Below are 69663 nucleotides of genomic sequence, written 5' to 3'. Positions count from 1 at the left end.
CCCTAAATGTTTTTGTGAATGATCACGATGGCATTACAACACTGTAACTACAACAACAAATACTTACTGAAAAAAGGGTCGATCCTACTGATGCCAAATAGAGATGCCCCTTTGCCAAAGGAAGCAGCACTTCGAAATCCAGGGCTTAAGTTCGCTGTTCCTGGCCCAACACCAAACCTTCCTGTCCCACTTGGCCAGTTTTGTCCCATGGTCAGTGATGCAAGGACAGCAACAAGAGCAATTCCCAAAGTGGCCATGTTGATACTCTATGCCTGAAGGATCTGCATGACGTGGTAAATGAGGCAGGTTTATAGACTATTGCTTGAAAGGATGAGATCCTTTCTATCTAGCGTGAGAAATCCATCGTTTGCACTGTTTAAATGGACCTTAATAATTGATAAATGCATGTTGTTTTGCCTCACTGAGCAACTCGTTCACTACTGATGATGACTCTCGGAGTGATTGTTCTATATGCATGCAAGATGGAGATGACATGCATTCCTGATTTGTCCGTAGGACATCAAAACTGGGATTTCGATCCTAATTGGTCTGAACCTTTGGATTTCAACATAGGTATTTCCCTGATTTATCCACGACCTGACTAGACTAGTAAACAATACAAATAAATAGTCTAAGCCATATCAGTGGATAGGACATAAATATTTAAGTGATTAAGTGTAGGTCTTTTGGTCCGTTTTTAATGATAATACAATATAACAGCATCATAATATGGTGAAACGTTGCCATCTATGAAGTACCACACCTTTCTGAAGTAAACTAGCTTCATGTAGTTCCATAATGTATGCAATTATTATCTGAGCATATTTAGTGTGTTCTTATCACATGATGGTTAAAAGGTGGTGTAGCCTAGTGCTTAAAACGGACGCTCGTCATGTCAGAGACACAGGTGCGATTCCATGGGTACAATGTGTGAAGCCCATTTCTGGTGTCTCCCGCCGTGATATTGCTGGAATATTGCTAACAGCGGCGGACAATCACACTGGTTATTATAGAGGCGCTATATTTACCTCGTAGAAGTGACTTAATCTTTGGAATATCACTTCCTGTAACTGCTGGCATTCAGAATAAATTTCTGAGTTTTTATCGTTTATTCTACCATCTGATTACCGTTACTCACGATATATATTTGATACATTGTATTCGGCTACTGACAGTGAAGACCAAAGGAAAATGATAGGGAATCGCTGCCCATAAACACAGTCATGTGTTGCTAAATATATTTTATAGAAAAATAAAACGTATGGTACACATCTGTTCATTATGCACAAAAGTGGAGGAAAACAAATGTCTTAAACACACAAGTTCTTGCAAATGTTCTAGCTATATGGCGGAGGTCTGTAAATAATCGTGTCTGAATCAGACACTCCAGTGATCCATGGCATGACCATCGATCTACGCATCTGGGATAAGATGACATGTACCTACCTCGTCATCGAGCCTGACCACCCGATCACGTTAGTCGCCTCTTTCCGGTCCACAAGCATGGGTTATTTGATGAACGATCCGTGAAGATCCGGGTAGCACAGGCCTTATGCAACCATGCTTGCCATAAAATGGGACTGTGCTTGTCGCAAGTGGCAACTTACTAGTTCGGGTGGTCAGGCTCGCTGACTTGGTTTACACATGTCATCGTGCTCCAATGGCGCAGATCGATGCCCATGTTGTTGATCACTGGATTGTCTGGTCCAGACTCGATTATTTACAGACCGCCGCATTATAACGGTAATATTGTGTGCAGCGTAAAACTAAACTCACTAACTCACTCTTGAAGATCAGTTCTAACACGGATCTTCACGGGTCTCATACACACAACAAATACGATCCTGCCGTTTTACATATGATTAGATTGTTTAAGTTTACCATCGGTGCAAACATAAAACACCCGGAAGGCTCTGTAGGTGTATTAGAAGGTGTGAATGTTTCTTACCGTAGAAGAGGAACGATGACAAGCAGTTTCCTATGAGGTGTGCTGAATACTCGGCAGTCAAGCGGGTCGACCTTTATATTGATCTGTACTGACCAGTCAAGATGATGGACGTTGATAGTGAATGAGCTCAACATGTCTTGATTTACGGTATTCCTTTGTGAATGAATTGTACATTGTCTTGATGTGAACCGTGCCGTACGCAAACGCCGGAAAATATTGATGGCCTTATTACACAATTAACCATGCAAATGAGACCGCTGGACAATACAGTTGACCAATGGGTTTGCGTCATGTTACGCCACTATACTTTGCTTTCAGCATTCATTCTGACAAACGTTCAGGGTTAAATGTGTTTGTAGATGCACTGTAGGTAATGATAATTTCATGCCTACCTTGATTGTTTGGTTAATAATTATATCTTATTTTATTTATTCATCTGTTAACATCAGCCTCTACAGCCATGGTATGTGAAAACAATTATCTATGGACAGTTTCGTGTAAATGCTATAACAATGCTGATGATAACCCACAAGAACTGTGTACGTGTCTCAATAACAGATGATCAAACCTGAAGGAATCGTTTTGGACATTTTTCGACGTGGTCAAATGTAACCAATATTATATCTGAGACAACACTTCTGTACAGAATGCGTTAAGACCCGCGTCAGACTTTGTCTTCAATAACTCATGCTTGTCGTAAGAGACGACTAACGGGATTGGGTGTTCAGGCTCGCTGCTGTTGCTAGCACATGTTATCGTGTCCCGAATACGTAGATCGATGCTCATGCTGATGATCACTGGACTGTGTGATCCACATTCGATTATATACAGACCCCCACCATATTGCTGTGATATTACTGAGTGTTGTGTTAAAGAACAAATCAACCAACAAAAATACAAAGATTCTTGTGCTACTGGGAGTGATGGGGGCCATATCTGACTACAATGGCCTTGTCTAATTTTATGCATTCTGAAGCCTTCGGAATTGGAAGCGTGACAGCCGAAGACCCGGAATGGCAACCCACATCGGTACAATACTGAGACTCAGCATTCTTCGTTATACTGCTTATACTGAGTCTAACAAACCCTAGTAGATGGTCGCTACAGCTAACCTTTTCATTCGACCAATCAGAATACACATACCAAATCGCGAGAGTAGACATTCGGACATACCTTTTGAACTTTTACCTCGAAAATGTTGGTACCCGAACGATTCCGAATGTTATTTTCCGTACGATCGCTTTCGAGTGACGCACATGGAGCGCGCAATAACAGGGAATAAACAGTGGCTGATAGCGTCCTTGACTAATGGTAACCTAAGCGAATATACTGCAGGTCAAGCATATGTGTTTTATGCGGGTATTCGTTTGTTTTGAGATCAGTGTCAGTGAGCGGGGAATTTTGTAAGTCCCGCCGAACCCTAAACAGCATATCTAGTCGTTGTCTGATTGGTTAAATCCGTTCGGCCGTCTCGTATTTGATTGGACGACCATTGGTCGTTCAAAGGGTAGCTGACTTAACTTTCTGTTAGGACTAAGTATATATAGAAGCGAAACGAAACGTAACGTATTACAGAGCCTAGGTTTACGTGGACTGGGTACAGTGTGTAAAGCCCATTTCTGTTGTCCCCTGTGGTAATATTGCTGGAATATTGCGAAAACAGCCGCGGCATAATACTCAGTCCAGCCAGTAATTGACGCTGACACCGACTAAAACATACTCAAACCTCTCCCTCCCATATTCGTCAACTAAGAGCGCAGTTTGATTCCAAAGTTAAATTATTGAATTCGCTGTTGTTACTACCGTTGCTAAAATTACAATTATTCAGTAAAACAGTGTTGAAATATTTTTAGGTAATCTGCTGAATTTTGTACACGACATTTCGAAAGAAAACACTGACAACTGTAAATCCACCTCCTTTGTGTGTTAATTTCCTCAGGATAACTGATTATTTACTCTCACTTAATGATGTCGACATACCTTATTTCTTATGGAGTAGGTACATATGTAAAGCTTATGCACGACTAAGAGCTAGACTAAGTGATAAATATTTGTTATTGTAAGGGAGCAGTGTTCATGTAAACTTATAGCATGTTCACCGATCCCTGTTCAATTTTAGTTGAATAAAACATATGTTTAAAACCACGTGAACATATTTTATATTTTATATCTCCTCATAACTTTTGAGGTACCATTGAATATGCTGTTGTTACTACTCATGCTCAGAAGCATTCAAGGCCTCAGTGAAACTTTCAGCAGGTTTTATGGTAACCTTTTTGAGGACATATCGAAATTTGGATATACTCTATAAAACGTCTATTGTCCATGCAGCACCAACTGGCATTGTTTCAGTGTATTCCCTGAGTGGCCGCTCCCTGGCTTGCGCAATTATTAACCGCGGTGTCCACTCAAGGACAACCGAACCGGAACGATGACCGCTTATAGAGACAACCTGATAAACCACCAATTAACAGGTGTGAAAACTCGGTGGCCACTTCGGCACAAATCATTGTTTCAACGAGGCAATTACATTTTCGCGGGAATTGTCACTTTGAACACTGATGCATTGTCGCATAGGTATTGTTTATCATCTCATCTGGTACGCTGATCTTTTCGGGCATGTTGATGAATTCAAATTATGGCTCACACGTCTTACATTGTTATTATTGTATGTATGTAGTATATGTCCGGTTTCGTCTCGATTCGCCTTCAACCCATATCGCATACAAAAACAATGTAGGCTTATTGGGATTAGAAAATGCACCCCAATACCGGTACTGGTACTAATAGGCTTTAAACAGGGAAAACGACATCATTTAAAGAAAGTCTATATTAAGTTATATAACGATTGTGTTCAATCTTATTCAACTAAGATAATTCTGGTAGCGAAACAAAAATATCAGATCAGTTGATCACGCTAAGTGGTTATTACTTGGAATAAACATGAAACTACCACTCACGCAGCAGTATCATTACTTATACTCTCTAATTTTGTTAAATTAAGATAATTCTGGTAGTGAAATAAAACATTTCTGCTAGAAATTTCTGCGGGAAAAAACATTCTGCCAGAAATTGCTGCAGAAATGCATTATCAGAGCCAATTTGTGAGCTTATTAACACGTGAACACACTGGCAAATGAACTTTTTGTGTTCATCTCCTCGAGATCTTTCCAATGATATAAAATATATCTTTGTAGCTTGCTCCCTGTTGTGTGTCAAGTTGTGGCCATTCCTAAGTTGTCCCGCCCGGCCTTCATTACTTGTTACCCGGAAGTGACAATTACAAAGATAACATACATCTGACTTACAAATTGTTTGCGTTTCGGAAAGAAATTCTGTTTGTCACGACTGCGATTTGGAATCACAGCATTAATGGCGTTTCTATAATGATCCGGTTCAGTAAAAGTCTACAATACCATCTATGTCCCCCTGATAAATTGTTTGTTTGCCATGGGTCTGCTAAAAGTATTAATTTGATTAGAAGCAAAAGCCCCCTTAGCCCTGTTTGCAGTTACCACTTATCAATATATCAACTTTCCTTATTTCTATCTTTCTAGGGAGCTGCTGTACTTCTGTATAGAAAACGTTGAAGTCATCTGGTACTTTAGCATTGTCAACAATGAGCCAACCTAACGTTTCCTTTGCGAAAGCGTTCACCATGGAATGATTCAGCTGAACAAAATGAGATAACAACATTAAAGTGTTAAACTTCATTAATAATGATACATTTCTGACAACCATACAGAGCTGGAACACGAACAAGTAACATTTCTGATTCTTGCAGAAATACTGATGATACGTCCATTACATTGAACACAGCAGTTATGTTTGTTCACCAATCGCACTTCACTTTCATGAATAAAAATATGCGTAAACCACATTGAACACAAAGTGTTTCCTGGCAAGCATTGTCTAAACCTGAGCTGAAAAGGGAGCATTGTGTCTTCCTTTCCAATGCCTGGTGCATTAACTTATTCCCTTGTAACAACGGTGTATAACTAAACATGGTGTACATCAAAATAACCTAATTTCTATCCCTGTATAGCCTTTACTAGTACTGTCTTCCATCAATGGTCATTCACTATATGTAAACTAATGATTCTTAAACGCAACCCTGTGGCTTCCTGCACTTATATATGTGCAACTATTGACTGAAGAAGAGGCAACTATTAGCCCCCAGAAACGTGTGTACATAAATTATATGAAGTATGTATGCTAAGATTTTCTTAGGCCTGTGTTAGAGAATGGGACTTATGATCACCATAGCGTTAAGACTGCTTTGTGCAAATTGTCCCAGTTCATCACAGGCATCTGCTGTCTGAACAAGACACACACATAACCAGACGTCACACCCGTATCAGCCATTGAGTGCAACACACTAACGGCACTGATGATAAACCTCAGTTTGAACTTCCCTGTTAACTACATCAGTTTGTGGATACACCTACTCTAATATTCATATAAAATGAATATCTTCATCTTCGATGGAATCAGGGAAGGACGAACTTTATATCAAGATACTCATGACAAAAAGAGTCATACTTTTTTCATACTTTTTTTGTTTAAATTTTTACTCAGTGTAGTCATAAACAATTTACTGATGAAATAATATGTAAACGCGAAATGCTGAATATCATCATTGATAGCCTCTGTATGAAATTTGGTAATAGGACTTGACTGGACAGACAAGCAAGAAGAATACATATTTATATGCACCAAATACATCTCATCGCTTTATGAATCTGAGCTAGGATGTTAGAAAAGATGATTAAAATCGCTTATCTGTTGAAATTTTCGACCTGTGCAGTCTAAAATAGATGAATCATACCAGAAAAACTGTTTGCCAAGAGGAATGCATGCAACGTTACAATATTCAGGTTTTCCTGTTTCTCGAGCAATACTCTTATACCACGTTATGCCATTCTTGCTTAAGAGTTGTTTCATCGGGTAAAACTCAAAGGTTTGAAACCAAACGGTTTCACGTTATATATGTTCTGTTTTTTGACAGTTTGTGTGAAGGATAAACCAAATAATATATTCTTACATGACCTGAAATTCTGTTATAGTGGATAAAACAGAGGTAGCATCACAGTGTGACACTTTCTTGCCGAAGCAAATAGCTTGAAGTAAAATATATATCAAAATATGGTGCGTATGCCGGAAGCTGATCGATTTACCATCCTCATGATCAACATACCTTTTTAATCGATCACACTTTCAGTTCCTTGACTGAAGGCCTTATGATTTGCCTCCCCATTAAGAGGAGTTCCTAACTGCCAACATACAGTTGTAGCGGGTTAACTATTTCCTGTTAAGGGTTAACTATTTAAAATGTCGAATTCGAATGGGACGGATAACGTATTTTGTTTCAGAAAGAAAATCTAAAGTCACCAAGTCAGACTCCATGTAAAAGTCAGTACGAAATTCAAACGAAATTTTCCAGTACTTGCAAGAGTTGTAACATGCCAAAACATCAAAGGGTCGGTCATTTTCATATATACTGAACAATAAAAGCGTAGCACATCTTGGAAATTGAATGTAATTTTTAACACGTAACATTTGATGCTATAATGCACTACGCCTAGAAAAAGAGTGACCATTTGAGCGCACAATGGAAATGTCAAAAGGCGTGTTCCATCCAGGACGTCAAGCTGACGTTGCACATTGTAGGGTAGGGATGAACCGTTCCAGATGACAAAAACGAGTTACCAACGTGTGTGGGCTCGCATACTTCTAATGAGGCTGTTGATCTCGACGACTATGGTGTTGTTCCAGTCTTGCAGCAGGGCATGCTCACGTTGATGGCGGTTCACCGTATTGGGATGATGATGATGATGACGCACTCTTCATCCAAGGAGGTCCCACGCATGCTCGATAGGGGACAGGTCTGGTAATCTTGCAGGCCAGTCTAGTACCCGGATGTTGGATGTCTGTAAAAGCTGCATGGTCGATCATGCACTAATGGGTCGAGCATTGTCGTGCTGGAACAGGAAATGGCCGATTCTGCATGAATGAAATGACGGTTGGTGTGATGATTTCGTCGCAGTAGCGGTGAACAGTGAACCATCCACCGACTACAACTAAGTCTGTTTTCCCGTTCAAGTGGATACCAGCCCACACCATCACGCTACCTAAACTGTAGCGGTCTCATTCAATGACGTTAGAAGCGTCATACCGGAGCTTTACCGTCCGCAAAAGCGTGGTCCATCACTGAATAATTTTTGGCTCCACAGTTGTCGCCACCGTTGATGGATCTGCGCCCGCCTCAATCGTTCATTGAAATGACGTGGGGTTAATGGCACGCCTACAACCGGACGTCAGGCACGTAGGCCTACTGCATGGAGCCGCCTACGGACTGTCTAGGGGTGAATGTGTGTACCAGTAGCTTGCTGCAGCTCGTTGTGGCGCTTCTTAACCTTTGTCGTCGTGATGACGTCACAATGTGACGGTCTTCCCGTGGTCTAGTCGACCTTGGTCGGTCTCTTACTTGGCCAGTTTGTTGCTCAGACGAATAACTGCGCAGTAACGCACTTGGAAGAGCATAGCGACGTCCCTGATTTGCTGGCCAGCATGTAGTCGTCCGAGACATTCCAGGCCGACTACACATGCTTTCAAACTGAACAATTCTTTGCTTTTTCTGTACACTGTTACGCCAGTGTGTCATGTCAGCCGTTTCATGCAACCACGTTTGCATAATGTTTCTACCGATGGGCATATACACGATATGCACGTGCACCATCTTAGTATTTATAGCGGTACAAAGATCGAGAAATGCTTGGTGGCACTCAAGTTCGTCATCGTGTGTGTGTATTTTGTCTCATGTCATCTGAAAGTTAAAAAATGTTCTAAAGTTTTGTGTGTTCAGTATGTGTTCTTGGCTGGGTGTGCTATGTCTAAAACAAACAGTCTATGTGCAGTTGATTTTGTTTTGTTTTTGTTTGTATTTTCTTCCTCTTGTAAGAGGGCTACATTGAAACTAATAGAAGAGCGCTTAGCCAACCAGAGAACGACAATTATGTATGAGGTAAGATACTTTGTCATATATGCTAACTTCCCTCAGGAAATGTACGATCAGGTGCCCGCTCACACGGAATAAAAAATCTTTCATGTTTCTCGCAACATAATGGGAGTTTCTTGTAGTCAACACAGGCAAGTAAAATATGCTTGATGGTGAACATGTCATTGCAGGAGATACACATGGAAGGAACCATCACCCTCCGTTTTCAGCAGATAGTAATGAGTAAAACGGCGGTGGCCAATACGACATCGTTGTAAAACTACTTCATCACATCTTGATTGACACCCAAGTAGGTATAAACCAATTGTTGGTTTCAGTTCATAATGTGTATTTCTTCCTACTTGGGTGTCCCACTTTTTTGCATAAGATCATGAATATAACTTTTGATAGTGGGTTTGAATACGCTGTATGGGATCAGTAGTGGAGATAAGGGCTTGTCGACGTGACCCGGCAGCAAGCAGAGGACGATGCCACAGTGGCCAGTAGAAACATCGTTGCAAAGTTCTAAAATGCCCAAGATGGTAGGGTGGCTTGAAGTAACATTTTGAAGTGCTTGAAGGCTAGTTGTAAAGGTTTTCCAGACCTCTATGCTTTACTGTAAGACCGCTGAGTGAGTTGTCACTTGATTGTGGAAAAGTGTCACCCCCAATTGTCCCACCTTTTGGTCTTGGGTCCTCAAAAAAAATTAATGATTGAGTAGGTTTAATATTACGCCAGTTTAACATTACTTCAACATTGTCACGGTGGAGGACTCACAAAATGGACTTCACACATAAACAACGTGTGGAATTGAACCCTGGCGTTTGGTCTATAGGGCGAAAGCTATAACCGCTAGGCTATCCCACCTTCTCTGAAGATAATGAAGGCAACAGGTGGAATTTATATGCACTATCTTAGGTGAAATGTTTTCACCATATTCATGGGTAAATGGTGGTAAACAAATTGTTCTCAATTGATGGTGAAAACCTGATGTTTCGCTTGCAAATTTTTGATGTCATCCCTTTATCTTACAGTGAATGAGTTTAGTTTTACGCCACAGTCAGCAATGTTCCGGCTATACGACGGCGGTTTGTAAATAATCGAGTCTGGAATGGACAATCCAGAGATCAACAACATAAACATCAATCTACGCAATCGGGATACGATGGTATGTGTCAACCAAGTCAGCGAACCTGACCACGCGGTCCCGCTAGTCGCCTCGTGCGACAAGTATGGGTTGCTGAAGATCTTCATGGGAATTTTGATTGAAACAATATCAAGACTAACGTGTAAGACTCAATGCCTATAAATACATGCAAGTCGGAAAATCACCAGGGAAGATGTAACTCTTTGACTGCATGGACTGTCGGCTATGTCACTGATGCGTCAAATTTAGAAATGTCATCCACGTGTCAGTCCTAAAGCCTTTGAAAGCTTTAATGGGGCATTTCATGTTGTCACAATGATCAAACAGTAGTGTAACATTCATGTGTAACATATGTTAAAATTTAGATTGCATTCTCTCAGTACAAAATTTAGAATTTGGATGAATAACGCCAGAGATTCGAACACGCACTCTCGAAGTCTTATCGCCATCAAACAAAGCCAAAGCTGTGACCCACTCAACCACCACAGCTTCCATAAGAGTAACCATCTGCTGAGTACGTGCAATTCCATGTGTAACATATGTTACATTTCACATTTCTACACAGCGTGATGTATTTGTAGTGTAATGTCCCGCGCAATCTAGACAGACAGAGCATGTCCGTATGTACTTGAAATGAAAAATGTGAAATGTAAATGCAAAATGCTGGAGCTGCAAGAATAATGCTCGACAAAAACAGACTTGGAGCCATTTCATTTGTCGGAGATATGCCGGTTCCTGTGGCGTCTTGTTATATTCCCGTCTTCGTGGTCTCATGTTTAACTTTGTTCCCGTCTTTCTTGACTCCTGTTTATTTTAGTTCACGTCTCTGCGGTACCCTGTTTATTTCAGTTGACGTCACCGAGGTCTCCTGTTCATTTTAGTTCACGTCTCCGTGGTCTCCTGTTTATTTTATGTCACGTCACTGAGGCCTCATGTTTATTTTAGTTCATGTCTCTCTGGTCTGCTCTTTATTTTATTTTAGTTAACATCTCTGTGTTTTCCTGTTTATCTTAGTTACAGTCTCTGTCACCGTTTGTTAGTTCACGCCACTATGGTATGTTTCATTTAGTTCATGTCTCTCTGGTCTACTGATATGCCATGTACAATGTCGTGCCTTATCCTTCAGGGTAGATATGTGTTGGTCAGAAAAAAATTTAACATTGCATATGGACCTGTGGTATAACGTGAAATAAATATTTTCGACTGGATCTTAACAACATATGTTACTTTTAACTCTTTGATCAAGGCTTAGAAGTGATAGGGTCAAATAAGTGGCAGACTGACACATAAAATATGCAAAATAGAAATACAATATGAAAAAACAAAAAATACAATGGCTATCATAAATTACGTTCTTCCGCATTTAATAGTTCTTTTCTGGAGCACATAATACAATGGAAAAAAACCCACAATGAAGCCTGCATTGAAAAGTCATGAAGCACGAGAACAAGACTCTCTTTACATGTGATTTACATGATATCTGTTTCCAGAACGTTGCGAAAGTTTCCTCCGCCGTTGAAAGGCATACATGGAAGAAGTATCCAATAATGTTTATTAACTAATTGCGGAAAAGGATGTGCGTTTTATCTAGGTACTTTCTTGTATATATGATCCACCTTCTTCTAATATGATGAACGTGACCTTTGAAAATATGGTTCGAACAAAACAAACACACACAAAAAACAAAACTTGGAAATTGTTAATAGAACTGTATTACGTCTGTGTGTTGTTTTATACGGAAATGACGTAGGTCACTGTTGCTAGCAAGTGATTACATATCCATTGTCTCAATGCCGTCTTTTATTGTGCGTTACTGTTGAATCGGCCTAATGTGCAACATGCTTGTGCAGTCCCGGTGCAACGATAGGTTTGTGACGTCACCGAACCCAGCCCTAACCAGATCGCATTTGTGGACGAAGAATCTGGTTGCACACCGGTACACAGCTGAAAAAGATAAAAAAAAACCCAAATTAACAAAACGATCGAGCCATTCAGGGAACCTTGTCCTTTCATCATTGGTGAAAGACGCTGAACCTGACATATTTAAAATCGTGTTGGAAAAATTCCCAAGCAATGAGAGAATTACATCACATTCCGTATTTAGATTTGCAGTTCTGCTCATGGGTCATAACGGTTAGGCAAAGTAGACAGAGATTCGAGAATGACGTTTAGCCGTAGGCTATGAATACATCCGTCATGAAAGACAGAGCACATTAATCTCACAATAACAAATCAGTTTAAAGGGAGGGTTGACTGACCGAAAGGTGCTGCTCAATATTCATCAGACAAAATATATTCATGAGGGCAAGATCAGGTACGGGATTAACGATTCATAATGATGAGTGGAAACATGAGACCAAGATCAGGTCAGGCCCGAACCATGTAAAAAACAGAGTTTGGTAGAGTGCCGCGCCCTCGGAAGTCAGCTGCCCCGGTGGTACGAGCCTACCGTGTCTGTTGGTGAAGTTGTATTTCACGCCCTCACGAAAGACAGATTGAGACAGAGTATAAACTTGCGTTTATCTTTGAATGTATGTGTGCCAGTACATGAATGGTATGTGGTTAGTTATGAGTCACGGTCGTCCTATCCCTCGCTCTTTGACTTAACAATGGACCGCGCAAGTTGAGCGCCAGAGCTACCATCTCATCAGACAATGTGGAACGACCATAATGAGTAGGTAACTCCGGTATGGTTTACTGAAGCTCAGTCGCCCGGCCAACAGGACATATGAGCGTCTTGAAAAGAAACTTTTCAGAATGGTTTAACATGAACAAATTATTATGTGCATAATTATTTTGTCAGGGAATAGACATTTTTCTTATTTTTGAGTGAACTGCATTGAACATCGTCATGGGTGGACAGATCAATTCAACGTCATGTTAAACTGCATTTCAGTTACCACGGATGACAAACAAATCCTTACAACCATGTTAATATCCTGGCGTGACTAAGGGAAGTAACTCTGTGGAGCAAATTGTATTTCTTCAAAGGACGCGTACCATTTTTATCCCGAATTGCTCGAAAAGGATTCAAGCATTTTCGGAAGCAAACTTACGGCAACAGAGATTCCAAAGCCATCTTGTAAGGCACGGAGGGGGAGATTTCGGAATGTTTTCGTCGGCACAGTTTGGCTAGGTTGAATGGTGAATGTTTCCAGCACACCATTGTCGGCGAACAGTGGGTTCACGTTCCTTCAAGCAAATAATTGATAATGTTTACATTTTACATGTCATAATGTGCGTTGAAGTCAAACAATTCACTCTATATTCTCTTTGGCAAAACTAAATTAGAATTAATGGCAAAACATATTTACTACATGGATAAGAGATCACGTCATATGCCTACGTCATGGAAACCAGAACATTAGGATGTGATACACCTAATATAAGGATAGAAATCTGAGGTATAATTATTCCTAACATAGACACCAAAACAGTTAATTGTAAGCCGTACCCATTGACATCCGGGTTAAAACTGATCTTCGGTAGCCCATATTTGTCTTAAGAAACGACTAACGGGATCGGGTGGTCAGACTCACCGACTTGGTTGACACATGTCATCGTATCCCAATTGCGTAGATCGATGCTGAAGTTGTTGATCACTAGATTGCCTGGTCCAGACGCGATTATTTACAGACCGCCACCATATAGCTGAAATATTGCTGCGTGCGGCGTAAAACTAAACTCACTTACAGAGAACAACGTGGTACCAAACACATAGCACATGAAAAGCCATTAACTTGCTGAAACTTTCGCACCCAACTATCTCCCTCCGTGTCAGCCTTCAGTTGTTTGTCATTATCGCAAATTAGCAACGTTACCATATTAGAGGCGGTTGGGTACCTGAGCATTCGTTAAAGCGTTCGCTCGTCACGTCGCAGACTCGAATTTACACATAGGTAAATGCGTGAGGCCCATTTCTGGTATCCTGTGCGGTGATATTGCTTGAATATTGCTAAAAGCGACATAACACCAAATTCACTCGTTCACTACAACTGTATTAGGCCAAGTCGCGGTAAGGCGACTTCGATCCGTCTTTACAGACACTGGTACCTTGTGAGGATATCCCCAAGGTTAGCAGGAGAGCACCCGCCCGTGTTAGATGATGCTCCGAATTGTGTCAGAACGATGTTGGCCGTTCCAGAAGCTCCCGCGCCAGTCGTCACATCCACAACCAGTTCGGCCTGGATGCCAAGCTAAAAAGCAAACAGCAGTTAGGACATAAAAAACACATTGCTTGTTTGTTTACTTTCTTCCGTGACCCGTGAAGGTCCCGGGGTAGAATATGAATTCAGCAACCCATGCTTGACATAAAAGGCGACTATTCTTGTCGTAAGACGCGACTAACGGGATCGGGTGGTCAGGCTCGCTGATTTGGTTGACACATCAACGGTTCCCAATTGCACAGATCGATGCTCATGTTGTTGGTCACTGGATGGTCTGGTCCAGACTCTTTGATTTACAGACCGCCGCCATATGGGTGGAATATTGCTGAGTGCGGCGTAAAACTAAACTCACTCACCCGTTTACTATCATGACACGTTTAGTTCGACTGCATGAAACTGCCCGCAGTGAAATGAGAGACGAACCATTTATACATTTAAGGAGGGATGAGGATGGTGGTGAAGTCGGGCGTCGAAATGCATCTTGATGATGGTATGGTATTTTTGAAAAATGGCTGTACCAGGTTATATACTAAGAAGAAAATCGCAGAGGATAACAGTATGAACCTTGGTCTCCAAATACATGTTCGCCTTATGAATGAATTAATGAATATATACGTTTAGAAAGACAGTAGTGGGATATTTCCAGTCTCTTGAACAAAAAACAACCAAACAAAAAACAACACAAAAAAAACCCCAAACAACAATAACACATCAACCAATGTCAGTGCAATATGCAAAGTATCTGTATTATGATCTCAGTATAATGCCATTACGTGGGTTTAGATTGCATTCAGTAGTGATACACATAATCTCTATTTTCTAGTTAACTGTTAACTTCCATTGTCTAGCCCCCATCTTTGTAGTCTTTTTGTTTTTGTTTAGTGACATGTGCATAGTTACACACTTCAAAACACAAGAAAGAAACGCATAGGTATTTTTTAGAATATTGGACTCATGTAGCTGCGGCAAAAACAATACAAATAAACTATTTCTTTATTGAACGTCATCTTTGTGTGATTAGAAACAGCTTCAGCGTCTAAACGCGACAATGTTAACTTCTCCCCTTAATTTAGATGCGTGTGAAGAAATATTCGCCAGAAGTTCACCCAGAAAACAGATAAAACACGTTTAAGTAAGCGCGATAGGATGCGATACTGTGTTTAATTTTGTCATTCGTTTTTTCCTGGCAAAGAGTTCCACGACTGAGTGCCGCAATCGAAACCTCGACAACGGTCACCTTGAAGCTGGGAGGGCGCAGTCTTCTGTTGTTCTGTCAACGTTCATCAGATCACCATATCTCGCCTTTCAGATCGTTTTCTGCAGGCTAATTCCGTCCAAGATCGCCCGAGAAAAGTCAATCCGCCCAAGCCCAGGACCCCTACATCCGGACTGCTCACTTGCGTCACCGTCTTGCCACAGCTCTGGAAACCCCACAATGCACCTCTGGCTTACGGAACATTTCCGACCAAAGTGTCAGGAATCGATTACGTGAAGTGGGGATTCGCCCAAGAAGGCCAGTTGTCTCCCCTGTTTTGAGAAACGTCCATCGGCGTAGTCGCCTACGATGGTGTCCGGAACAGGAACCTCAGGAAACTGAAGGAGAGTTCTGGTTCACGGTTTCTACTTTCCCGACAAAATGGAAGAAGGCACGTTTACAATCGGAGAAATGAATATTTCGCTTCTAATTGCATTCGACAGGTCCACCGATTTGGTGGAAAAAGTGTCATGGTGTAGGGTGCGATTTCGAACACACGAAGATCTTATTCAGTGGTGATTCAGTGGAATTTGACAGCAAATGGGTACATTAACAAAGACCTTGCACGTCACATGCTTCCTCTTTTGCCATCGCCTTCCCGATCACCAGACCTAAACCTGATAGAACACCTATGGAGTGAACGCGGAGATCGTGTACGTCAATGTCAAAACACGTCTCTGACACATCCGCAACTGGCAGTCGCATTGCAGGAAGAGTGGATTAAGTAAGGAAGTAAGGCTTCTCCTTAGGCAGACTCATGTACTATGTGCTGAGACGTGCAGAACAGTATTTGCAGTAGCCATACAAAGTACTGACTTTGACGCCATCCTGTGGACTGTTGTTGACTTGACGAATTCTATGGCTTTAGATATGTGAATTTTCACCTTGTTACCATTGAAATAACATGAAATAATTGATCTTAAACTAACTCAATAAATTCTCCCTGATTCATAGCATTCACTCAGTTGAAGAAAACATACACCGAAGCGTCGTGTTACTCGTAATAAAGAACGCAAATGCAAATTGGGGAAATTTCCAGCATCGGACAAAACTTACGAAAACATTAGTCAGTGATCTTCGCAGAGTAGCAGTGAATGTGACGCCTGTTCCAGCAGTGTCAACTGATGTGCACACAGCAGTGGTTGCTGAAACAAAGAAAAACAATCAAAAAGTACTGTTTAGTGATTCTGACAAGTGTTCACTTTTGACACTGTAGGCTCGTACACGAGAATGCTCTGCGACGTCCATTCCTCGTACTCTCTACTCCGGACAACTACCAAGGGCGTCAACAATCTGACTCTCTCTTAGAGTCCAAAAGGGGCACACTCAGCGTTATTTCAGTTCCATCACGTTGTGATATACGACAAAATGTTCTGGATGTCAACTTATACTTTATTGTTTTCACGACGTTTCTGGGTTATTCTTGCCCCTTCGTCAGGTGGATGCTAACTAGATAGATAGACAGATTTATGGATTTTACGTCGGCTTTTGGCCGGGCCAATGTCGTCGAAGGGGTAGGTAGGGGAAATAAATAGTACAGAGACTAAGGGGTTCAGCTGCCCATTGCCTGGGAAATCAGTTAGACGCATGGCTTCACCAGTCACCTGTTAATCCACCGTTACAGCATCATCCCACCCTTAGTATCTTATCCTAGCTTTTGCATATTGTTAGACTATTACCTCCCCCCACACACCTCTCCCAGCCCCCCCTCCACACACACACGCACACACACACACATACTAGATATAAACTAACCAGATATAGAAACATACATATGTTCGCTTATTTACAAATTGGAACACTCACAGAATATAGATGGTCCCTTTTGAAATATACACAAACGTTCCACAAAGTACGTACCTGCCTGAGCATTTCCACCAAGTCCACCTATACCACGGTTCAAGCCTGGGATCAAACCTGTTGTGAGTCCAGTGGTCACTCCTGGCGTGAGCCCTGGTGTGAGACCTGTCGTGAGACCTGTCGTGAGACCTGGTGTGAGACCTGGCGTTAGACCAGGGGTAAAACCTGGGGTAAAACCTGGGGTAAAACCTGGGGTGAAACCTTGAGGTAGGCCGATGCCCAACCCAGCTATTCCAGGAGCTCGAACCCCGCCAAATGCACGTGCTGATAACGAAGTTGATCCTTGGCGTCCCCAGCCTGTTCCAGATGGTGGAGAGTTTCCAGATCCAGATTGCCTGGAGTTATCTCCCCATCCAGCCCGTGCGTTATTGCCTCCCCAACCTGCAGGACCCGATCCTCCACTTGGACCAGCTTGGAAAGGATTTTGGAATTGTCCTGATGTCTGTTGCAAAGTGACCAAAAGCCCCAAAGAGACAACAAATGCCAGTTTAAACCCTGACATTTTTCACCTGCAAGAATCAGAGGATAAAGTGCAAACGTACAATTTTCTTGTATCGATTGAGATTGAGAAAGAAAATTTAGTTTTACGCCGCTTTCAGCAGTATTCTAGCTATGGCGGAGGTCTGTACGTAATCGAGTCCGGACCAGACAATCCAGTGATCGATCTACACAATCGGGATCAGTGAGCTTGGCCACCCGATCCCGTTAGTCGTCCCTTACGTCCATGGGTTTCTGAAGACCAATTCTAGCCCGGTTTATGAGGATCATTTAATGAAAATGGCCCATGTCATTTTCTTCAATCGATGGAGAATATACAATAACTGTGATCACATGAAACACGACAGCAAACACCTTTATGTTCACATCCCTCGCCACTGTTACACGGCAACAACTATATACTGACCAGCAAAAGAAACGCAAGTTTTGAAATATATAAAATCCCCTAAAAGTAAGCTGTTCAGTGTATTACGGTATCATGTGCATGTGTTTATGAAACAGGGACAACACCTAGTGATCTGACCCTGTCTCGTGGGTGGCGCTCAAACTCAAGAGACATACGTACTAAGCTAGGAATAAAATACTACGACTCAGATTTACAAAAGATAAAATATGCTACTCGAAAGCTGCTCGCTTGTCCCACCGACAGCCCTGGTCGATTTCTCAAACGGATTCAATGTGTGAAGCCCATTTGTGGTTTTCACTGCCGTGGTGGTGCTGGAATAGTGCTATAAGCGGTATAAAACCATACCCACTCATCCATTATTTCAAGTGAAACTCCGTATCCTGAGTACAGGCTTAAAGTGTCTTGTTCCTGTTGCATATAACAAAACCCAATAAGAAACTTGGGATCAGCTTCAGGACAAAGAAGAACACTTATGCAACAGTGATCTCCCACCTGAAAGTGAGGGTAACCAATGATGCCATTATTGAGCCAACAACGAGCCAGTGGGAATAGGTCTGCGAGTCAAGACTAGTCAAAATAAAGTGAAAGTTATAAAAGCTATGGAGACTATTCTCTCTTTCAACATTTGGTCCAGGCTTTATGTGTTTCATGGTTTACAGGACCGTTGACGATCTGGGATTGAATAGACTTTGGCAACCCATGCTTATCACAAGATTGTGTGGTCAGGCTAAAAGCGGCGTAAATCAATCCTCACTCATATTACAATAGCAATTAATCAGTCAAGTGAAAGAATCGATCTGTTGTGCCAGAGCAACCATAGAAATACGAAAACAATCAAGCTGACCTAACTTACGCTGAGTAAACTATATGCTCCCGAGTCATAAACTGTGTCAAGTAAAACATTGACATTTGAAAGCATACATAAATTAATTCCAGTCAAACGTCACGGTTATGTCCACAGAACAGAAAGAGCTTACCGTCCTCTGAGATGTCTTCCCGCAGTTGTAAGAGATGTCACGAACGTGGCATGATTTTTATGTAGCTTCGAGGGACGTCAAAAAAGCACATCACAGACATCAATCAAACTTTATAGATTTCACCGGAAGTGTACTGATACTTGTATATTACATATTTATTATAATTTACTTTGTACTGTTCACGTGAATGGATTTCCATGTATTTACATATCGTTTAATCTATCTGGTGTAAATATTGATGAACTGATTATATTCATGTATCCCATTACATCGTAATATCATATACTGAGTCAAAAAAGAAGCTTCACAAAATGTCATTTCTTTTTTGACTCAGTATATGCTAACTGTATTCATAATTTGTTATTCCTTAAGATTACACTACTGAGCTGTTAGGACATCTTTAATAATAACGTAATTAATTATTTTACATACTGTTTGTGTTGGAATTTCACATTCAGGTTGTGTTCTGGTGTGATGTGTGAGGTTTTTTCTGAGTTGATGTAAATATAACACTTTAATTCTGTATGATAAGGAACATAGACCTAGAGGAGAGTAGACTATGTTTTACGAAAACCGTTATTGTTTCGCTATCCCCTATTTGGGTATGAAACACACTATTGTGCTAGTCCCTTATGGAACACCCCAGAAGGTCCGGAGTAGAGCTAGTCTTCAGCAACCAGTGCTTGTCGTAATAGACTACTAACATGATAGGGTGGTCAGGCTTACTGACTTGGTTGACACGTGTCATCGTATCCCATTTGCTCATGGTATTGATCACTGGGTCGTATGGCCCAGACACGATTACTTACACACTGGTGCCATGTAGCTGGAATGTTGCTGAGTGTGTCGTTAAACAATAAACAAACAATGCTGGACACTGTGTAATATTTCCAACCCACTGGCATTGTGTTTGCAAGAGGGTATTTACAAACATTCCAGATTCGCATTGATACGTTCATTACTATTGTGTTTGCAGTGAATATTTACAAACATTCCAGATTCGCATTGATATGTTCATTACTATTGTGTTTGCAGTGAATATTTACAAACATTCCAGATTCGCATTGATATGTTCATTACTATTGTGTTTGCAGTGAATATTTACAAACATTCCAGATTCGCATTGATATGTTCATTGGTATTGTGCTTGCGGTGAATATTTTCAAACATTCCCGATTCGTCATAAGCAGTTGGACGGAGACTCGAGGGTCATGCAGTCTAAGTTGCACCTCCTTTCGGTTTCCAAGAGCTACGTCGTCGTGGATTCTGATGCCAGACTCGCTCTGATTATGTCAATTTTCAGGTCGCAGGTTTCATCGGTGGTGATCATCTTTCATCTGCTTTATATCGTTATTTCCTTAACAAGCTAACGCCATCAGCACACAGGTGTTGCTAGATTCTTGTTACAATGCATAGTACACCTTAAGTCGACTAGAGAATCTGCAGAAGTAAGTGAGCTATTTTCCAGTTATATTATAACAACGGATGCATTGTCCCCAGAAACAAAGAGGCCCACCCCCGCAGCAAGCTGACATGGTAAGGACGTCATCTATGGAATAAGGCCACCTCCTGCTGCAGTTAAAAAGTGAGGCAACATTTTAACACCTGGCGTTATATAAATCACACTAACTTAAACGTACCATGCTTGAATATTGTTTAAGGTCACGTCTTAGTTTGTTTAAGATGTTTGATGGGGTCATCTCTTTAATAATTCTTAAATCAGCTATCACTTGACCATCAATCAACCTATAGTTATCGTTTTTGACCGTGGGGAACGGTTGGCCTGGAGCACTGTTCCGGGTCCAAGCCGCTCCTAATCAATTAGAATGCGAGCAAGCCCCCGGTCAGTCGTGTAGGTGCCCGGATGTGAGAATAGCCCATGGCGGAACAAGATCGCGTTGCTTGCGTGACATGATTTGTGAACGGAACATCATTTTACGCACGAAAGGCGTAGTGTGACATTTCTGACCACAAAAATGTCGTTTGAAAAAAAAAATGAAATGACGTGCTTTGGTGCTCATAAATAATTTGAATGTAGTAAGGATGGTACTGACCGCTCCCATAAGCGTCAAGATAGACGAATACAGTGAATGAGTGAGTGAGTGAGTGAGTGAGTGAGTGAGTTGAGATTTAATGTCATATCGGCAATATTTCAGCCATCTTGTGACTAAATCATCTTACAGATTTATATTATTTAAAAGTAATTTAAATTTAAAACATGTGTCAGCGAAGGACACTAAAACACCTTGACTGTCACAGATATTTTTTCAACTAGTAATTAAATCTAAAATACTTTAACTAGGGCTGCACGGTATTACCGGTGTATCACTATACGCTTTTCAAACGATTGCAATAGTTTGTGATAGCCGGTATATTGTTTAAGTTGCTTTGTGATTACATTCATGGTTTAAATAAAATCGACACATACTTTCATTCACAACAAATGGTTTACTTCTTTATTCAGTGACAAAACTGTATGTATACTGTAATACTACAGATTGCATACAGAGGGAAATAGAATTGAAAGATAGATGCTCATGCAGTTGATCACTGGATTGTCTTGTCCAGATTCGATTATTTACAAACCGCCGCCATATACCTGGAATAGCGCTGAGTGCTGCGTAAAACTAAACACACTCACTCACCCATACACGAGTCAAAACCAGTCCAGCTGATACAGTCATATCCCCGTCCATACAGCAAATGTTATACAGGTCGCTCTGAGCCAACGCTCTTGCTTCTACTGATGTTAAGTCTCTTACAATACTCAATGCATTGACAAGTTGGCAACAATCGATTGGGTTGTTTTGTGTTTACTTTACCACTGTTTATTAAGAGATTTCATTTTAACACCTCCAATTTACAAATAATTCTGTTGTTTCGCTGCAAATATTCGAGAGAGAGGAATCATTAATGCAAACACAAGCAGAGTCACTGTTTACTTTCTGATCGACTTAAATCGCTCGTTAAAGGCATGCAAAGAACGCAGTTGTAGATTGCGCTTATTGCCCTTGTTCGCATTCCCTTCGTACCGCGTGCCATATGTTTTTTTTTCTCGTAAAAAGACAACATGCCTTTTGACTTACAGTGAGTATACATAGCATTTGAACTGTTGAGAATTTGATATACATGTACAGGGTTTAAACGTATCTCTTTTTGTGTGTTGAGCGTCGCGGCGGGTCTGCTCAGAAATGATGACAATGGACACCATTGCACAACAGCTTCTTGATAACCCAGAATACTTATCCACACACACAGTTTTTGTTAGCGTGTCATCCTAGTCGCGTTAAGTACCTCTTTAAAGGAAATCCGGGGCAAACTGTGAAAATATATACTCCGAATTTCCTAGGATGTTTAAGTCGTGTCCCGACGTCTCTAGTCTCACGCTACAATTTAGTGTCACATGCACTTCAAATGAAAGTTTACTTTTGAAATCCCCCCTCCCCTTTTCATATTTTGTAATTGATGAACTAATGTTGTAATGAGTTGTCATCTAAAGCAATATTTTGAAATATAATTCAAGTACCTTTTAAGAATAACATGAAGGTATGATGTTTTATATGAACAGTTTTGAAATAAATCTAGGATAAATGAAAACTGTGACAAGATTGTTTTAATTAAATTCGAGTTTATTCACAGAACAACTTAACACAAGCCTTCTCTAGAACCCAAGAAGTACGTCGAGGAGCAGTGAGAGGGTTTGATATATTTGTCAACGGATCAGACCTGATTCGCGTTAAAACTATTCTTATAATTAATTTCAATTGTATTTGGAGAATACAAGAAAAGGAATGTCTAAAGATTTCATTCAGAACATAACAGTTATTCATGTAACATCATTGTTACTATATAACATTATCCGTTCGGAGATCAGAACAAAAAGAAATGTATGAGACCACCGATGTTCTTTGAATAGGTTTTAGAATAGGCTTAATTGTTCTGGGAAAACAATGACTAGTTGTAAGTTAATCGAAAAAGGTGTTATCGGTATAGTAAATCGTTCAATGAATATGTTATTAAACCTCTCAAATAATAGATAGTAACCGCTGGAACTGAAGAGTTTGTTTCTAAGAAAAGGCGTATTTTATGGTTTATATTTGTAAATAACCCTTGACAAAATCCTTTCAATAATCATACAAACTATTTAATGAAAGATTAAGTCAGTGAACAATTTACAACGCTGTCCGTCATGTGACCAAACGGGTCTTAGCTTCGGAAATATTGAATCTCCAGACTTGCACTTGTACCGAGTTATTTTACAGAACACGCGATAATATCAATTTCCTTATATATTTATATATATGTAAATATCGTTTATAGCATATATAATTTACTTCTAACGAGTAAATGTGTTTCAAAACACGTACAAAGTGACCTTAGCTGTCATAATAACTGCAATAATAAAATATAATTGTACACATAAACATATATTTTTCTCCTAATAGTTTAAAATAATGTTGGTTAGCAGACCTACACAAAATGCCTGACTTAAAAATGCCTAAAAAATATATTTAGTCGAGAACAGTAAAAATAGTCTCATGTCCCAGACGAAGATTACGAAAAAAGAAAACAAGGAGTTTAAAACAACAAAGTAAATGCTTTAAGGACAACGCATACACAAACCTTCCCTAAGCATCAGCCAAGAGCATGGGGTCCTTCAAGTGACTATGGCGGGACAAAAGGCGCACTTTATCCCTCAAACTGGGTGGGGAATAGTGGTTGTATGCTCAGAGGGAGGACTTTTTTACTCTTATATGCTTCCGTGAGCAGATGCCAGTCCAAAATAATCACAAGCGTAACAGCATTGGCGGTCTCACAAGTAACATTCAAATACAGGGCAAGGCTAGGGATTCGTCACCAAGGATTCGGGTCTCATACGATGCTTACGTAATGTATATCTAATGGTTTGTTTTCAAAAAACGGAGGCGTTTATGGACGACGGAAGACTTGAAAAAACTTCATTTGTAAGATGTGATAACATCCGCAGGGAAGTTCGAAGAGATACAGCACTGGCCTAAGTACGATTGCCCAAAACAACTAATACAACACGTCCCGGAAACGGGTTTCAGTTTAAATCAGCTATTTCTATTTAGCACAAGTTCCGATGGAAATTAGACCACATAAAACGACAGTGATCTGTTTGGTGAACCTCTGCCACTGACTCACCATTATAAGATGTTTCAGACCTAATTCTTGCTCAGCATTGACCTGATGAAAAGTAAGAACTAGCTCTGAAACATTGACTAAAGATTTAAAAGAAACCGTTATCTTAAAAACGTGTCATGTATTCATGGACAGAAAATATTGGGGAAAAAATAATCGAACAATAGATATCCATCAAACAAAATCAATTTTTCCATCACCACATTATATCTACGGTTGCGTAGATCAATGCTCTTGCTATTGAGCACTGGATTGTCTGGTCCAGACTCTATTATTTACAGACCAGCCCCATATAGCTCGAAGTTTACGGCGTTACACAAGAAACAAACAAACAAGCAAGCAAACAAACAAACAAACAAGTCACGATTATCCCACGAAACGGAAACGAGATTATACTGGGAGTAAAAAGTAAAACTGGCCTTGACAATTACATGACCGAATCAATGAAACTCATGATTTGTTCTTGAAAAGAAAATAAATTCTTCAACCCAGAATGTATTAAAAGTCATTTGGCCTTTCACTGAAACGTAAACATTTTTTCATTGACTATGGAAACTTAAATAAGAGAAAACAAAACACGTTACAATAGTCGGCAATTTAGCTTAGAATAGTACATAAAAATACCCCCAAACTATACAAAGCACTCAAATGTGAGCTCACGTGTTTCTCACGAATGTGTCAAGGATGTCTGGTTTATTTAGTGTCACATGTACCACATGATCTGAAAAGGATTTCTGATTTAAAAAGTACATACAAAAATGTACATAAACATTCATTGTGCATCAGTCTCTTAAATAGCAGTCAGATTTTGTCGTTCCAGTTTCTTAGTCTCCTGTGTCAATGAACGCCTGTAGAAACTCGCACTGAAATACGTTAGTAAATGTATTTCAAGCGTGTGAGAAAGTCTTTTCAAAGGAAACATCCAACGTTGTCAAGATCACGTAAACATTCCAAGAAATAATTAACGCTGTTTTCCACGAGTCTAAGTTTGAAGGATACCACACAACCCTATACAAATTTGAAAGCGAGGAAAACCGTTCCGACTTTTATTTAAATGGGCGTATGTACCATACCTGTTGTCTAATTTGTCGACTGTCATGCCAACGTTAAGTTCCACATTTTTCAACTGGAATCCGCAAAGCTAATTTCACAATACCAACCTTTACGACCACATCAACCAGCCCTTACCCGAAACAATGGCTTCATTTATTGTTATTTTTGGTCAAGGTGTACGTAAAGTTCTCAGTGTTTTTATGCTTTATTTTTTTCACTTAAGCTTTCGTTTGTTCGAAGGAATCCCCGCTCATCCACATGGAATTCTTAAGTATAATTGCCGGGAGTATGGCTTTCATAAAAGGCAAATGTGGGTTCTATTGGTGTTCAGAATTAACTAATTCAGAATCTGTGTCTGAAAGAAGAGATTATTTGCACGCACAGCAAACCTAATTTAAGCTCCAAAGAATACCAGGAGTTCCTGCTTGAAAAACTCAAACTGTTCACCAAATAATTGAGTGTGTAAGGCGAGGATGCCAGTTTGTCAGGATTAAGTGAGTGACAGAAGAACTCCCTGCAATCCCAACCATGCCTAAAGACATTGATCCCTTTCGTCTCGCGCACTTTCGGGAAAGTACAGAGACCCTCTGATCGCCAAATGTCTGAAAAAGGCGGATAATCTTTGTCAATCGTTTGAGAAATCCTCCCTAGCCAACGAAATGGCGGATATCCGCTGCTAATCTCAAATCGACATTCGAACAAATATGAAGTGTTTGGACTCTTAGGAGGGACCATTTGACAGTTTGACAGCCAGGACCGTACTGTGGAGACCTCCATGCCAAGTTGACTCAAGACCGAACGCCAAAGACCGAGAAATATTAAACGGGGACGACTAGTTGGAACCATTTATCCAAGAGTTCGGCATTACACCAAGATGGCAATTGCGACAATAATTGCTGTAATAGGTTTCTCAATACCTGGATATATATCAGCTGATAGTTTTACTACAGGTAAAGTTTTTTGTCGCATGCATTTGTTGCATTTCGTTGCGTAACGTTCTGTGATATATTGTGCACTACCATTGTATTTAAAAAGTCTTACTTCTCATGTTCTAAGATAAGTTCTGACATCGCTCATATTTCCAAACTTGTGTATTCATACGTGTTTTGTACCACATTTTGTCGTTGTATAGTTGGATATTTATGCTTTTGTAACTGACAGTCAACATTTTTTCGATTTTCATCCCAACGGTTTTGTTTTAATTTAAAACATCAACATTGTAAAATGTACATATTTGGACATAGCAGCTACTGCGAGCTTACCCCGTGAATGTTGAATTACATTTTGCCATAGTGAGAGAAAGCCATGTAAAATGTATCGATTCAGTAAACAGTCATGTTTAAATCACGTAAACCGAAGCATGCATGGAGATCCCTTACAGTCATACACTGGTTTTGACTAACGGGATCGGGTGGTCAGGTTCACTGACTTGAATGACACATGTCACAGCACCCAAATGGCGTAGATCGATGCTCATGCTGTTGATCACTGTATTGGCTATGACAGAGAAGCTTACTTACGGACTACCGCCATATACTAGTAACTGTGTGTGGCGTAAAACTAAATTCACTCAAATTCATATCAAGCCTCTATGCATTCCAATCTAGGGGCGGTGGGCTAGCCTAGTAGTTGAACTGTTCGTTTGTTCGCTATTCTGACATGAAAAAGAAACATACTTCAAGCTGCATACACAATGTCAATCGTGAGATCGTGTTTCACATGAAATGGTCATTTCTGGTTAAATTGTCTGGAAATTGCTAGGAGTGGTCATGCATACAAGATCGTTCGTTTTTTTGTTCTGCCGATAGAACACATGCACACGCACACGCACACGCACAAGCACACACGTGCGCACGCACAACATATATTATATTATATTATATTATATTATATTATATTATATTATATTATATTATATTATATTATATTATATTAATCGTCAATGAACAAAAAAAAAAGAAAGATGTTTCTGTTTCCTTTTGTCTTTAACAGGGGAAGGAAGTTGTTTTCCCTCCATTATTGTAGCATGCAGTCGAACGCCCATAGCAAATATCACAAGAAGGTCAAACGGCTCAACGCTCACTTTTACGCAACAACGGTATATTTCTATAGCCATGTTAAGTTAGAAACGTAATCTCCTTTTGTCATTTACCCGCTATCAGACGCGCACTTATGTTTGTGGCTTTAACCTGAAACGTCGATTGTGATGCTCCTGCAAGTGAACTAGTGGGTAGCAACTCGAGACAGCACAACGGCATTGCGTATGTAAGGTATCGTTTGTATGGAGAAGGTGATTTATTAAACTCGCTGGTATACATAATTTAACTCATCGGCCATACACATTTGAGAAATGGTAGCTAATCCAAAATAACGGCTGAAATATTGTTTATACCAGTGGGATGTACTTTTGTCCAGTTAGAAGGCAAGAGGTTTCTTTCGTGATTTCAATAGAAAGTAATTGGAAAAAATGGATTACTTTATGCGCTACTCCCATCCCCTCCCCTCCCCATCTCTCTCTCAATCATATTTTCAAAGTAGATGGATGATTCTACACAAGGTTAAGACGTGGGATTTATGTCGGTATTATATTAAATGCAGGGTAAAACTATGTAGCTTTAGCAACCACATAGAACTATGATATGACGGCGGTACGTGTATATTGGTAAATGAGGTCATGGTAGTGATCTGCCTCATCTTCCTCCTCAAACACCGCGTTGAGCCTAGTTACCTCTAATCACATTTATTGAATCTTGAAAATGTAAAATAGATGCTTGGAAACAACACTACTGCCGAACCCCTACCGTAAGTGGAAACCACATGTTGAAAAGGAAACTGTTAGATGAACGTATAAAAAGTGGATGCATATTGCTACCAAGTTGGTGGGTCCATCACACCAACACCAGTGCAGACAAGGCCATAGTGTGAGTCAGTGAAATCGGTATTACAATGCTTCCAGCACTATTCCAGCAGTATCACGGCTGGGGGCACCAGAAATGGGCTTCATACATTGCACCCATGTGAGGAGGAATCGAACCCGAGTCTTTGGTGTGACGAGTGAATGATCTAACCATTAAGCTAGCCAACTATCCCCCAAACACCAAAGACGCTCATACCACAACTGTTATGCCTGATATATGACTCAATATACGACACCGATATAGACCGACTGATATAGTCTTTCGTACATGTGACCTTTACGCTATAGTCATATGTCATATCATATGTCATATTTGGTTTTAGTGAACAATTTGGACGACAATCCAAATTCAGGTGAGTATTTATGGGTCGCTTCAGTCGTTTATGGCACTGTTGTGCCAGATGAAGGCCTGCACTCTAATTCTACTCACCTGCTTGTAATTTACATCCGGCGACTCGACGCTACATTCAAAGGAGACTTTGCGAATTCTCGCAGATGTGTTTATTTACCAAATGCGAGGATCAGCGATCAAACGCTATTTCTCAACAAATTACGCTACTGAAAAGGATACATGTTTGTTGAAGGAAAAGGGGAAATATGTAAAATCCCTGTGGTTGGTGGCGAGAATGGGGCTACTCATTGGTGTAATGTCAAGAGATTAGCCAGTGGGTCGATAAGTGTGTGCACCACCGTCACCCATGGCGAATTGTAAACATGTCCGTTGTATCGTGCACTAAAACATGTCATGTGCTTTCGAAATTAAATAAAAAATCATTGAAATCAATGCTGTATCGGGTTCGAATAATAGCAATCTACACTGGACACGTGTCCAATTAATATTCGGTTATTTTATGATGTATACAATATGACTTGTTTGAACTCTCTGTAAAATCAGTTTCTATACGGGACAAAAAAGTTAGGGATATATGTAAATTTTGAAATTATGAATAATGATCTATCTACTCATTGACATGTATCGAATTTGGACATGTCCTACATAAGGCTTTGGTTTTCTGAGACATTGATCATGAATGTTGTACCGGTGAACAAACACCCTTTGCGGAACAGTCGGTCTTACGACCATATTTGCAGGTGTCGCTAAGCAGCACGCCTGATTGTACCTCAATATTTGCGAAAAGCAGTCTCCAAAGACGAAAAGGAAACTTGAAGCTACCCACTCTGGTGGATAGTTTTGTTTGAGAATGCCATGAAGAAAGTGGTCAAATGTAGCATATGTTATATTTGGGATTATACTTTCTTCGAATAGAAGTACAGATTCTTGTAGTTTTATTGGATTGAGTCCCAGAACCCACATTCTAAGATTCGCCAGCACATAAAGTCAGCCGCAAAGCTTACTCAGTGATATTCAGGGATGTCCTTGTTTGTTCCTGGCATTTAACTGACATTTGTTGAACCACATCAGAATTTCAATACCTAAGAAGCTGAACCTAGTTTCATTTCGCAGATGCGAGTAGCTATTCTACAACCACAACGTTTAATGACAGTTACTCTAAATACATAGCGTGTGATATAATTTACCTTTGATTCATTAATCACATACCAAAAGTACTTGCATTTAGCTATGCATAAATGGTTTACAAGAACACTGGTGATAGGATCTCAACAAGAGTTTTTGAACTAATACACAGAGGTTGGAAAGATGTGTCTTCAAAGTATTAGGAACAATAACAGATGTAACAGATGCGCAGTGTAATCATAAAAAGTATGCATGATGATGATGATGATGATTATGATGATCATTATTATCATTTCAGCTGAAGAAAGACAGCCTGGCTCCTCGATGGACCAGTTAAGTCACACTTGGTCAACCGGACAGCACCTGGAAAGGAGATTCACGGACTCACCTTTGATTGAATGGACTTTCTTTCAGAAAACAAATGACGTATATGATTCCAGTGACCATAGTTCACAGACCACTGACTCCAGTGTGGACGGTTATGCAGATTCCAGTACAACCGAACACTATCACTACGATTATTACAGCGATGAAAGTAAACCATCCGTTACGGATCAACATGCCTTGTACGGAACAAGTGAAGACAAAAGGCAAGAAACGACCAATTCACAACCGAAAACAACCTATTCTGAACTACCGCAGTTAAATTCCCATTCAAGCCACATGTCGTCTGAATCTAGTACACAGTATGAGACTTTAACACCAAATATGGACACCAGTACATTTAGCCTGACAGTGGGTGAAGAAACCCATCACGCTCATCCCACTACAATCTCATCACAAGGTATCTCGACTGATGTTTCCACACCATCCAAGTTCACTGATGATTGTGTTTATGATGTTTCAAGGACGTCAGGGGAGATAATCTTTCCGGACAATCTGCCCAGAGCTAATTCATCCGAGGTGTTAACATGTAAATGGCGAGTTCGAACCCCCGTCGGACCAAATATCAAACTACATTTTAGAAAGTTGGAACTGGAACTAGGATCAGAGTACCTGGAACTTGCAGTGGGTATGGCAAAAAACACAGCTACCAGGCTTATCACTGGTACCAAACTGCCAGCTGACATAATCGTAAAAGGAACAGAGTTGTGGCTGACACTCAAGTCAAGGCAAAAGGATGGATTTACACAAGTGTCTTTGGAGTTTGAGGAAACAAGTTCAAGTATGTATACATTTGTATCTATTTCTCCAGTTTACTACTGATTTGATTTTTAATAACTATAATTTAAACGTCAATAATTCGATTATCACCTATTCTAATGGTCGTAACAGACAAAAGTGGTTATTGCTTTTGGATGGATTACTAAAAGAGGTGATGCATGTTTGTCCCACCTTTCACCTTCACGAAAGTTACATAAGTGTAGCGTCATAGTATTCACCCGTCCACGGATATCAAATGGATAAGTGTATGAAAGTTGAAAAGGTACCTCTAAATCATTGTGATCCACGAGTCTTTGCGGCCCACGGATATTAAATGGATAAGTGTATGACAGTTGAAAAGGTACCTTTAAATCATTGTGATGCACGAGTCTTCGCTCCCCACCATTTTATTAAATGGATAAGTGTATGAAAATAAGGCCCACGATTATTGAGTGCATAATTCATCAAGCTATGTCCGAGGCATCTGTGTCCGAACATTTCTCATTTTGATTCGCAATAAAATCGTCACATCAAATCAAATTTAGAACCATTTGGGAAAACGTCACTTTGCTTTCGGATGAATTTGTGAAGTACGTTAATAGTGAATAAATGTTTCATAATTCTAATGTGTAACATTAAGTATGTAAATGTAAAATGCATGAATACTGTTACGTCATTTCACAGTGACGTGGACACGTTCTTTCTTTAGACAGCACATTCCCTGTGTCTGAGAATACAACCTGTGGCGGCCTGTTGGTCGACATGCAGGGCAACGTGTCCTCTCCCGGATACCCTGACAGGAACTACTCAACTAACGAGGTAAAGAGTCTGGATATATCAAAGTCGGATTTCTCGAATATTGATCTAGTGTTCTAATTAACATAAACCCATGATTATCCGGGGTAGAATAGGTCTTCAGCAACCCAGGCTTCAATTGCTTGCCACAAAGGCGACTATGGCTGTGGTAAGAGGCGACTAACTGGATCGGGTGGTCAGGCTTGCTGACTTGGTTTACACATGTCATCGATTCCCAATTGCAATTGCGATGTTGCTGATGACTGGATTGTCTGGTCCAGACTCGATTATTAACAGACCGCCGTCATATAGTTGGAATATTGCTGAGTGCGGCGTTAAACTAAACTCACTCATTCACGGCATTTACCATATATGGAACTGAAATTTGTACAGTATAACACACATTACGAAACTTCAAACGGTTAGGGTTGGTGGGGTAGCCTGGTGTCAAACCGCACTCGTCTCACCGAAGGCCCGGATTCAATTCTCCGCATAGGTGCAGTGATGTTCCCTGGGGTGCTATTGCCGGAATACTGTTAAAGGAAGCGTAAAGCCATACACACTACAACAACTGGAAATGTTATTTATGTAGAAGTTTTACATCCCATTTGTTTTTGTTGCATTTTCATGTTATATTTGAAAAAACTCCAAACGATATGCTGGATAGATCAACTGATTGAGAAGTTCCTTAGATATAAAGAAGAACACGTATTATCCATTTACATGTAACTGTACATGTACATGCAACTGGCAAACAACATTTTCATGCAGTTCTGTTCAAATATTCCTTTCAATTTAGCACATACCTTACGTATTGTGAATCTTGCTGCGTGACATTATTGTCGTTTCTGATTTCCAAGGAGTGTACCTGGTTCATTGCTGCCCCGGCCCACTCCGTCATCCAGATGAGCATCTTGGATTTCAAGACTGAGGTATACGACCAGGTTCGGATTGGTGTGGGCCTGCTGGCTAAGGCGCCATCTACCAGGCTCCTAACTCTCTTTGGCGATCTGTTTCACGAGAGGGAGACCATAGTCCCAGCCAACTCCTTATGGATAAACTTCTACTCCGATGACACAGTAACTGCTAAGGGTTTCTTCATCCGTTACAAGATTATCCCAAGAGGTTTGTTAAGTTTTTCTCTGTACAGATAATTTTGTGTGATATGGATCTTCATAATCCACATTCAGGTAAATCAGACACGTGAAGCTCAGGGGTAGAATAGGTCTTCAGCAACCAATGCTTGCCATAAAAGGCGACTATGCTTGTCGTAAGAGGTGACTAACGACATGGTCAATCTCGCTGACTTGGTTGCGCAGATCAATGCGCATGCTGTTGATCGTCTGGTCCAGACTCGATTATTTAGAGACGACCGCAATATGGTTGGAATATTGTTGGGTGGGACGTAAAACTAAACTCACTCAGGTAAATTATGTATATAATGTTATATTTATATATGGTGTGATATTATTTAAGGAAACAATAAATGTGCGTCATATTTTAATGTCCCCGTATGAAGTTTAATTGGAATAGAAGATTCTGATACGGAATAAAGCATCCTTCAAATTGAATACGCTTTCATGAATACATCTCCCCATCTCGCCAACAAATTCACCAGAAGCACATGCATGGTAATGTCTAGCTCACGATGTGTACATTTAGCAGTGAGGGCCCTATGTACTGAGAACGGGTAACAAATCATGTGAACGTTGATAGAGGAGAGTCTTTGAATGGGTGACAATGTTTGGCAGCTATACCCTTCAGAGTGGACAGCGCTACAAGAACGACATTTGCAGATATATTGTGGTGATACTGGTGACATTGAACAAAACGCAGATTCGGTCACACCCGGTTTTGGTATTGTCACTTGTGCTGTTACGCCATCCCCTTGTATTGGGCGTGTCGCCCTGAAACTTCAGCAACCCATGCTTGTCGTAAGAGGCGACTAACGACGTCGGATAGTCAGACTGGCTGAGTTGACAAGACATACGTCATCTTATGCCAATTGCGTAGATGATTATTCTGTTGATCACTGAATTTTCTGGTCCACACTCGATCATACACTGACCACCGCCATGAGGATGGTATATCGCTGAGTGCGTAGTTAACAACAAACAAAATTGTATTTTGTCCCATTTTTGTGTCATTGAATGTGTTATGATGAAGCATCGGTGAATGATATTGAAGTATTCACACTTGCACCAGTCTCTAATATTAGGAAGTTCCGTCACTTTTTCCCCACCAGAAATGAAAATATGTAAAATACATGGAATTACAGTAGTTTGTATGTTAAAAGTAGTGTTGCAGTAAAGTGTTTTCACTTTATCTTGTTAGCTATCTGCAATACAAGCAATGTGTTCGACTCTGAAAAGGGCCTCATCACGTCTGTCAACTACCCCAAACCCTACCCCATTAACAGCGAGTGTACCTGGACCATTGCCGGCAAGCCAGGGTCTTACATAAACATGACTTTCCACGACCTAAGGATCCAAGATGGCCGTGACTTCGTTCTGGTTGGTCAAGGTACGTTTCACTGCAGACTAATGCATAAATGCCACATCAAAAATTAACGAATTGCGCAAAAGTAAAAGGAAAAAGGTTTATAACTTATAATGAAATTACGTAATGGCTTTAAGATCACAATCAACACAACAACAAAACGACGATAGAATAGAGTCGAAAAACTGTACATGACGTTAAAGTGAGTGAGTGGCGTGAGGTTTTAAGTCACATCGGCAATATTTCAGCCATATAATGACTATTAACAAGTTAGAATATTATAATGAGAAACTGTCCGCAATGGACCAGTAAAAATAACTAGAATATCACAGATATAATTATAAATATAAAATTAGTGTAAAAATATGAATTATCTTAACCATGAAACATAAAATACGTCGAAATAGATCACCAAAATAATCACCATACTAGGGACCATTGGGACTTCCAGTACCTCTGCTTCCTGCATGGACCTAAGCTGGATTTACTTCATCCCTGCAGCCACTGGCGAATGTTGTCAACATGTTTTTCACCCCACAATTAAACAATACACTTAACTTTGTTCATGAACATTGTATTTTAACTCCAGCGTTGATACCGTGTTTCCTATCCACACTTTGAAGGTAAAGAAGTATTCGATGGGCCATTCACTACCTACACTGGGAACATCACCCAATCCTTCACGCTGACTGTGAAGGCCAGCAATGCCTGGCTGCACTTTACATCAGATCATCTAATGGGAGGCAGTGGGTACAGAGGATTTAACCTCTCTTTCACTGTCTTTGAGGAGAATCGTCAAGGTGCGTTTATCAATGTTTGACAATATTTCTACCAAGTATCCAACTGTATATTCTTGAAGGCTGAACCGTGAAGGTACGAGTTAGAATTGAAGGTTATCCATGCAAATCACATAATTAGCCACTCACCTCACATAGGAACATGTTGATATTTTATCGCTCTTAAAGAACCTGTATGTACAAACACACACACGCACGTACGCACGCACGCACACACGCACGCACACACACTCACTCACAGGTGCTTTAAGAACGATTGCTTCACATATATCGAAAAGTTTCGTGACTGTTGCCGGTGTGTTTTAGAAAAAAACGGAAACTACTTATGCATTTGTCGTTTTACGTTGTATTTATGTCTCTGTACGTGTAAATAGATGTCTAGGTTCTTAAAACTTTGCATATTATGTATCTACAATCAATCAACAGCTTAAACATATCTACCACTAGAATTCAAGAAGGCTGACATACAAAACATGAGACAAAATTATCAAATGGTGATAAATGATGGTAAAATTATAATATCATATTAGTGATATCTATTATGTCAAAAAGATGTGTATATACATAGCTATCATCCGGTATTAACATATTGTTTTCTTAACACCCGGTAGATTTACCATCATTATTCATATATATGTGTGCGTGCGTGCGTGCGTGTGTGCGTGTGGTCAGAAACATTTTATGTTAAATGACCACATATATGGGTCTACATTCTCCGTGAGACTAGACATCTTTCCGATCTGCTGCTTGAGTTAAGAACAGGTGTTTGAGATTAAAATCGTAAATTTGAACTGACATTTTTATGGTGCATTTACAACATTTCACATCACCATATGAGAGTTTGTAATCCACACATAGGCAGTGGAATGCATCTCAAATCTTCAAAATCTTTTGTCAGAATGGATTTAATTTCTGTGAATATTTGCATCACAGTGTTACAGTGAACAACTATCCAATACGACAGAGAACACATGGAGACTGACATTACAATCTTCTTTATCATTTAACCGAGACGTGTCGATGTTGATGGAGTATGGTTTAACGAGTTCATAGAGTCATGTCAGAGCAAATAAGAACATTACAGCAAGGACGAGATATACGTTCTTTACATTCCACCAGTTCCACTTACCGCCACTGTTTTTTTCTTCACTCTGAGATTTTCACTAATCGCTACCGAGTATGAGAGATGTCTTCTACTAGTACTCTTAATCTCCCACGCTTTAAAATTCCTAATCGTACTGGCGTTTTTGTGGAGTTTTGCCGTTATTGGTAGTCCCCGTTCTGTGACATTTGCCTTTTGCAGCTGATATCTCTCTTCAAATAAAGTACTACTGCTTAAAGGTCGAGAGTATATAGCGATATACACTGACAATGATACGGCCACTCAAGGAAAGAATTGCCTTATTGTTAATATTCTGAACGTTTAGCTAAAATGAAACTTCTCCTAGGAAGCGTGTGCAGGATACATTTGACATATTATCAGACACATCATTGTGTTTTATTTTGTGTATGTTTGTTTTGCTACCACTCTGTGTGTGTGTGTGTGTGTGTGTGTGTGTGTATGGGGGGGGGGGACAATTAGAGAAACAGTTACACTGTGTATGTGAAAACAGTAAACGACGTAAATAAGACGTGTGTCTGTGTCTGTGTCAGCATCTCTCTCTCTCTCTCTCTCTCTCTCTCTCTCTCTCTCTCTCTCTCTCTCTGTGTGTGTGTGTGTGTGTGTGTGTGTGTGTGTGTGTTTCAGTCAAAATCCGAGCAGAGGAAAACAATACTGGTCCCTTTCAGTTTGTTACAACCGATGTTAGTAGAGTACATTATCATATCGCTATAACCCACACAATGAACAGGCTGTGCAATACACTGACGACATAGCGTACGCTGATACGGCGTGTTGCAAGTATGTTGCAAATATGTAACAATGTGTCGAATTATACATACAGACGACGTGTTACACATGGAGACCTCGTGTTATACATGGGAACGTCGTGTCATTCAATGATACATGATGAAAAACGTCAAAAAAGTTTGCCATTGCGTTCACTTTTGCCACATGCCTTAATGCGCCACTGTAAAATGTTTCATCGTGGTGTGAGTGAGTGAGTGAGTGAGTGAGTGAGTGAGTGTAGTTTCATGCCGCCTTTAGCAATATCACAGTAATGTCATGGCATGGGATAGCAGAAATGGCTTTCAGGCTTGTACCCATATAGGGAATGGACCCGGACCCCTGGCATGACGAGCGAACGCTTTAACGATTAGCTATCAAACCGCCTCGTGGTGTGAAGCTGTATATGCTATATAGAAGCCATGGTAAGTAATGACATTATTTTAAATGTTTTCGTAGAACATGCCACAACACCAAGTGGGGAAAAGATTGAGGATAACTACAAGCTGGACCAAGTACCACGTAAAGATGTCCTCATCTTCAGACTCTCCGGAGTGGAGAAAAAGCAGGTAAGGAGTGAGTTCAAATTTAGTGAGTTCAAATTTACCTTCAGATCGGCAATATTTCAGCCATATCGTGATGAGAACAATAAATGATTCTATCAACAAAAGAATGAGAAAAGTGTTGACGAAGAACCGTGAAACTACTAGTGTCACAGATATCCATTTAAAACTAACAATTCATTCTAAATATTTTAACTATACACGACAATACAACATAAAAATAGACTATAGATTGCCAACAATCGAAGGTAGATCACCACAAGAGGGACTCAGGTAAGGATGGATGCATGCGGGTATAATGCAAATTTGTCATAACTTCTAACTCTTTATACGAGATAGATCAGGATGAAGATTTTTATGGATATCAACTCCTTTATTATGAGAACACAACGTTTCGGAGTTAATGCTTACTCCACTTGATGAAGGAGTAAGCATTAACTCCGAAAAGTTGTGTTGTCATAATAAAGACGTTGATATCCATAAAAATCTTCATTCTTATGTATTTCACTTCTAAATGCCCTTCAAAGACGAGATAGATCAGCATAAAACTAGGATCACACACATGTAAAGTTATGTAGTTATTTATGTTGCAATGACTTAAACGGTGTGATGAACACCTGATGAAAAAACGGTACATGTCAACGATTTTGTTTTTCATTTTAGCATTTCTTGACACAATTCCCGTCTGTTATGTTGTCTTGTGTTATCTTAACCCCTCCGCCATTTTTCATATTTACTTATGTGATCGCTGTCCAAAGAATTTCCCTAGGTCTAATAAAGATTTGTCATTGTCATAGGATCACAAACTGTGTCATAAGTAAGATATCTGTAGAGGCATTTAACAAATCCATACACACAACAAAACATTCACTCGCTATCATCTGCCATCGATTTACGTTTCCTAAGCTTACAAAATAATGTATTTCATATTTTATCCTACAGTTTGAATCCCGACTAACACAGTTTCGAACTGAATTAACAAGGGTAGTTAACGAAAGATGTCAAGAAAACCCATCCTGCAAAGACAGCGACAAACCTGTCAGGTAAGAAACACTAGAAATAGGTTTTCCTGCTTTCTGTTTGCAGAGAATATTGACAGATATATGTATAAACACGTTTTCACTAATGATAATCTTGAAGAAAATCCAGGTTAAAGTTAGCCGACAGCAAGCTGTGGTTGCAGTGACGGTGATAACATCAATCACGTGTTTGTAAAATCCAGATTCGAATAAGTACGGACTGCCATCATACATAACAAAAGAAAACGGCCTAACAAACAAAAGCAGGGTGCATCATCAACATCACTAAACTGTTTTGCAGTAGACCGTTGCAGTGCAAGCCTAATACATTATGGAAGTATCTTTTATCTACAGGATCCTATTTCCAAATTTCCCCTTAAAAAATTAAACATATCTATTTATAACTGTTCTTCAATAACATAAGGTTCAATACAAAACCTGAGAAAGAAAAACACTATTTTAATAATATATGAAACGTGTCACTTTGAGATTATTTCAAGGATAATGTCCTCACATTCTTTCAAGGATAATGTCATTACATTCTTTCAAGGATAATGTCCTCACATTCTTTCAAGGATAATGTCCTCACATTCTTTCAAGGATAATGTCATTACATTCTTTCAAGGATAATGTCCTCACATTCTTTCAAGGATAATGTCCTCACATTCTTTCAAGGATAATGTCCTCACATTCTTTCAAGGATAATGTCATTACATTCTTTCAAGGATAATGTCCTCACATTCTTTCAAGGATAATGTCATTACATTCTTTCAAGGATAATGTCCTCACATTCTTTCAAGGATAATGTCCTCACATTCTTTCAAGGATAATGTCCTCACATTCTTTCAAGGATAATGTCATTACATTCTTTCAAGGATAATGTCCTCACATTCTTTCAAGGATAATGTCCTCACATTCTTTCAAGGATAATGTCATTACGTGCCTTAACAGACAATTGTATGGTCTCATTTGGATTCTTCTTTCTTCTTTGTCAAACAGTTGACCTGAAAGTAGATGATAATGAACATAGCTTCTTGATTGATACTATGCCTTGTTACACTGATATGCACATGGCTCCGATGTTGAACTGTCCGAAGAACACTGAAATCTTTGTTCCTCTGGTTCACGTCAAGGATACATTAAAAGTATGCCAATAAATACACACCATGGTACTGCTGTATAAAGAGTTGATCTTGTTCGTTCAGCTGTTTTGCGCATGCTATTCTATTTGGACGTTATTTGTTCAGCTTTTTTTAACTTTTTTTTCGCAGCATCCATTCATAACAAACATTCTCCTGGCTTCAACATATTTACAAAGCGGTCCATGGCATTTAAAGCATCCCACAAGGACACGACAACATATGCACTTTTAATTATGTCATTAATAAACGATTGTTAAATGAAAGCATCACTTTTTGTGAAATATAAAGTAGTATACACAATGGTTGTTCTGGCTCAACCTATATAATCCATAATATAATAGCCTATCCTTCCCTCACCCATCTTAATTTATAAATCCCATAACAGGACCACTTTTCATCTTCCATGTAAAAGTTTATGATTAGTGATAGTGTTCTGGCTCAACCTATATAATCCATAATATAATAGCCTATCCTTCCCTCACCCATCTTAATTTATAAATCCCATAACAGGACCACTTTTCATCTTCCATGTAAAAGTTTATGATTAGTGATAGTGTTCTGGTTCACCCTATATAATCCATAATATAATAACCTATCCTTCCCTCACCCATCTTAATTTATAAATCCCATAACAGGACCACTTTTCATCTTCCATGTAAAAGTTTATGATTAGTGATAGTGTTCTGGCTCAACCTATATAATCCATAATATAATAGCCTATCCTTCCCTCACCCATCTTAATTTATAAACCCCATAACAGGACCACTTTTCAACTAATCATATAAAAGTTTATGATTAGTGATAAAAAGGCTCAATGTGGGGTTCTGGATCGTCGTGTATAACTCATAATATATATAAGATCAATTTATATATTCATTATCAGTGACTCCTCCTTCTCTTCTGTTACATCATTTAGTAATTCATCTGAATTATCTTTATGTTTATCTTCACCCTTTTCTAGAATCGCAGTTTGTAACTTAACGCCAAGTAAAGTACCAGTAGTATTAATACATAAAGAGCTAACATCAACCACCCCTGAATATTTTGATTCTTTAACAAGAAGTCTATGAATATTATTCTGATCAGGGTCTTTGTCATTTTCCCTTAATGGATAATAACCAGATATTTTACCATTTATAATAATTGGTTTACCTTTATCGTATAATTTTACCAAATCAGCAAATTGAGATGAATGAGGTAGAGAGGATATTGGAAAGGAGCAGACGCTATTAAAATATTATCTAAAGCCGCACGTGTTTCAGAAGAAAAAACAAAAGTCTGGTTACAGAAACAAGCTATATGGCAAGTTTAGTTACCAATACCGAAATATATATACCTAGGAGAAAATTCGGTATTCATATACCTTATCAAGTGCACCAGGCTGACTTGTTGTTTCTTCCACACGACACGGTCAGAGGTAAAACCTGCAAGTATGCACTAACTGTTGTAGATGTAGCTACCTCAACTTTGCTTCCTTTACCACAAATATCAGTTTTCCCCATAAGTACCCACTGACAAGTATATGGTGCTGTCCTCATTTTTTATATAATATTTTGTGTAATTAGTCTAATTGTTTAACGATTAACACTGTAGCTGCTACCCCCCTGTAGCACGAATACCAACTCATGATCTTTCTGCCCCTCTGAAGGTGTGTAATACTGAGAAATCGTTGGTTCATTACCTAATGGTTCTAGTTGTTTACCTGTTAACACATAGTATTCTTTCATAGCTTCATCGACGTCCTTAAAAGTTCTAATGGAATGATTTTCGCGTTGGAATTGAGTATTGATAAAATCTAGTCTCTTCATTCGTCTCATAGCGCATTCAGCCTATGCGGCCTGTAGTTTTTCTACGGTTATATCGTGTCGTTTTCGTTCCACTTCTACCTCAGCAGCGTTTGACCCTCCAAATTTTGAAAATAGAAAATTGCTCCCAGAAAATGCTATGAATGCTATGAATCGTTAAAGGTTAAAGGTCGTTAAAGGTCACACGCAACGTAAAACGTAGCTTTGCAGATTCTGGTACCTTTCAGTATGCACTTACCGAAACAAATCATTAAAAATGCCAATTCAACCTATTAAGTTGAAAAAAATGCGATGAAAAAAAAGCCCGCGAAATCGGAGTTCAAACGTTTCACTAAATTTCCCCCAGCGCTGGGGGGAACTGGTTTCAACATCTGTGCTGCGCTGCGTCCATAACGCATGCTCAGTGAATAGGTTCGCGGAGCTTGAAACAGTATGCATGCCGAGAGTCTGAGGTCGTGAGCAGTAGTCTAATCTAGGTTGTGTACACAAACAAGTAAATAATCTACTCGTTACGTAAAAAAACTTGTTGATTGTGGTAAGCAGTCTCTGTCACAGAGAAAGCTCAGTGTCTGGTTTATTCACACCTATATGTCTGCTTGCCTGTCTGCTAACGACAACATTTAGTACACAGCTTCAGTCATTGACCACATGCAATTTGAACTTAACACCTATCAGACTATACGACATAAAGAAAATAAATTGATTTATGACTTGTGCACCCGAGTCCCGCCTCTGCCACATTATGTAATTAGGCAGGTGTGATACACATGACATGTTTTTATGTCTGTGGGTTGCAAACAAACTACATTAATTTTGTTCGGATGATTGGATCTGACGGAAACTGGTGCAAACTCTTGTCAGTTTCAAGTCCTGCTTTGTACTTGGACGAATGACAGATTCCAGCCACCCAGTAGTTTACCATCTCTACTGAGGTTATTTTTGATTGGATCGAGCGCAAATTCAGAGAACATGAATTTTCAAAACCTAACATCTCTATATACATTCTTCATGGATAACAACTTCTTTTCGTGTATATGATGTTGTTTGACAACAGTATGTGAATCCATACTGAAACGACGCATCAAGTGCACAAAAAGAAGTTATCCTTAAAGAATCTTACTTTCTGGTGACTCGCCATACTTCTAAAATGCCCATCAAACAGATCATCTTTCGGTACACACAATGAACCCTCGGCATATCAGCAAATGAAACAGCCAATCGGAAGCCGTCGTTACACTTGAGTGCACATCCACCCGCTATGACTGGGTTCGGTCTCCCGAGGGCTTCGTTTCGGGGCAAGTGAGCCCAAGTACAAAATACTGCACTTTTGAATCGCGATTGTACGCTTATGATATTTTTATTTGTATCTTTTATGAGCAGTAATGTATATTATATGTCATGAATAAGTGACAAATCTGTTTCAATTATGTTTGAATTTTTGGTTGCATGTGACCTTTAACGAATGTTTTTCCCTCAGACATTATATATATTGAGGAAATATATAATTTTTATCATAACATAATATGAGGGTCGATGGTGGTACTTGCAGTCGGCTGTCCGCATGACCTCACACCCCCTTGAATGTCCGCAACTGGTTGTGGTAGGTGAGGTTTGCCTCAACACATGTATAATGAAACAGTAGCAGTGGCTACTACACCACCTACGGCTATCCACAGGGGTGTGGGGTATCCCCACTCCGCAGGACTCCACGTGTAGTTATGTTTATTATGCCTTGCTAAGGCATTTTTTCTATCAGCTTCAACTCTTTTCTAGTTCTTCTTGTTGGTGACTTGTGTCACTGGTTCCTGGAGACTATCCAAAGGACTCGGTTTCGGTGTTTCCTCTTTGGTTATCTCTTGGGCAGCATCCATCTTGTATATTACTATTATTATATTCTGTTTTATCAAATTTATAATGCTTTGCCGTGATGATTGCTGCAGTCATCGGGGCTAGATACATACCGTATTTGTGATACAAAGCACAACTGATATAGCTCAAGGCATTATCGATAATAAGTGATTTTGTCACCTAAATATTGTTTTCCCTTACCATCCACGACTAGTGTTACCAGTCTGTCTCGCTGCTTGTTGTCGTTTTGTTCATCTGAAACTAACATCTGTTCTAGTAATTCATCACACTCCATTTTATGATATAGTAATCTAGTTATTATTTTTTCTAAAATGATAACCAACATACACTAAATACATAGAGATAAAGGTTAGGTTACATACGACTAGAACTTCAAAAACCGACATGTATTCTAGAATTTACTCAAATTTACTAAAACGTTACTAAAATTTACTAAAACGTTACTAAAAATTACTAAAATATTATTTTATAAAAACAAAGGCCGGCCGCAGTCCATTACTAACATTTACTAAAATCTTATGAAACATAAAGGCCGGGCATTACTAAAAGTTACTAAAACATTGCCGTTCCCGTTCTGTTTTACTCATCACATCGTTCTCTCTCAAACACTCCTCGAACGAATCCCTGTCCTTGCAGTGAAATAATGCTACCCATCGCGTCTACTCCCTCCAATCTTTCAACGGCGAGTTGAAGTTTTGCGTCAAAACCCAGATACTATGATGTGCATGTCGGCCTGAAAATGCTAGGTATGACAGCATATCTCTCTTTTTTGTTATCTCTCTATTAGCGCTACAGCCATCTAGTATGAACAACGTCGGTATTCCTTTAAATTGGTTGTGAAAAACTTGTAAACACTCATGTAAACTGCTGGTATGCTCTCATTCCATGGCTAAATAACTGATTAGGCACTCCCTCTATGGTCACCTCTACTTTGGTGATTTCTGGTTTCAAAAATTTCTCGCTGTCTCTTGCGAATTGACCGTATTCCTCAACTGGTATGATTAAAATACATTTCATCGATCGTTCTGGAACGTTCATATTGAAACCATACCATGTCGCTTTTATCGAGTAGTATCATTCTTTGTCTCAGTATCCTATCGTACAAGATTGTCATTTTTCCGGAGTACTGATTTCGAATCTGCCTGGCAAGATCCGGACTAGTAATCTTGTCGAACTCCAACGATATGTCATAGCTACCCTCATCATCACCGTTTGGTGTATACACGACTTTGCTGTAATCATTGAACGTGAGTTCGTATTCCAACCTGTCACCCAATGCAGCTTGGTAAAACGGCGCATGCCCAGTAATAACCCAAAGTCTAGTGGGATACAAAATCTGTTATTATACGCTTCATAACTTGATTGTTCACTAACCAATATTTTACCTAACTCATCTGCCGTGAAAACGTACCCGATACGTAACCTATTCAATGTTTTGTTACCTACTCCCGGGTACGAACCATTGTCGCGTTCACTTTAACTTTTACATAGGTCTGTGTAACAGTAATATATATCGCTATAATCTATACTAAGCACCTTGTTACCGCTAATTTTTATGGTGGTGTTCTTGACTATAGCAAGACCCACATTATTCACGATCTCACGTTTGTCATTTTCTGAAGTCAACGTGATATTAAACGCCAATCGTGCCTATCCGGGGTACCTGGAACTATAATGTCGTTCTCACCACAAGTTGGCTCTGGTCTATCTTGCTGGGATTATTTGTAATAGCAACCGACTGACGCACGGCTTTGACACCTAGTGGTTCCCTTAATCTTCGGAAAGGATTTAACTTTCTACCGTATGACATTATTATATATTTATATTAGTATAATATAATTTCAAAAATATTAACGATTTTGAGATGGATGATTTTGGAGCGACTGCTCTTCCTGATGTTGATGTTGATGAAGACACTTCGTTTACTAGTTTGTCATCGAGTGAATAAATGTTAAAAACAACAGTAGATGATTATTATGATGCATTAAAAAGTGATATAAACTACGTTGAGCCTCAAGGTCGAGACTATTCTAATTTTACTATAGATAGTAAGGGCATCCTACGTCTTTAGGATAACCTGGAGATTGACATCATTAACAGGCGCAATAGAAAACCATTTGCCTTATCAACTCTAACCAGTCGCCATGGTACCAATTTTATCCGGGGTAAACTAAACATGCAAGATTACGGTGGTGCAAAACCTAAAATGGGGGTTTCCCCCATACCCCCCAAGGGGTACAGCTAAGGTTGTAGAAGATCTGCAAACCATACGATCCGAATTTGTGGGGGATACCCCCACTGATATAACACAGAGTGCTACAGAAGCTTCGGACAGTACTGAAAAACTGTTGAGTAAACACTGGGATAAACTATTACCAGGATTTGAATTTCCAATGAGGGAACTGTACGGTCTAGACGAAGCCTTGAAACACGTACACGGAGAACTAGTGAACAATATGGGAAAACTGAATGAACTCGATGAGCACATCGCTAGTGAAAACGTTTAACTCATGGAAACGGAAGACAATATGAAACGTCGTATCATGCGCGTTAACTTGGAAGACGCTATATCTGTAATCAATATTATGATAAATGAACGCATAAGTTCTATTGGTTTGACAATAACCCCTGTGACATTATCAGAAACACAATTTGAAACTATTTTCTAACTGTTATATAAACAATTGTGAGCAATCACTCCAAAGTAACACTCAGTGATCTAGGTGACACAAAGCATTTCAATTTACCTGGTGAAGAAGGCACCCCATACCTCCTATACTTTAAACACCGCGCATATGAACGAATGCCACTAACAGATTTTGCAGAGCTTGAATGGTTAATTAAAATAACACTAACCAACCCTTATATCTATTTTAATCAAAATGATTTCGTTTCCAATATTACTAACAGCGGGATCCTTCTCACTTCCTTTAATCCTTTAAAAGATAATACTATACAAGTATTGTGAATACTAGGTCACACTGGTAACATGTTAGCTCTAGTTGACTTGAATACCAGTTTAGTCATTTGCAGTATTTACGATTACCAACGTGATTTCTTTTCAGATTCAAATTATTGTATGAAACCCAACACCACATTAATTATAGACTTATATCTTGCAGAGATTTCCGAGCCAAGAATACTTTTAGATGGACTGAGAATAATTTAGTTTAAAAGACATGAGAATAAACGTTGTCGAATCATAATAAGGCAAGGTTATGAACCATTAATAAGCCCCGATGGGGTTCGTATTATAGATAAAAACAAACCTATTAATATTTCACCCATTTACCTGTACTATAATCTGAACCTTATGAGCTTGAAATATATCAATCAAAAATTTAATGACGGATAATTAAAAATAGTATATTTTATATATTATAGTCCCACAGAATAGGGCTGTATCCAGCCCTAGAGGAAGAAGGAAATGTCAGGGTGAGTGTAGAGGGGTTTCGTCTTAAACAGATGTGTGAAATAAAACGACAGCTAGAACAAGAGCGTGATATTCAAGCATCCCTACATAAAAAATACAATAGAGCTTTAAACCATATAGATGGTGCTGATACCACACCAATGACAACTAGTATGGGATTAGGAGCCGTAGGAGTTGGGTTGTTGACAACAATCGTAGTGGCACCTGTGGTGTTAGGACTTGAATTAGCAGCTATATAGTTACAGGAACAGCTGGGATGGTATTTAAGTTTGTACCTGCAAATTGAACTGTAAAACAAAGAAACACAATGAAATTAGAATCCTTGCTGAGGCAAAGTTAAACACTATAGGAGATCATATTTCTACCGCACTCAGTGATAATGAAATCTCAGAAGATGAGTTTCATTTGATCCTTAGTGAACTAGAAAAATACAATAAAATTAAAGAAGATATTAGGTCAAAGATTAAAAAAATTCTGGAATAAAAGAGGACGAGAAAAATATATATATAAAACTAGGGATACAACAATCCCATCAAACATTTATTACAAAAACCAACGACATAATAGAAGATACACGTTAAACTGTTTCACTGAGGTCAATATTTTAAACTGATCTTGTATATATCATGGGTTATATAAGACGATCCAGAACCCCACACAACGCCTTCTTATCACTAATCGTAAACTTTTACATGGAAGATGAAAAGTGGTCCTGTTATGGGGTTTATAAATTAAGATGGGTGAGGGAAGGATAGGTTATTATATTATGGATTATATAGGGTGAACCAGAACAGCCATTGTGTATACTACTTATAATCTTTTTCAGGCTTATAAGCTTGCATTATCTTAAGAGCTTAAAGTCAAAGATGTGACAAAGGTCAAAGTCAGGTCAAAAAGATGAGTGGAATGTATGTCACTGGCATGAAAAGAATAATAGTAAATAGCACATTTGTATATTGAAACCACTTTATTCCAAACTTTAAGAACTTTCAATCTCTCGGTATGCATTGAAAGTGAATAAAGTTAAATGAAGATAATATAATAATCGAACTTAACATGTTATGTTAGCATTACAATATTTTTTATAGTTTGATGCCATGTATTAACGCTAACAATTCCCAAGTTAGGACGTTATTAACTAATAAATAACTAATAATTACATTTCATCACTAATACTTTTTTGTTTACTTAACTATTATAATCTGCTATTTTGCTGATTGATAGTGATTACTACACGTTGATATATAGTCAGAGATTATTCTTATAAACTGGATAAGGATTTATCACTTCTGATTTGTCATTGAAATCACATCAAAGCACCACTTACTCTACATTTGCATACAAAATAACGAAAGCATGTTACTTTGTTTACGGAAAAGTGAGCGAGTTAAAATTTGTTGTCACTATTTCAGCCATATCGTGAAGAGAACAATTAATTGTTATACATAGTAATTAATGGTATATTATAAAAATAAGTGTCACGAAGGACAGTAAAATAACTATATTGTCATAGATATGAATTTCAAACACTAGTAACTAAATCTGAAACAGTTTAAATGTTGATGACAATACAATATGAAAAGGGGCTGTGAACTTTTTTACCAACAAGTCACGGTAAATCATCATGCCAAGGACTTGACGGTAGAGTGGCAGCAAGAGTTGTATACTCCCCGGGAAGTTGAGACTAAAATACGAAGTGCTGTTGAGATTGACATTCAGTGCCTTGAGCATGCACTAGCGTGTGGATATGTGCGCTATATAAACATCCTATATCATGTCATGTCATGTCATGTCATGTCATGTCATGTCATGTCTCATGTCATGTCTCATGTCTCATGTCTCATATCATATCATATCATATCATATCATATCATATCATATCATATCAGATGCTTGTTTTTTCTACTGAAATACACATAGAAAAACAAGTTATCCAGTGACTTCATTTGTAATTGTTCGTGATAGGAACTAGTAGCTGGTGTCCGTTTCAGTTCCTGCCTCTGCTTAATGTCGAAACCCACACTGCTTTTACACAAATGTTTCTATAGACATGTAGTTTGTCTCTATGACACACACTTTTGATGAAACATTCACATTCCCACTCAAGTTTTTCACCTATCCTCTACCGGCCTAAATCATCCCTTTCTATTTAACCACACACAAAATAAATACATTTGAAGCACTATATGTTAGTTTAATATCGTTTGAATACTTGATATAAACTAAACTGAGAATAATGCCATATTTTACGATTAAATATTAGAAATCTGTCATTGTTCATATGACATGCGTATAGGTTTAGATGAATTGCAGAAAAATAGTTACAAACATCTGTCTTGTTATAAAAGATGCTTGTGTATAACTATGTTGACTGTATGCAGGTGGGAAGCGTTAAATTCACTAACATTCTTGTCTTTTCTTCATGGACATTGAAGCTGAAGACGTATAGTGAGTGAGTGAGTTAAAATTTAACAACTCGGCAAAATGTCAGCCATATAGCGACGAGAAACGTCGTACATACACAATAAATATAAGTACTAAAACAAACTGTAAAATAACTACAGTAGCACAAAAAGAGTTAAAACAAGCTAACGTGTATTTTGAAAGAAGAAAAGTATTTTAGACAATACAGTGTAAAAATGGGCTTTTGGTCGCTAACAATTGAAGGTAGATCACTATACCAGGGACCATGGGACTTGTGCCTCTGCTACCTGCATGGGCCCAAGCTGGGTATACACAATCCCTTCAGCTGCTGGCAGGTTTAGGGAAATTGAGCCACAAATTAAAATGACACAAATACTACGAGTAAAACAGTGGACAAATAAATCTTTTGTGAAACTTTGGGGCTTACGTATCCTCTAAGGAGGGCAATAATTTGCGGACGGCTTATTGACACAAAACACTAAACAGTAATCTTTATATTTTCCTTCATGAAACCATTCATTAAAGGAACTTTAACGTCTTTTTTCATTCTTAAATTGCAATTCCTGGTCAACTAAAGGATTGTAGAATGTGAAAGTGGTTGCAAAATAAACATCTGTAATTACCTTCCTTTGTCGAAGTAAGCATGTAAGTGACTGAAATATACATGTTGTTTACATGTCTGTCTTTTGTTGAATAGCTTTAGACGTGTTTTCAAATACCCATCAATAGATGTTAACATCGTGCCTGGCACGAGCAAAAAGGTATTGGCAGTTCTTCTAACTCTTTTCAATAGGATCGGTCAAGCCTCTTTTTCTCCCACTTTGGGAAGGAACTCACATACAAGCATTCCTTAACTTCCCAGATTATACAAATTACATCCGCTAGACCGCCTTTCAAGGTTTCAAGAGCGTCAAACGTTAATATTTGCAAATCCATTTAAACAACAATAAAGTTTTTTTTATAGCAATGCACTTTTAAACTTAAATGCAATTCATACAAAACGTCAGGAAATTATCAATTTGAATTGAATTATGATTCGACGTTTTGAATTATTATTAGATGAACATTATGTTCAGTTGAAATTTTGAATACGTGTAAAGGGTGTTGTTTCAAGCTGGGGTGAGCTTTTTCCGACAGGCGCTTGGCTTGTGTTTGTCTAGGGATTTAAGCGGGACAGTCGAAGTATGTTCTCAATGTGGCTGAGGACATTCACAGGGGCGCAAGGTTGACAGTCACTGCAACTTCTCACGGTAGTACGGACTAGCCATGTTCACCGTTTAACATTTACCCTCAAATCGTGAAGGATGTCAAAAAATGCCTGAACACATATCCACAAATACTAAATCATGGTACAAATCACCCTGAACCATATGTAAAATGGGGTATAAAGCAGCACCGTCATCATCTGAAAAATGAATAATATCAAATACTCTTGACGGTCTAACAATAGGCGTAGACAAATTTAGCAAAGCTTCTGGATCGAGTGACAAACATGCTTTGTTTGGCTAGCTTCACGTGGTCAAATATGTCTGACGTGACGTCACTGCGACTGAGTGATGTCATGGTCCCAGTTTGATGTGTGCGTTTCAGGACAGAGGACGTGGAAGTCACCTCACTGACAAACGAAGGTGGCCAGTTGGTTGTGGAAGTGCTTGTTCGAACAGCTCTTGCTGGAGACTATGCAATGGACTCCCTAGACTATGAGGAGCTAGAGAAACTCTTTCACTCCGACCTGCAGACGCTGGATCTTCAGGTAGGACATTTGGTTTCCAGGATTATATTCAGGATTTAAAGGGACTTTCAGAACGTGTATTCAGATCCCCACATTCTTTGACTCGAAGTGAAAATCCCCCAGAGAGGACAACGTTTAGACTTTGGGTCAGACTTTGTTGTTTAGCACCTACTTCAAGAGTTTCACGATCATTTTGTCTACAAAGTTTCACGTCTGAAGCATGTTTACTTTTTAGATGAAAATGAAGATAAAGATTGACGTATTGTTTGATTATGACATTGCGTCTGATGTCTTAAGCTTCCATATCCACAAACGGTTAACTGCAACGTCAATCATTTGACGTTAGAGCTTGCAAATGCTAAGGTCATAGGTTAAGAAAAATAACTTTAGAAATTGCTTTAAAGTAGTTTCTTTGTTCATCATTCTTGAATTGTCTAATTTGTAAATCGCAGTTCTACTCAAATGAACAATAACTTGCCGCAGGTTGTATATAGAGTGGGTTATTATCGAAACAAATAGTGAGGGAGTTAGCATTGACAGTTACATTGGCAATATTTCAAGCATGACATGACTAAAAAAGATATGTATTGTTAAGGAAAGACAGTAAATTCACTAGATATCACAGAAGTTCTATTTTAAACTAGATCGTAACCATAAAAATACAGTACTCTAAACACCAATATAATATCAAAACGGGCCTTCAGATCGCCAATATTTGAAGGTAGATCACCATACTACACACTAGATAAATAGGGGCAGTTGGTAGCATTTTGTGGCAGTCCAATGTATAGATCAATTTAGTAGAGTACTTGATAGACTTATAGGAGCGCCATACAGTGTATATTTGCCTTCGTCAATCGTCCGAAAATGTAATAATCTCTATACTCTTAAGTATAGATTTGTCGTTCATGTTTGTGTTTCATCTGCAAATAAGTAAATAAGTAAATGAAACTATGCATTTTATGTGTTTCTAGTGATTCTAAACAAGTACTTTTATAGAACCTTCCATTCTAAAATCCCTCTTCTGTTTTTTTTATTCTGAACACTTCAACACACTCGTGAGATATACATTTTGCTTGACTTCGCCATTTTCACCACGACATTTCGCATTTCGTCATTTTCAACCATCATGTGTTGAGTTCGTGCTCTTTGACCCTTGTAAGTGGCAAGGTGACATAAGACCCCTGACATGCTACAATCAATAACTGCATTTCTCACCGGTGGGAATAAACAACTGTTGTTGTTCTAAAGATTTGATTTTCAAGACAATATAATCTGTCTGCTGAAATAACAAGCGCGGCCTTGTGTTTTGTCACTTGCATGAATCATCCCTTTGATCATTATGACGCATTCACACTGGTTCGAAGAATTTTAGCCAGAAAATCAGAAATCAAGAATGTTGGTCCTCTTGGGTTGCATTTGAGGAGAAGGCATGGTGGTAGCTTCTGTAGTTTCCCACTTGAAATTGTTTGGAATGTTTTCAAAACAGGTGTGTGATTTTGAAAGGACAAAATAATGCTATGAATTTGCATTTACTTTAAGAGATTCATATTCATATTTGTCGCAGAAGCAGATATTGGAACAATTGATGTTTACCTCCTGAATAATTGCTAATACTATTTTATGACAAAATATGTGATTTTTATCAGTATTACATAACTGAGAGACCTGGCCTGTTGCCTCTCGAACACATTAAGGTATGCACGTAAATGTAAACTGTAGCAATTTCATAGTCATCACTTCTAAGTAATGAATTCCATTAGTCCTGCCTGTCCATATTTTTGCATTCATCCTGTCATTTTTCCTGGTTACCCTTTCCATCGATCCGTTTTGTCAGCTCCTCACATTTATGTATCCCTTAGCAATCCCTCACCTCCTCATGTTATGTTTCCCTCTGGGGCTTCCTATGAGTGCCTTTCGTAAGCCCTTTCTATCATTGTTAATCAGCTTCTCATCCATGTCTTCCGTTAGCTGTACCAAACCCTGTGTTCCGTTAGCCTCTCCTTTTAGTGCGACGTTAGGTATATCTACATATCGCCTTCCTCTGACATCTGCATACACGCAGGTCTGAGTGTGAATGTTCCAACCCATTTGTTGTTTTGACTCCATTTTCAAGCCTTATGTGGATCTTTTGCTGTGTACTTTCTGTTCTGTTAGCTGCTTCTATCAGTGTTTTCCGTTGTCTCTTCAATGTGTTCTGTCGTCTTCAGCACGGCCCTGGTGGCGCAGAAGGAGGGGAGGAGTCGAGGCTACCCGAGTGGTTAATCGGGGTCATCGTGGTGGTCATTCTGCTCATTGTGGTCTTCTTTGCAATGGTCATATACTCGCTGGTGAAAGAGAGAAATAAGTAAGTATTTTAACAGACAAAATAATAGGTATATGGTACGCAAATGTTGCCTTAATTGCTTCTTGATCAACATTGATATTGACATGGCGCGGATTATGCACATGTTGGATAAATTCTTTCTTGATTTTCATATTCATGTTCGGTGTTTTCCCATCATATGGGCACACGCCATTATTCTAGTCTGAAATGAGTGCGTCAAACTTACTGCTGTGAATGGAACAGTACCATGTCAATTTAGGCCGTAAATATAACAGTTCTCAATGGTTATTACTAAACACCTATGTACATATAAAAACAAATGCTATAATTCACAGTATATGCCTTGACGAATAATGCTTTATGCATTTCTAGCCTAAAAGGTCACGCATTTACAAGCGGTTTTTACAAGTGAACAAGGAACATTTCCATTGCCAATGATAGCATTTTGCATTTGCAAGGACGTCCAGGAACATGTCAGTTCAAAATAGCCAGTACCTGACGCGTAACAGCGTGTTGCATTAGAAAACATATTTGAGCGGCTATCATTTGTAACCAGCCGACAATGTTAGTGACATTTTAGTGTGCAAAGACATCAAACATTTGAGCATAAACCATTTCCCAGCTTTTTGTACTTTTAAAAGGTTTCTTATACAATAACACGTAAAGACGTATAATACAATCACATTGTACTAATGATGCTTCAACTGTGCATGAGACGCGTTTCAGTACCAAAAACAGTCATATGATAAAAGCAGTAGTGCGTCAATCTAAAATACTAGGATTGCGTAAAAACAATCGGTACTAACAAATTACTGATTTTATGAACAGCTGAGATATCTTCACAGAAACAGACTTTAAATGTCCCATTCTTTTCTTATGGCCTATATGTAAGGTCATATTGCTATTAATGTAACACTCATGCTGTCAATCACTGTCTTCTGTACTACAATACTATATAACTAAACAGTCACCACAAACGCCCTTATTCACAATGACACATTCAAAGCAAATTTGCATATAGAGACTTATTATGTTAACCTTAAAACCTAATCCCGTATACGTTAGAGCTACTGACGTGCTTCAGGATATCCACAACACAATTCGTTTACAGCAAAGTTCATACTCTCCGCACAGATAAAATACCTAACACGATTCTTTAATGCTATAATCTTGCTAAAGTGTATCACAACATCATCATGCGGCATTTATTCGGTTCAACGTAGCCATAGCACGCTTCTATGGACTATTTCCCACTACCTCTAGTACAAGGTAGAGAAAGTGTCGTCAACGAGAACGTTACAAAAAGAAGATTCCCTGCATTCTCTTGCATAAAAAGTCTAGGAAGTGGCTCATGTCGTATCGCTGTCGACCAGAGTCAACACTGCAACACGGGCCGTTGTCCGAACAAAGATGTAATATCGGTTTGAACGACTTGCAAGGCCGGAGCCAAGGATCCGTGAGGGAATGCCACATGTGATGGTCTTAAGGACGGGGCTTAGGTGATTCTGAACAAACACCGGGGATCAACACGCCATATTTGACTATTTGGAGTCCATGAGAGACGCTTTACACGTACACCAATCTTCCTTCCCTCTGATTCAATATTTGAAAACTTGGCCATCGATAAATAGCTTCTACTGCACATATCACCTTCTTGCTACGCAAGACATGTACATGTTTTCTTAATTACTTTCACGGTTTACGTGGAAAAGAATGGCGTTAAATGATACTATAAAATATTTGATGTTTGTGCTCAAGCAGATAGCTGAGGGGAACATATTTGCAACTGACGACTGCCCTTTGTCAAATTTTAGAGCAGAACCGTTTCTTAAATGTCAAATTGGAAGATTCCAGAAATAATCTTTACATGAAACATCAAATGCCCATACATTTGTTTTGGGAAATAACATACAACAGGACTGTTTGGTTAAATGTCAGCATCAAGGTCGACTGGACTGATTTTACAGTGGAGAACATATGTTCAAACAATTTTTTTCATTCTTGTTTGTTATTCCTTGTCTGTTCGTGTGTTTTGAAACAAATACCACATAGTCTGTTTGGGTGAAATGATAACCCAAAAATGAAACCAAGAAGAATAAGCGCAGCATGTGTATTATTAGCAGAATGAATGTAAGTAAATTAACGGTGGTAGTTTTTCTTGACTTGTCCCTGTACCGCAGCGCTTTTTCTGTAGGGATTTACTGAACTGTTCGTTATATACATGTTAACTTTTCCATTCAAAATCGCACCTTTTTCCTTGGAAAAGCAGTGGTATTTTTACATTCATTTCGCATATAGAAATGTGTTAGTCTGCCGCGTGTACAATTACTTTTAATTACTGGTCAGTTACTTATTTTTTTCAAATAAAATGTGTATATATATTTTTTATGATATTGTCTCCACCTTTGGCTCAATTCTATATTTTTTATATGCTGATCCTTTCCACTTAGCCAACTTTGCTTTCAGGTTCATATTATATTTAAGATAACAGTAATGTATTTTCTCTGCCTCTGCCCATTTAGACAACATGCATATTTGTTGAGATTTTCTTAACTAGACTGTCAAAATAGTACGTTATGTCTATTTTACTTAGGCATGGTTTAAATGAAACTAAACATCTGTATGTTACATATGTCATAACGAGTAATATTCCACACTACCTTGTCCCAAATGTCAAATTTGTAACTATTCGTGAACTGTATGTTTAATGATGACACGGAAAAGAGTATTTAACGTGTACTCGAACATCTCAAAATGGTGCCAAAGGGTACTGCGTGAAAACCAATAACACCTTGACGCATTTTCGTGACGCGTGTCCAACTTTGTCAACATCGCTGTGTAATTCTGGAGTCGGGTTATTTCACCCCAAACACGTTCACCCCAGCAGTTTGACCCCAGACTGTTTCACCCGGGTTGTGTCACCCCATTTAAAGGTTGTTTCACGCTAGCACATAATAAACGTTGTTATTATCAACTATAACATTGTTCCTATCTGTTATTCATTTATGTATAGTGTCAAAACATCATATTCAGATTGTTTGAATGTTGTATCAGTTCATACTGGCTTTTTTATCGGGTGAAATCCGGGTGAAATCCTAGTGACACTATAGCGTAAATACTCCATAGAATAATGATTTACAGACTACATGTACGTATTGGATATTTAAGAAGTATGAATCATACATTATTTATTAATGGGTATTACGTATACAAAGGATGGGTCTATAAGGGCTCCGTGTGCTAACATGAAGACAGACAGACAGGGGCAGCTGAGACAGATCTTAAAACATGCAGTCATCTGTGCAGAAATGTAATGTCTAACTCATTTATTTAAATGCTCATTTAAGTTTTAAGCATGATGAAATGAAAGTATGTGAGATACATGCTGAAGTCATGTGCCGTCTCAATATAGATAATAAGAACACTTACCTGATTGCTGTAAAAGCATTGCAGTAATAAACAGACTTAAGCATTAATAAAATTTTATATGTATACTGAATTAGTTGGGTGCAACAACCCTTGATTTGGAGTGAAACAAGCCTTAGTATGGCATGAATCGCTGGTTTGGAACTGGGATGAAACAACATGGGTGAAATGCCCCAGGTGAAACTACTCTGGGTGAAACGGCCCGAAACATCAACAGAGGAGTAAACCTCAGTAATAAGATTGATTTTAGCCATCCTCATGGCTTTCAAATACATTGATCAAATTTTCCAGGACTCCAAAATAGTTCCAGTCTTGATGTTCTTTAAAAATGTTCTTTCAAAACAAACACGTCACTTGCAATATGGTGGAATATCCATTACTCTCATCTGCTTGTCGAATATCTGCTTTTCTCCAACTTCTATCTAACGATCCAACTGAATATGCGATAGAACCAACCACTGAACTCAAGACCGGAGTCAGTGTAACATCAAATTCATCTTGTGGAACATTTCTACACACATATGAATGTATTTGGAGAAGTGGAACTACATAAACATAAAAGCATTTCCTAACAGTGTTGTCCTATTGACTTGAGATTGTCCACGTCTACGAGAAGTTCTGGTGAGAAGAAATGACAGATGAATTGGTATCCAAATGTTTTTCAGACGGGTCATTCTTTGTGCACATTATATCTTTTCAAATCAGTTGTACCACCACGTTAACACCCAATGGAATGTTTTGGGTCTTTTTTATTACCACTGAAAATTTTATTTGAAGCGACTATTTGTGTTCTCATACTTCAGAATATTTATGATGTGCCTTGTTTTCAGTATGATTTCATTAATTTTAGATAAACCACTAACATGTTTATTGCAGACAAAGGGCTGGAAGCTATGGTGGAAATACGTCATCCGCATCAATGTGTGATGAGGTTGAAGTTGGAAAAGATGACGGAAACATACGAATAACTTCCTTCATTGTCGACAATGAGAAAAGCAACGGAAACGGATGGGTAGATACCGAGGCCTCAACGCTTCAGAGGCGCCCCCAAGCCGGCCTCCATGGCTGCATGAACCCCGCATACGTCGACGACGAGGAGCAAGGAAAGACTAAATCTGCCGACAAGAAGAAGGATCAGAAACCAAAGGAAAATGGTAAGGAATCCAGCGATGCTGACGTGAGAGAGAAGGCCGTTGACGTTGAACCACAAACGGATAATGAGGACAATGAGGTTGACACAAAGACTACAACGCCATCGATAGAAATTAAAACGGAACTGGAACCAACCCAAGGGGCTTCGACGTCGAAGGAGGAAGTCAAAAGTGCTGAAACCCACAAAGATGAAGTAAAGGATGCTGACAATAGTATATCTTTGGAAGCGGACAACCAGACACGGTAAATGTTTAAGTTAGCTGACGTTATCATGTTTCAGTTCACTGATATTAGTGTGATTTAAATGAATTCGTTGTTGTAAATGAAATGAAAATGCGGCCATTTTATTGACGCAAAAATGTTGAAGCAGATGTAATAAGAGAAATCGTGACGTATCACTACGTGTAGATGTTTTTCTTCAAAAGAATCTTTATTCCATTCCCACATTTAAAACAAATGTGGCATTCGGTGTGTATCAGCATTAATACGTCCATTAACAATATAATTATTTACAAAGCCAACTTTGATGTTTTCACATTCCGGACTCAAAAAGTGTATTGTGGCCATTTCTGCTATTTCTGACTGTAATATTAATTGAATATTGCTGAAGAGCGACCAACTCCCTCACCCACTTAAATAGAGGTGGACATTGGCGTAGCCTCGTGGGTACACCTGGGGCTCGATTCCCCCAGGGGCAACCGCAAAAACACTACTAGCACACCGAAACACCTCGATCAAACAGGTGCGAGGGCCCAAGCGTCAATTTAAGCCATGGCAAAGACCAAATGTCAACAGGCAAGCAATTGATTTAATGCTACTTGAAAGCGTGTTATTGTCGGGTTTATTTATTTAAATCTCAAAATACCGCTTAAATGACATCTTGCTTCCCGTTCCGATTAGGTGCCTGACTCTGAGAGTGCGGGTTCGAATCCCCGATAGGACTCAACCCAACAAAAGTTCTGGAATCTGTACTTTATCGATAAAGTGTACTCACAAATAAAGCATGTGCTATATCTTGTTTTCCGACTGAAATCTAATAGATGATGATGTACATCTGGTTGATGTTGAAGGGTGCCAAAGTTAACCAAGAAGCAGCAGTTTACCTCTTTGTCAGAAACTCACGACCAAGGAATGAATATTAAGATACCAAGGATCAAAATCAAAGGATATCTGGGATTTTAACCAATGATCAGGGGAATCGAACACTTCTAAGGGACGCAATGTTCATGGAACTAGGGACGAAGTCATCAATTTCATGAACCAAATGAACCAGATATTGATGGCATATACTAAAATTAATGCAATACCAATACGAGATTAAATTTGTTTTTTTCATTGACAGAAAGGGCAGTTCTTCAGATTCCTGTAACAGCGACAAGGGAGATAATTCAGACTTGAGCACCAACTTGTGAGCCACGGACTGTCGGTGTGAAAATACGGACTGGTACATAAAACTGAAATGACAATAGCTACCGGGACATGTTGAGTAATCTACAGCTTATGCTTATTACATGCGGTCGTCAGCAAATGTTGCACTACAAATACTTATTTTTATTGATTTGTCACTACACTGTGTATGTTCCCGTTAGTGTGAATGTAGAGAGATTGTCTGAGTGCGTTGTTTTATATTTGTAAAATACTGTGTATTTAGAGAAGAATAAAATATCATTTTATGTACATTGTTGTTCTGTGACAATTTGATGCTTATACATTTATTATGAGACAGTGATTCTGTCGAAACTTTTATTAATTGTGGTACTGTTTCGTTATACAAGACAGTACAGATGTGTTAATGTATAGTTTTTATGATAATGGTTATAAACATATCAATACCCTTAATATCAATTATATCATTAAAATTTAGTAATCCTATCTTGAATGTCTTTTTTGCTACATAGTTTTGAAGGTGTGTTTATTTTTGGATCAAGAGTACTTTCAAGCAATTCGATGTCAGCTGACAAGACATATTGACGTACAACTGAAGAAACTAGACTGTCACAAGTAAAAACCGCGGAATTGTCCTCATCAAATGGGTGAAAGAGTGTGTGAGTTCAGTTGTATGCTGTCCTCAGCAATAATTCCGCTGAGTGACAGCGATCTGTAAATATTCGGGGCTGGACCAGACAATTAGGGGGTCAACAGCATGAGCATCGATCACGGAGTTGGTATATGATGACATGTGTCAACCAAGTCAACAATATTGACCATCCGGTCCCGTTAGTTGCCTCCTATGGCAATCGTGGGTTACTGAAGACCAATTCTACCCCAGATCTTCATGGGTCATCAAATACGTGAATAGATCAAAGGTTGCGCATTGAGCGATACAAATAAAAAATGGGTTTAAATGCACTGTACTCATTTACAAAGCTCTACACAACGTTGAGGATCATTAACCTTTCCTCATGTTTGTTATTAGCAGTCTTTGGAAATGCCATGGCAGTTTGTAATGCGTAACGGTTATGTGCTTTGTGTAAGTGTACAATGGTCGTTTTGAACGTGATCATATATAGATCCAACTGATAGTTTTCCACGTGTACGTGAAAAGTCCCTGAATGGCAGGATCAAGGTATGAGAGGTTATTATGTGAGATGTGTTTTGGAGGGCATGGCACCGTCTAGGGACATCGTTGCAGCTTACACTGCTAACACTGATACAAATAAAGCTTAAAAAGTGACTGGGCTTTTCTGGTATCTCAGCCGTAATTTTGTTTGAATCTGGCAAACATCCTCGTAAATCCACTCACTCATTCACTCACTCACACACTTGTCATAAACGTCTTCAGTTATTTCTTTCCTCGTTGAAAGGCACGGTGTATATTTTGTTAAGATTAAAGGACACTTCACAGCTCAAGTGAGTCTTTACAAAGACTTATACCTGTACAAAGAAACTGCCAGTTGCCCTTTATTTGCCATGTAAAATGACAAGGCAGTGTAAGTGCTCCTTCAGACTTTTGTCAAAGAGTTCGGACATGACTTTCTTGGATTCCCACATGAGTTAGAATCTGGTCGTGTTGGGAAAGAACGATGTCATCTCCAGTGTGTTCGTTACGTCAGAAGACCTGACGTTGGAGAGCCAAAAGTCATAGTGCGTTGACAACTGAGGTGATGGAACGCGCAGTGTTTACTGTGAACAAGCGTCTGGCAACAAGTCTGTGGGTTGTTTGACACCTTCTGGAGAACTGTGCCAAACCCTGTTTATAGTTTACAATGTTTTTGTCTCTATTTCATGGCCAATGTCCAAACTGATTGCAAAACTGGTTTAGGCTAACAGATTAAAAAGTTAACGCTGGTCAGACAGGTGCAGTTTTCTTTCTTGTCGGATGTTTAACGCTGCACTCAGCAGTATTTAGCTATATTACAGTGGTAGAGTCTGGACCAGATAATGCATTGACTGACATGACTGGCATGTATTAACTACGCCAGCAAGCCTGACAACCCAACTCCATGTCGCCTTTTACGACAAGCATGGGTTGATAAAAGCTAATTCTAATCGGATCTGCGCGTTCAAAAGGTTTCCCTAATGGGACATTTATTACGTATTCTATTTGCAGGAATACCGAATCTCCAACGATCTTAAAATAGGATGGCATTCGACTTGGCACGTATCACGAACCGATGTTGACTTTCAGTCAGAATCAATAGATACAGCAACCAATACTTTCACGACAAAGAAGAAAAGAACCACGAGAATGAAAGCAATATTTACTAATTATTGATATCAGCTGGAATTCTAGGAACACATAATTCCTTTCTAACCAAACGAATTATCATTAATGTCAATATGCTTAACCAATATGTTCTGTACGTTAGGAAGCATTAATCAGCATTCAAATATCTGATAGTTTGTGATCTAGCAAATCGATTAATTCTTTTGAGGTGTCATCTTCTAATTTGGGATTACTACGGATGTAAATGTAAGCTTCAACCATACGTTACTTGGTATTCCATACGGCGGTCATTCATGCATAAAATGGTATTAATGACAGTGTTTACAGAATGTTTTAATAAGGCTAATCAAATAATCAGTCAATGCTATCTACCATTTACACATGGTGCCATCATCGTTTGATAGTGATTCATCGAGACATGATCATTGTATAATTCATAGAATTGTTCAACAGACTCTGTCGCTAATGAGATACTCTCACTCTTATTCATTTGGCTAGTAGGTAGAAAGAATATTAAGCTTATGTAATAGTGCAAAATGTTGGACTTCACCTTTTGTGTAAGTATCTACATTTTGGCAATCATGCGGACCACATCCATTAACGTATTATACTATTTTAAAATGTTGGGGTATTCCATTTTGCGAGCACCCCACTAGCCATAGCCAATATGAAAATGCTTATACGAAAAAGTACACACACACACACACACACACACACACACACACACACACACACACACACACACACACACACACACACACACACACACACACACACACACACACACACACACACACACACACACACACACACACACACACACACACACACACACACACACACGTGCCTACATACAGATGAATCATTTACAAAAAAATGGAACTGGTCACGTTTCCCCTACTTTTTGATAGTATATGTAAAATGCATAATGTTTATGCCTTTTGATATCATTCATGAGTGTTATGTCAAACAGCAAATGAAAGACAAAATAAAAAAGTACATCCCCCGGTAAGGCTCATGGATCGGTCTGCAACTATGGATAACATCAAACATTTGCATTCCTGCATCAGTTCACGTCTATGATTCACCCATGTATTGAACATCCCGGTCGTACCAAGTGCACTGACGTTTTCATTTCACTACCCATAATACAAAGGTAAAACTAATATACTGTTTGTAGAACAGTCAATGTGTTTGAGACGCACATCAGTCAATAAATAATGTGGTTGTCGTGGAATGAAACAATGGCTTGGCAGACATCATCATGTCATGCTTCAAGCTTTCCCCCATGCTTTGGATCGATATTGAACGGCGAATCATGTGTAGTTACATTATCGAGTAGTATGTACCGACGAACCTCATACATAAAGATGAGGTAACTACATTTCAGATGCTTAACAGTTCTGTCTCTGTCAACTTCATTTGGAAAATGAACTGTAATTTCCAAATGTATTCCCAGCTGTCTTTCCCTGTGTTTTTGATTACCTTTGCGTGTCTTTGCGTGGTAAAAGCAGACATAGATGTAGAGTTAAACCTGATCAAGGATGTCATAGAAAAGCGTTCAGTGTTTTCCAAATGCGATCCGCAAAGTGGAAGAAATATTTCCGTCAATGTTATCTTCTATCCTCAGTATATCATTTCACTGGATGAAAGGGAACAAGTTCTTACCTCGAGTGGATGGGTCGACCTGTGGTGGACGGATACGAGATTAACGTGGAATGCCAGCAGTTATGGCGGAATCGACAGAATGTATGTAAATCAAAATATGATATGGATTCCAGATATCATTACTGAAAATTCTGTTGCCGGTTTTTATATCTTGGGATCTGGTCAAGATTTTGTTCTCGTTCATTCGAGTGGAGAGGTGGAGTGGTCACCAGGGAATGTTTACAAAACCGTCTGTGAAATTGATGTTGTTACATTTCCATTTGATTCTCAGCAATGCTTTTTAAATTTCTCCTCTTGGATGTATTTCAAAGATGCAGTTACACTCGTGGTCACAGATGATTCCGTCAACATGGACTTTTTCCAGTCCAACTCTGAATGGATATTGTCAAACATATCAATTTTAGAAACAGATTTTGTTTACCAAGATGTTGACGGCTCTCAAGGGGGCATTGTCTTCGTTCTCAAGCTGAAACGTTATAGTGCTTTCTATGTCCTCAAAATAATTATCCCGGCTATCATCCTATCAGTTTTGAACAGTTTTGTGTTTATCGTTCCACCAGAGTCTGGAGAGAAAGTATCAATGTCTGTAACCACAATGCTATCACTGACGGTGTTCCTCAGTTACATCGGTGACATTACCCCCAACAACTCAGAGAGCATCCCTATCATTGCTCTGTTTGTTGTCCTTCATCTTGCCCTGGGAGCTTTCTCCATCATCTGCAACATCCTCATTTTGAACATACACTACAAAGCCACGAAGGAAAAGGCAAAGGGTGTTCTGAGAAGGGACACAATTGTCCAAAGGACAAATAAAACTGAACCTGCCGAATTGAATATGGACACAATACCTGAGAAAGGTACGATCTCAGGGTGTATAGTGGGTCAAGGGGCCATGAAAATTATGAGACACATTGACATTTTCTTCTTTGGTTTCTTTATGTTGTTATCTGCAGGTGTGACGATAGGCTGCGTAGTAAAGATGCTAAATTAATGTGCGATGTGCGATATTTTGTCTTAGCATTTTTCATGTTGTTATGTGCAGTTGTGACGATTGGCTGCTTAGCTAATATATTAAATTAACGGCCCCATGTACCACAAAATTATGAGACAGTGATACTTTCACCCGGCGTTTTTCATGTTGCAATCTGCAGGTGTGTTACTTTAATGTTCTTTCAAAATTTATGACGTGCAGCTATAACATGTAGTTGGCCTACATCTACTGTCAGTTATAACATGTACAGAATATGCTCATTCTGATTCCTTTTATTTCCAATATTCAAAACTAAAACTTAATTTGATTGTGATGCTCGTAACAGTTTTCGACATGTCTCAGTGCTTTACTAGGTTTAGTACCCTTTGAATGGTCAACCCTCTCTCTGGAACATGCCTTTCTTAGTATATTCTAGAGATGCGTTTGTACCAGTAGCAGGTTAATACATGAATTTTAGACCCTGACCCTTAACTTTAGATATGAATTTAATAACATTAGGTTAAAATATAAGTTTATACAATCGGCTGCTTCGAGCATCGTAGGGCATTTTTTACAAATATACACCATATAAAACTAGATCGTTTCCTGTTCTCTAGAGGCGTATGATGAAATTAAGTTCACGGGGTTTCAAACCACGTGACTCCATGGTGTCTTTCTAGATCTAGAAGAAGCAATTAAATATCCAGATATACTCTAGTCTTCACAAATCCATGCATACCTATTTTAACTTTCTGGAAATAATAGGCTCAATCGATACCAGTCATCAACTTATCTATGACCAAAGTGTCTACACATATTTACATTAGAAGCAAACTAGTATATCTATTAATTATTGGCTCGTGTATCCAAGGGTATAACACCAATGCAAATTGATTAATTGATCCTACTTTTTGTGTAAATAGGATTTTACAAGAACACATTTTGGGGCTCATTATACACATGAAACTACAATTAGTTGATGAGTAGGGGCTCAGTCTCAAATGAGTAGGGGCTCAATTTCTAATTTCGATAATTAACAGTTGTATATACAAGCAAGGACACACGCTTAAAACACAACACACGTCTGGAAGAATACATTTTTAATGTCGGTGTAAAATGCAAATACATGTTTTCATAATATTTTAAATATTTTGTATGACTTGTTGTCTTCTCTTGCCCATCAAGTGGTGGCTTGGTGGGTACCATAAATTGTAGATTCATGAACTTATTTACTGAAAATAAAATATTATAAAGACAAATTACTATTGTAACAAATATTATTCACAATGGCCCGGTTAGCTGGGTCTCCGGTGGATTAATTTATATGCAGTATGTGGTTTTGTTGTCATTAGATATTGATCACAGCATTTGTGGGTAGAGAGGAAGACCAATTGTATGACCCCGGTAACATCATATCGTCAAAGGTTTTGCTGTTTTCACATGGTGTTCGGTATTAGAGTGATTGCAAAGGTACAAGTGGGTTCGTAGTTAGTGTTATGTATCTACGTATGTTATGCTTGCTTGACTATAGCGTTGTATTTTACTTTCATCTGCCCTAGATATGATGACTTACATCGTAAATATTTACCAAATGATTTCAAAATGAATATGTATAGCTTCAAGAAACTACTGTGGATAAATGACGTTCATAGTTTGAAAATGGTCAGCCTATGTATATAATGCACGAAGATGTGCGCCATTACAAGAATGATAATATTAAATTGTACCTTTCTCTATTCTAACCTGTGTTGTATGTTCTCAGTATTTGCGTGTATTATAAACAATGCGTAAAATAGGTAATATTATAAATTGCCTGATTCACTTACAAATTGCCTGAAAATATGCCGATTTATTTCACAGATTGCTTCAGTTTCTTTGTGTATTATCATTATTAGTATAGAGAAAAAAATTACAAGACAGACACACAAGGGACATATTTACAGTACATGTACATGCATGCGAATGGGCGAGTATACTATGTATGAAACTGTATGTGTATGGGTCCGATAGCCTTTGTACGGAAATGAAGTTTGATAGTGATCTTGTTTTGACACAAGCACAATTATGGCAGAAAAAACACACAAATCAGAAACATGCACGTTGCAATATATGTTCAAAACATATTCAATTCAAAGGTTAAATATAACCGACAGACAGGATAATATTCCTAGTATAGACATTAGGAATTTCAGACAAAACTGACGTGCTTTTACAATTTCTACTATATTAAGCATATTTCCACCTATCAGTATCAAATAGTAATGGTACAACGTGCTGACGAATCGGTGTGTTGATTCTGGGTCTTCTCATAAAGTATTTAACAGAATACTTTCGTTACCAGAACTTGATAATCAATACAAGTCACAGTTCATTGTGATCTGTGTGTTGCATAGAGAATTGATTGTCATTAATTCCACAAAATGTTCTGTGAAGCAGATCATGGGCACAACAAACGTATCTTTTTTCCATTCCCCAGTTGTTTGAATCTGGCTTGTGGATTCAAAAATGTTTCGCGTATGTTCACCAAGGTTTTCTTGGACCTAAAGAATGGACGGTATTGTTCGATTATTGTCACGTTCACACGCAGACTCGGTTGGTTCAACCATAGACTGAAACTGTATATTTCACACATACAAATAGTCAACTGGTTTACCCTTTCACATTATTGTTTACATTCACATTGGTGTATCGACACTGTCTTTTCGCCTAAAGCAGTTATCTATATATTGTCCTGTCAAGGAAAACATGCTTGGCGGTTCAATAATTGAGCAAGTGAGTTCATAATTACACCACGTTTATCAATATTCTAAAATATTAAGGCGGGGAAAATGGGTTTGGCACATTGCACCAAAGGGGAAAATCGAAACCGGGTCTTTAAACGACAGCTTTAATCACTAGGATACTCCCCCATTAAATACATGACCTCACTGTAAAAGTGGTCTGTCTTTCAAAAAGAATAGGCTGGAACCCATGAGTGAAAACTGATCTTCTCACAACTGCCAGACTTCATGCTATGTCCCGTGTGATAACATAATTACACACTTTATAATGCTTCCAGAAGTTTCTCCAACTTCCAGGGTCAGACTACGTTGGTGGAATAATCCAGATGCTCTAGAAACCTCGGGACTCGCGGCCTTACATTGTAAGTAACAATCAGCTGCCCTCTCCAGAACGCCAACAGTACCAATGCAATACGATAACAATATTATTCCATAATACTGCCATACAACACTCATTTTGGAGAAAGTAAATTTGAACAAAGTAATCCTTTTCGAATTAAAGTAGAAAACCCTGACAATTACAATGATTAAAGGTAATGAATACTATAATTATGTGAATGTTTTCACGAATGAAAATCATGTCTGCTGTCAAATCAGATCATATTCAACCAACTCGTGATAATGTTGTTTTTACCTTTTTAATCGATGTGCATAATGTCCAAATGTAATTCCCCAAGAGACACGCGTTGTGATGGTTATTCATTTAATGAAGAAAGGTTGGTGAATGGTGATCAGTGTGGAGGAAAAAGTAGGTCACAGACACAAGTGAAATAGTTCCAAACAGAGCTGGAGTTTATCTGATGTTTGTCAAAAATGACCAAAATCTCCTTCTTTGTATTGCAGTGGGACATGTCTGGCAGCAATGCCACTAGCGATGTCAAAGGAGCCGGTGAACTTGGCTTCCGTGGATCTTTGAAAGAAAGCATGGGTCCTCTTCTGGAGTTTTGATCCACTACATGGAATGTCCAGTGGCATCTTTTATACTGGCGTCGACAGCCGTCAGATTACATGTTATATCACTGAAAATATCTTGGGAGGTGTCTGGGGCTTCCTTTCTTTCTGAGACAGGAATGAGACCCTTATGGCAAGCTAGTGGAATTTGCCATTACCGTTTAATTTGGTCAAACTTGCTGATGCATGTGGCTGGACCGATTCTGACAATGCTGCCATTAGTTCTTGGTGTTGGGTATGAGTCACTAATTCCATCAGCTACCATCCGTTTCCCGTCTGTGCTGTACCTGCAACTACTGTACGATTTGAGCACAAGAATGAAGGGTGAACCCTAATCACAATAACATGGACGTCTTGTCATGTTATATTCTGTCTTCAGTCTCAATGGACTCATCGGGTAGGAATGGTGAATTGCAGATACACTGCCACCTACATCTACATGGCATACTGAAACTGTACGTCCAGGTACATCCGGAAACAAGTGACAGAACCCATTTCAGAAGAAATTTGGGCAGTTTCAGCACAATTGAGAACATAAAAGAAAACATCTGGAATTTCTTTCTGTTTCAAAACCATATTACATTCTGAAATGTTGGGCTCGTGACAGACAACAGGAGGAACAAACATTCCTCCCTTCCATATCACACTCCAGTAAGCAAGTTTACATCTTTAAATAGGGAGAGTATCTATAAGCACAAACTAGTGAAAATCAGACACCATCTTCTCTGAATATTATGCTTAAAAATATTCTTACATTTTGAAAAGGCAGCTCACAAATGGTCTGAGAATCAGAATCATTGGTAGTCTGAGATATACAGGTGCTATTTTGGTGGTTTCTTGCCACATTTTGGGGAGTGTTCAGCTAACTATGAGAGGGTTATGTGGCTTAGGTGACACTTGAAAGCATGCACGAAGGCAAAAGTGGATCTAAGGATAAATGAGATTCATGCGCTCTTGGTCGTGTCATCCTTTGCTGAAGTACGTTATTCCTATATGTACATGTATCAGATTTACTTGATAGCTAAATTTGAGTACAAGTGTCAGCAGCTAGAGGGATGATGTCAACTTTAGGACTCTTCCAGTGTTGTCGCAGCTCCTATCGTACAATACGCAACCCTGTGCACATAGAAAACCCCACGAATCGGTTGGTATATGACCAGGTGGTGGCCACATGAACACGTGCAAATACCCATTTGTGGGTACAGCAACGTGCAATAAACATGAACAAAGTACTGTAACTATGTGTCCCAGTCCACCCTGCTGTGAACTCGTACCTCGTAAGGTTGGGAAGCTTTTAGCAACACTGTAGCAATATCATGACGGGAGATATCAGAAATGGGCTTCATGCAATGTATCGTTAAAGGAAATCAGGCTGTAGGTACAGGTTACACGCTATAGTCACTAATCTACCCCACTGATCCGTGGAACGGAAAAAGGACGTGTTATGCAACCTATATATCGGATAGCCGTTGTGTACTGGCGACTCGGTGCCTGACATTTAAATCGTGGACTCGCATTTGGAATCTGTGTTGAGTTTATGGAAAACTCGTTATCCGTACATTATATGAGGAACTGAGAAAGATTTTATGTCTCTTTCATTAGTATTCTTGTGACTCCCTTTGACAGCTTGGGCTCGACATCTGAGAGTGTTTAGTTTATACATGCAGAGGAAATTGAAAGAACATCGGTAACCGTCAGTGTTCTAGTTAATGGAGAGAAAAAACACTGTGAATCGCAATGAAGAAAATTGGTT

At 39.0% G+C, this 69663-nt stretch overlaps 3 protein-coding genes across 3 annotated transcripts; 2 read left to right on the top strand and 1 right to left on the bottom strand.

The window, feature by feature from the left end:
* Positions 1 to 11439: 11439 nt before the first annotated feature.
* On the bottom strand, positions 11440 to 19295 carry LOC137291385 (putative per-hexamer repeat protein 5). Its single transcript, XM_067822707.1, has 6 exons — positions 19255 to 19295; positions 17374 to 17882; positions 16570 to 16658; positions 14146 to 14288; positions 13149 to 13284; positions 11440 to 12036 (listed from the first exon to the last, which is right to left on the bottom strand). The coding sequence occupies exons 2-6, from the start codon at positions 17873 to 17875 to the stop codon at positions 11893 to 11895; spliced, it is 1014 nt and encodes a 337-aa protein (XP_067678808.1). The 5' UTR covers positions 17876 to 17882; positions 19255 to 19295; the 3' UTR covers positions 11440 to 11892.
* Positions 19296 to 26344: 7049 nt separating this feature from the next.
* On the top strand, positions 26345 to 59327 carry LOC137292199 (uncharacterized). Its single transcript, XM_067823764.1, has 12 exons — positions 26345 to 26420; positions 30163 to 31029; positions 31717 to 31826; positions 32663 to 32927; positions 34137 to 34325; positions 34925 to 35101; positions 37443 to 37552; positions 38489 to 38589; positions 50829 to 50991; positions 53181 to 53317; positions 57599 to 58117; positions 59217 to 59327. The coding sequence occupies exons 1-12, from the start codon at positions 26345 to 26347 to the stop codon at positions 59284 to 59286; spliced, it is 2784 nt and encodes a 927-aa protein (XP_067679865.1). The 3' UTR covers positions 59287 to 59327.
* Positions 59328 to 62988: 3661 nt separating this feature from the next.
* LOC137291927 (neuronal acetylcholine receptor subunit beta-4-like) lies at positions 62989 to 67907 on the top strand. Its single transcript, XM_067823483.1, has 2 exons — positions 62989 to 64086; positions 67803 to 67907. Exons 1-2 carry the CDS (start codon positions 62989 to 62991, stop codon positions 67905 to 67907), a joined length of 1203 nt encoding a protein of 400 aa, XP_067679584.1.
* The last annotated feature ends 1756 nt before the right edge of the window (positions 67908 to 69663 follow it).

Source organism: Haliotis asinina, chromosome 7 (genome assembly GCF_037392515.1).
Source record: "Haliotis asinina isolate JCU_RB_2024 chromosome 7, JCU_Hal_asi_v2, whole genome shotgun sequence".
NCBI lineage: Eukaryota > Metazoa > Mollusca > Gastropoda > Lepetellida > Haliotidae > Haliotis > Haliotis asinina.
Note: the sequence above shows the minus strand (reverse complement) of the source record. Positions and strands in the feature narration are given on the sequence as shown.

Coding starts and splice junctions, on each gene's coding strand:
- LOC137292199 (XM_067823764.1), top strand. CDS start 26,345: ATGGCAATTGCGACAATAATTGCTGTAATAGGTTTCTCAATACCTGGA. Junction 26,421..30,162: donor AGCTGATAGTTTTACTACAG/GTAAAGTTTTTT, acceptor TTATCATTTCAG/CTGAAGAAAGACAGCCTGGC. Junction 50,992..53,180: donor TGCAGACGCTGGATCTTCAG/GTAGGACATTTG, acceptor TGTCGTCTTCAG/CACGGCCCTGGTGGCGCAGA.
- LOC137291927 (XM_067823483.1), top strand. CDS start 62,989: ATGTATTCCCAGCTGTCTTTCCCTGTGTTTTTGATTACCTTTGCGTGT. Junction 64,087..67,802: donor GTACGATCTCAGGGTGTATA/GTGGGTCAAGGG, acceptor TTTGTATTGCAG/TGGGACATGTCTGGCAGCAA.
- LOC137291385 (XM_067822707.1), bottom strand. CDS start 17,875: ATGTCAGGGTTTAAACTGGCATTTGTTGTCTCTTTGGGGCTTTTGGTC. Junction 14,289..16,569: donor GATCACTGACTAATGTTTTC/GTAAGTTTTGTC, acceptor TTTGCTTTTTAG/CTTGGCATCCAGGCCGAACT. Junction 13,285..14,145: donor CTTGGGGATATCCTCACAAG/GTACCAGTGTCT, acceptor ATTTGCTTGAAG/GAACGTGAACCCACTGTTCG.